The sequence below is a fragment of the Camelus ferus genome, chromosome 33 (genome assembly GCF_009834535.1).
Source record: "Camelus ferus isolate YT-003-E chromosome 33, BCGSAC_Cfer_1.0, whole genome shotgun sequence".
Lineage (NCBI taxonomy): Eukaryota > Metazoa > Chordata > Mammalia > Artiodactyla > Camelidae > Camelus > Camelus ferus.
In genome coordinates, this window is record NC_045728.1 from 14,804,474 (window position 1) to 14,876,562 (window position 72,089).

The 72,089-nt window shown below is 41.2% G+C and overlaps 2 protein-coding genes across 2 annotated transcripts; one reads left to right on the forward strand and one right to left on the reverse strand.

Annotated features, from left to right (window-relative positions):
• Nucleotides 1-8,800: 8,800 nt before the first annotated feature.
• On the reverse strand, nt 8,801-15,115 carry RBM7 (RNA binding motif protein 7). Its single transcript, XM_006181742.3, is given in 6 exon segments — nt 8,801-10,170; nt 11,201-11,291; nt 13,141-13,192; nt 13,195-13,224; nt 13,865-14,027; nt 14,948-15,115. Coding segments are annotated over 6 exon segments (795 nt in total). The 5' UTR covers nt 15,044-15,115; the 3' UTR covers nt 8,801-9,807.
• Nucleotides 15,116-15,211: 96 nt separating this feature from the next.
• C33H11orf71 (chromosome 33 C11orf71 homolog) lies at nt 15,212-15,833 on the forward strand. The gene has a single exon (XM_032472301.1). It carries the CDS (start codon nt 15,378-15,380, stop codon nt 15,771-15,773), a length of 396 nt encoding a protein of 131 aa, XP_032328192.1. The 5' UTR covers nt 15,212-15,377; the 3' UTR covers nt 15,774-15,833.
• The last annotated feature ends 56,256 nt before the right edge of the window (nt 15,834-72,089 follow it).

The window sequence follows — 72,089 nt, forward strand, 5'->3', positions numbered from 1 at the left end:
GGGCAGGGATTTACAGAAATTGAGCCACCACCTCACTTTTTGGCCTTTTATGGCGAGCCTCAGAACTGTCATGAACCTACAGATTTATCATTTAGCATGCTAATATATTACAATGAGCTTATAATGAAGTTCAAGGTCTACTGGAAGTCAAGTCTTCCACCGTCTTGGACTTAGTTGGTTCTAAACAGTTAACCTATTCTCAATTGCTGTGTCATTCTTTTAATGGTTGTGCCCTGCCCCCTTCCCTCCTGTCTTAGTACCACAGTTTTTAAGAGTATGGATGGAAAAGCCCTGCATTAAAGTTCTGACTCTACACTCATTACTTGTGTGACTTTGAGCTAGTAATGAAACCTGCCTAAATCATGTTTCCTTCATTCATAAAACAAAAGTAACAATTACTCCCTACTTTTTAGAGTTGCTGTGAAAAGAAAAATCAGCTCATGTGTCCACCACATTATAAACCTTCAAAAAATAACAACTAATTTTTAGTAGTAATTATTTATTATAGTAACTATAAATATTTGTTAATATTCAATCCACTTCTAAGAAAAGATATTTTGGCAGATATTTCAGGAATTGTTTGTTTGTTTTAGTAGACAGAAGCTATTTTTTCTTCTCTTTAGGCTTTTCTTAAAATTCCCTAGTGACCCAGCAAACAGCGCAAAGGACTTTTTGCAAGTCAAAAGCTCCTGTTCTCATTCCCTCATTCGTGTGGTTTCTGGAAAAGTCAGTTCCGTGGGACAGAAAACAAAACTACAGGCAATTCAATGGACTTCTTGGCTCTTGGCTTCTCCCGCTAAGCTGTTTTAGTTGACTCTTTGATTTTCAGGTTACTTGGTTTTAAGAGCTGCTCAAAAACTAGTCACTTACTTCCCTTTCTTTAGAAAAAGACAAATATAGGGGCTGTGGGGACACATAGATATATGTAGAGAAAAGTAGATTCAATATTATTAAAATAGAATTACTTCTATTCATAGTAGCAGCGGAAACTGTGTGTGCTGCGACAAGATGAATGGATAAACACAAATGTGGTATAAACATACAAGGGTCTGTAACTCAGCCATGAAAAGAAATGAAGTTCTGATAGGTGTTACAATGTGGATGACCCTTGAAAACGTTATGCTAAGTAAAATAAGCCAGACATAAAAAGACAAATACTGCATGATTTCACTTACATGAACTCTGTAGAACAGGCAAATTCATAAAGACAGAAAGCAGATTAGAGGTTATCAGGGGTGAAGGGGTGGGGGGGAGTGAAATGGGTTGTTATTGCTTAATGGGGAGAGTTTATCTGGAGTGATGAGACAGTTATGATGTTTGCATAACATTATGAAGGCACTAAATGCCACTGAACTGTACGCTGCAAAACGGCAAATTTATGTTATATATATGTGTGTGTGTGTGTTTATATACACACACATTAGGAACAGAAATGCTAAATTTTAATTTAAAATCTACAGATCATCAAATTTGAGGCAAGGCCTACTCGTCTTCTTAAAATCTACACTAGTAGACCTTAATTAAACCTGAGACTTGACGTCCTCACACTCTAGCAACAAGTCATTTCACATTCAGGCTACACAAGGCTGTTCTTCCTATGTTAGTTCACAGGCTTCCCACAACCACAGTCAAAATCACAACTGGATTTTACTTCAGATTTGAAAAATCGTGTTTTCTGGATCATATCTTTCATTCTGAAAAAGTAAAGGCGTTTTTAATAGTGTTGGAGAAATTGACTAGGAAAAAAAAAAAAAGGTGAATCAGAACTTCATACAATACACTAAAATTTTAAATGGATTAAACAGTTGAACAACAACCAAAAAAAAAAAGTCATTAAAAATCCTGGGAAAAAATATGACTGTTTTATTTATTTTCAAGTAGGGAAAGAATGCATGACTCTCAAAATAACAGAAGAAGCCATACAAGTAAAGATGGTTAGCTTTTACTCCCTCTAGCCATGCATGAGCACCGACAGGCACACAGACACACACAGACACACACACACACACGATTTATTTTTATTTCAAGACTTAAAAAAAAAATTAGAAGCAGAATTAGCTTATTGGAGAAAACACTTACAAGAAACATTTCAGACAAAGCTCTGGTATTTTTAAATACAAAGAGCTTTCAGAGATCAGTAAGAAGAATCAAAACCCTAATAGGAAAACGGGCAAAGGATATGAACAGACAATTCATGAAGAAATATAATTGGCCGATACAAAGAAGCAAAAATACCCAACCTCATTAACAATTAAATTAATTTTAAAATCAACAGTTACCATTTTAATGGAAATACCCATAGGCTGGTTTAAAACTAGACAAGTTGATAATAATGTTCATGTAGAAAAATAAGCATGGAAGAATTAGCCAGCAAAATTCCGAAAAAAAAAAGAATGGTGGGGTGGATGTGGGAGAAACCAGTCCTGCAATAACTGGGTTCTAGGGCATGAGTAGTCAGACATTTAAATACAGACTATAAATCCCAGAAATAGATCTGATACAATGGGCGAATTTAGAATTTGGTAATGACATCATTTTATGTAAGTGAGGGAAAAGATGGATTAATAAATACTGTTAGCAACTGGGTAGATATCTGGGAAAAAAATTAAACTGCTTCCTGATTTTCCAATTTACACCAAAATAAAATTTAAATAAACATTTAAATCGTTAAAATTAAAAATAAAATTGCTAGTAGTTGTTTTTAGTGGTACTGCTTGCAGAATTCAGGTCCTGAGAGAATGATATGGCAGAATGAGTTTTTAAAATATGGCCCCAATAGCCCTTTTCTTCTCTTACAATATGACCTTGAATCTCCTCTCACTGATCAGTGGGCTGTATGCCCCTCTCCTTGAACCTGAGTAGACCACTGTGACTGCTCTGACCTACAGAGTACAGCACAAGTGATTTCTCAAGCTAGAGCATAAAATGCCAGGTACTTCCACCTTGCTCTCCTGGGATGCTAACTCTTGGAACCCAGCCACCACGCTGAAAGGAAGTCCAAGCAAGCCCACATGCAGAAAAACCCAAGTACCCAGCTCGCAGCCCTGGCAGAGCTCCCAGACGATAGCCAGCACTCACTTCACAGCTGTATGAGAAAGCTTTCCTCAAAGCAGATCTTCCAGCCCTCATTTGAGTCACTTCAAATGCCAAGTGAAGCAGAGAAGAGCCATCCCTGTTGAGTCTTGGCCAAATGATTGGTTTTTCAGCCACTGAGTTTTGAGCTGGTTTGTTAAACAGCAGTGGATAACTGGAACAAATGGGATACATTCATTTTTACCTTCACCAATAGCAACTCTTGTTTCTTAGCAAAGAAATATCAATGCATCGGAGGAACGTTATACTCGTTTGTTTAAAGAAAGAAATTATAATGTAGACTGTTGTTGAAATAAAGCAAGGTAATAATGCACATAAAAAGGATAATTCTGGGATTTCCAGTCAAGATGGCAGAGTAGTAGGACCACGAGCTCACCTCTCCTCATGAGTACAATGAAACCACAACTGACTGCTGGACAGCCATCAAAAGAAGAAAAAAAAAAAAAGACTGGAACCTAGCAAAAAAGAGCTTCTGCAGCTGGAAACATAAAGAGGGAACCATTTTTCCAACAGCTGCTTATTTCATGTCTCTGTGTCAAGATTTGGTAATTCTGACAATATTTCAAACTTTTAAAATTATTATTATGTTTGTTATGGTGATCCATAATTAGTGATCTTTGACGTTACTATTATAATTGTTTTGGGGTGCCACAAACTGTGCCCATATATGATGGCAAATGTAATCAATAAATGTGCATGTTTCAACTGCTTCACTTACCAGCCTTTCCACAGTCTGTCTCTCTCTTCCCTCAGGCCTCTCGATTCCTCAAGATATAACAATATTGAAATTAGGCCAATTAATAACCCTACAATGTCCTCTGAGTGATCAAGCGAAAGGAAGTGTCAAACATCTCTCGCTTTAAATCAAAGGCTAGAAATGATTAAGCCTGGTGAGGAAGGCATGTTTAAAGCTGGGATAGGCTGGACACAAGGCCTCTTGTACCAGTCACCCAAGTTGTGAATACACAGGAAAAGTTCTTAAAGAAAATTAAAAGTGCTACTCCAATGAACACATGAATGCCACGAAAGCAAAACAGCCTTAGTGCTGACGTGGGAGACAGTTTTAGTGGACGGGATAGATCAAACCAGCCACCACGTTCCCTTATGCCGCAGCCTAATCCGGAGCAAGGCTCTAACTCTCTTCAATTCCCTGAAGGCTGAGAGAGGTGAGGAAGCTGCAGAAGACAAGAATGAAGCCAGTAGAGGTTGGTTCATGAGGTTTAAGGAGAGGTTTAAGGAAAGAAGCCGTCTCCGTAAAAGTACAAGGTGAAGCGGCAGTGCTGCTGTAGAAGTTACAGCAAGTCATCCAGAGGTTCTAGCTAAGTTACTTACTAAGGGTGTCTACACCTTCAGTGTAAATGACACAGCCTTACACTGGAAGAAGATGTCACCTAGGAATTTCATAGCTTGAGAGTGAAAGTCAAAGCCTGGCTTCAAAACTTCAAAACACAGGCTGACTCTCCTGTTAGGAGCTGATGCACCTAGAGACTTGAAATTGAAGCCGGTGCTTATTTACCATTCTGAAAATCCTAAGGCCCTTAAGAATGATGCTAAGTCTATTCTGCCTGTGCTCTGTAAGTGGAACAGCATAGCCTGGATGATAGTGCATCTGTTTATAACATGGTTTACTGAATATTTTAAGTTCACTGTTGAGGCCTCTCTGCTTGGGGGTGGGGGGCGGGCAGGATTCCTTTCAAAATATTACTGCTAGTTGACAATGCACGTGGTCACCCAAGAGCTCTGATGGAGATGGGCGAGACTAATGTTGCTTCCATGCCTGCTGACACAATCTGCAGTCCATGGATCAAGGATTAATTTCCACTTTTAAGTCTTATTATTTAAGAAATACATTTCATAAGATTTTAGCTGCCATAGATATTGTGATTCCACTGGTGGATCTGGGCAAAGTAAACTAAAAACCTTGCAGAAAAGCTTCACCAATCTAGATGCCATTAATAACATTCACGATTCATGGGAACAGTTCAAATTATCATCAACAGGAGTTTTGAAAGACGTTGATTCTAACTCTTATGGATGACCTTGAGGAGTTCAGGACTTTAGTGGAGAAAGTAATGGCAAGCGTGGTCAAAATTGCAAGAGAAATAAAACTAGAAGTGGAGCATGTGTCCATCAACAGATGAATGGATAAAGAAGATGTGTATATATATAGACATACACACACAATCGAATAATATCCAGCCATAACAAGAATGAAATTCTGCCATTTGCAGCAACATGGATGGACCTGGAGGGCCTTATCCTAAGTGAAATGTCAGAGAAAGATAAATACTGTATATCACTTATATGTGGAATTTTAAAAATACAACTAGGGAATAAAACAAAAAAAGAAGCACTCACAGATATAAAGAACAAACTAGTGGTTACCAGTGGCAGGCAAATAAGAGGTGGGGGAGTGGGAGGTAAAAACTATTGGGTGTAAGATGGGCTTAAGGATGTATTGTATAACACAGGGAGTAGAGCCACCATTTTGTAATAACTTTAAAAGGAGTATAAACTTTAAAAACTGTATAAAAATTGCATAAATTTTTTTTAATTTAAAAAAAGAAGAAATGGGGACTGAAGATGTGACTGAATTGCTGTAATCTCATGATAAAACTTTCACAGATGAGGAGTTGCTTTTTATGGATGAGCAAAGGAAGTGGCTTCTTGAGATGGAATCTAATCCTGGTGAAGATGCTTAAAGATTGTTAAAATGCTAACAAAGGACTTAAAATGTTGCATAAACTTAGCTGATAAAGCAATAACAGGGTGTCCAAGGATTGACTTCAATTTTGAAAGACACTCCACCATGGGTAAAATGCTATCAAGTAGCATTACGTGCTGCAGAGAAATCATTTGTGGAAGGAAAAGTCAATCACTGCAGAAAACTTCACTGTTGGCTTATTTTTCAGAAATTGCCACAGCCATTCCAACCTTCAACAACCACCACCATGATAAGTCAGCAGTCATCAACATCAAAGCAAGACCCTCCAACTGCAAAAAGATTATAACTCGCTGAAGATGCAGATGATTAGCATTTTTAGCAATAAATGATTTTTTAATTAACATATGTACATTGGGTTTTTTTAAACATAATGCTATTTCACACTTACTAGAATACAGTATAGTGTAATATTTTTTGGTTGGGGAGGTAATCAGGTTTGTTTATTTATTTATTTATATTATTTTTTAAATGGCGGTACTGGGGATTGAACCCAGGACCTCCTGCATGCTAGGCACACACTCTACCACTGAGCTATACCCTCCCCCCATACTTTACTTTCATATGCATTGGGAAACCAAAATATCTGTGTGGCTTGCTTACTGCAATATTCAGTTTTTAGTGGTGATCTAGAACTGAACACACAGTATCTCCAAGGTATGCCTGTACTCAAAGGGGAAAAAAAAGAAGAAAAAAACAACTGTCAACTTAGAATTCTATACCCAGTAAAAATATATTTTAAAAATGAAGGTGAAAGAGACTTCTTCAGACAGACAAAAGCCTGCACTAGAAGAACTATCAAAACAAGTTCTTACTATGTACAACTCTGTTCCCATAAATTTGAAAAGACAAAGTGCTGATTTTTAAAATAAATATACAAATTATCCCAATTGACTCTTGAGAAAGTAGAACATTTGAATAGATCAATAACGATAAAAGAAATTGGGAAAGTGAACTGGTTACTTCTAAGACCAAATAGTTTTCTAAATGAGTTTAACAAGTCTTAAATAGGTGATTCCTATATTATTCAAATTTTTTCCAAAACAGACAAAAAGATAAGCTTACCATTTCATTCTACAAAACTAGCAGAACTATAATTCCAAAATTAAACTAAGATAAGCAATCATTTTAAGACAACCTCATGAATACAGATCCAAAACTTAAAAATTTGAAAAACAAATTCCAGAGTGCATTAAAGGCACAGTACACTGTGAGACATAGTTTCCATATGATGCAACAATGGTTCAGTGTTAGGAAATCTATTCCAAAAAAGTTTTCTACGTTGAAGCCTTTTTTAATTCAATTATTTGCCAAATATTCATTCATTCTCAAAAAACTTACCAAGTATTATATATAAGCCAGGCACTGGATATGGGAATTCAATAGTGACAAAGATACGGTCCCTGCCTTCATGGAGCTGTCCAGAGATACAAATAAAGGGAAAGTCTATTCAATATAGAGATACAGGGTACTGTAGGAATACATAAACTGGTACTTACACATTAGGGTGTTGTTGGAATAATCCTGTTGAGATGACTACCCATTTTAGGATGGTGGCAGTTGGCACAAAGAACACGGGCCTACACAACAGAATTAGAAATAGTATAAAATTTTGATCGATTGACTGCATAGAGAAGGGTGGAGTCAAAGATTCTTTGGGGGAATCTTAATGTGTTCTATATAAAAGGGTTAAAAAAAGGTCAAGTTAAGTTGGAAAAGTACCGTCAGGTATAAACATTCTTTACTGTGGCACTTGTCAGAAGCTCTATGCTGCTGTTCTTTGTCACTAAGAGAAAGTCAGTGTTCCACAGCACATTTACCAAATATTTGCTTACAGAACTCTGTTAGTTTGCAGAACGCTTTGTGAGAGCAGTGTTGCATGGAACACTCTGGGAGAAACTCCACTCCATAAAAACGATCCCTTTCTACTCCTGCAGTTCTCAGTACCTTGGTGAATTGTCTCACCAGCTATATTCAATTATTTGTGGCTGTCTTGTTCTATCCCTTTACACAGTACATTTATTTAGTTTGGTTACTTTCAACTGAGTGAGACTAAAGTGAAAAAGATTGACTAGAACCTCACAAGCAGTGTCCCAAAAGCCATTTAAAAAAGAGTATTCTGAACCAGGGGCACCTGTGAATCAGCATGAACAGATCTGACTCACAGAGAAGTTGCAATAAAGCACTATTAATCTTTTGTTAATATCTACAGACGCTGATGAATAATTTTTCATATAGGTAAGACACCTGAAAAATAACAGGTTCATAGGCAACAAATCCTTCTACCATTTAACTGCTTAAGCAAACAGAATCTTTTGATCTTAATGCTCTGTGCTAAGTAAATGGAGAGCTCCATTTACCTGGACACAGAAAAGCTGCATGTATAAAGAAAGAGAGAAAACGAACTATACGAACTCCTAGAGACCAGGGAGATTAATTAAGCTAGTTTACAGTGCTCAGAACCATAATCCATGTGTCACTGGAAATCTAATTCTAAAATATTGTTTGATATGTACAAAAGGTGTATTTCAGGATGCTCTAAGGACTGACATTCTTTTTTGTTGCTAATTTATTATTATATTATTTAATTATTTTGGTCTTAGGGAGAGGTAATTAAGTTTTGATTTCTCTTCTTTAATGGAGGCACTGAGGATTGAACCCAGGACCCTCCTGAGTGTTTAGCATGCACTTTACCACTTGAGCTATACCCTCTCCCCAGAACTAACATTCTCAACACCAGGCAATCACTGAATCAAAGTATGTTACTTTCTGTGTACAATGTCTCTAAAGTTAGTGATGTCAAAAAAATTAGACACACCCCTCCTTCTTTTTGTTTTCAATATATTAAAAAGCAACATAGTACAAATGTTGTGGTTAACATTAAAAAGGATCCAAATTTTACGGAATGAATTTTTATAAACAAGTTCTACAATGAAAGGGAAACAGCATCTCAATCATAAAAGTTTTGTTAAACAAGATTTAAAATTTTTTGAATCAGAAATTTTTAAAGACTAACTTCTTTTGAATGATCAAACAAAAACAAAAAAAGCAACCTGTACAATTTCCATTATAAAATGTGTCCTGTACACATCCCGGGCACTTTGAAAATGTTAAAATTTTAAGTCTGAGTGATAGAGGCAGCACTTTAAGGTTTAATGAACCTTTTTTTTTTTTTTCCAAAAAAAGTATTACTTTCAGTAAAACATTTTACCATTTTATCTGACTATGCATTTACATTTTTGTTTTTCCTGCAAGGGGGGATTTACAGTAACACTGTACTTCTACTGTAAAAATAAACACTTGAGATATTTAACTTCCTGAGTGACTTCAGTCGTACATCAAACATGATTTAATGAGAAAATTCTAAACTTTCATAATGAAACAGCATGTGTAGATTTATACTTGTATGATCAGTTAGGGTTAAACTCAAGAGCATGTCACAGAACTTACACTTAAGCTCTCTCAGAAGTTAAACAGTGTGATTTATCCCCAAACTTTACCAAGTTTCTCAAATGTTAGTAAAATGAATCACTGAAATTACATTTTCTCATTTATTAACAAAATACTGAATCATTTCAGATCATCAACTTGAATGTTTTCCATTATATACACCAAAATCTGGTTCACTAACAAGAAACTTCTTGCAATACAAAAAGGTAACAAATAATTAAAATATCTGCTTCATAGTACAACTAATTCATATAATACATCCTTTCCTCAACTGTCTAAAATGATTAGGAATTGTGGAACTTTCTTTTGCATAAAACCCTTTCCTCTTCTTAAAACCCTGAGGTGAAAGGTCATTAATGTAATAAAACTAGAACCACAATTCTTCTCATTTCTGTATCGGACAGCTATTAGGTTTTTAAAATTTTATAAAGAAATGTGGCAACTTGTAAAGCTGCTCTACACAGTTTTTTAACAAAACATTCCCAGACCAACTTAACAAAAAGGGCCTAGAATAGACTTTATAAAACATCCTTTAACACTTGTTAGTGTCGAGGTGAGCGCCATTTTCCATCTCTACTGCTGTCTCTTCTGCTATCATAGTCATGGCTCCAGCCATCGTGACTCCTGTCTTCATAGAAGAAATCATCTCTGCTTCCCCTGTAATGATGGTCGGACCCGTGATCAGGGTAGCGCTGCTCACGGCTGTAATGTCTATCCGCTAGATAGGGATGAGAATTCTGTCTGACTTTACGCTGTGATGAGGGTGCATCTTGGCGCCACTGGGAGCTTGAAGACTGGTTAAAAGCATGATTATGTGACTGAACTGATGGGGAAAATCCTGACTGATCCAGATGTGGAGAACCAAATTTCCCTCCATATGACATCTGTCTCAAAACATTATTCATCTGAGGGAAGAGAAAAAGAAGGAAATGTTAACTGCAAATATTCCTAGATATCAAAGCCAATAGGTATCTGGTCATGGTTAACCAAACAATAATAAAAAAGCAAAATCACTCTTGTCTAGATGAATTTAAGTTAAACACAACTAGAAGCAGTACAATACAATAGCTTCATTCACTTCAATGTATACCTACAAGATATCTGTCAAACTGCCAGGAAGATAAACAAAACAATTATAATATTAATTGTGAAATGGTGTGTGAAATGAGCTAGTGAGGAGAAAATGGAGACAAATACTAAAGTGACTAGACCAGTGGTTCCCAAATTCTGCCTGGGGATAGACATGAGCCAAAGTTTTTGTTTTTGTTTAATGGTCTGCAGCAAAATGACAAAAATAAATATTATGTTTATAAAAGCTGACATCCCTTTACATTGGTCTCTTAATTTTATTTTATTTCACTCTTACATTTTTATTTTGCAGACCTGTGAAATACAAAAGCCTAGGGACCACAAGCCAAGATTACGGTTTGGGCAAAGAAAATAAAAAGGAAGAAGTAAACGCAGGAAAAAAAAAAAAAAAAGGACTTGGCGACTGATCAAAGACAAAGATGAAACAGTAAAAGATACCTAGGATTTTAAGCCTAGTCTCATGGTGATACTATCACAGAAAAAAGTGGAAAGTTCAAGAGGGAGCTGGTCTAGAAGAATCCAGTATATTCCAGTATTAAGTATCAGTATATGATAAGTAACTCAGCACAGACTACAAGAACATCAGAGAATGCATTTCCAACACTTGCAACACACACAACATACCAACAAAGGTTAAAGAAAAACACAAACATGAGATGCAGTTCTTCTATTTATCTTCAGTCTTTTAAATATACATTTCTGTCCAGTGAAAACTAAAATGAATGATCAATTTACAAATATCACACTAACTAAAATTTAGGAACTTAATTTAAGAATTAATTAAGAATGAACATTTCAACCTTTTTTTTTTTTTTTAAGCAACTCAAATTGAAAAAATCAGCCTACCACTGCTTGTCTTTGAAAATTTTCTGGAGAAGAGAAAGATCTTTTAATTATCTGTGCTGATGCAGTCATGTTATCTGCAGTCCTTTCATACCTGTGAAAAATAAGGAAACCCACATATAATCATTCATTTAACTAATGTTTACAACATATTGATCATGAGTAAGACACATAAAGACAAGAATAAGCAAGACAAACAAGGTATCTGCTCTCATGGGCCTGGGGTAAAGATTCAGACAAGACGACAATTCACATGGTTATAATAACAGAATCATAAATGACTACAGAGCAGGTGGGGGGTTCTATTTTAGCTTGACTGGTCAGTGATGGCTTTTCTAAAAAGGAGGCATTTGAAGTGAAGGCTGAATAACAAGATTACCTGAGGCCACATATTCCAGCTGAGGGAAGGACTAGAGCAGGGGTGGACAAACTACAGCCAGTGGGCTAAATCCAGTTTCTATAAGCAGTTTTCCTGCAACACAGCCAAGCTCTTTTGTTTTTATACTATCTGTGTAACGCTACAATGGCAGAGAAGAAACTGCATGATCTGCAAAGCCCACAGTATTAACTATCTGGTCCTTTAAGGAAACAAGACTGTCAATCCCTGGGCTAGTGCAAACGCTGAGACTGAGAACTAAAATGACAAAAGATTTGATCAAATAGATGTAACAGATGAGGGAAACAGAAGAAATAATGGATAACACCTAGATTTGGGGCTTGAGCAATTAGGTAGGCCTTTAGTGAGACAGGAAATAGGAAAAAATCTGGAGAGTAAGGAATCAGAGTTCTGTAACGTAAACAGAATATTAATTTTAAGGACTCAAATCTTACTTTTCACTTCCTAAAGAGGTCATTAACTTCAGCTGGCAAGAAAAGACGCTGCTCTACCTCACCAATATCCTCTACTACTTTCCATTTTCCATTTTGATCAAGGCACACTGGCATCTTTTGGGTCCTCATTCACGTCTGTCATCTCTCCTTGTTAAAACTTTCTAAACGCTTTCTACTCATGTCATGCGGGTGTGCTCATTCACATAGCCTGGGTTTGAAAACAAGTTCACGCTTATGAGCAGTTCAAACTTGAGCAAGTTAACCTCCAACTCTCATTTTCTTCATATACAAGATACAGATGATGATAATCCTTATCTCCTAAGACTGCTGTGAGGAATACATGAGATCACAAATGCAAAGGCCTTGGTGAAGAAGCTGACACAGGACAGGTTATTTGTTAACTCTTTCCTGAATGAAGCCCATTATGACTGATAAGTAGCTCTATGGACATATCAGGAAAAACTGCCCCTGGTAAAGTATCAGCCTCCCCAAGCAAATAAAACTATTTAAATAAATATAAATTTGGCACCTTTTCTAATCCTCAGTAGCTGAGAGGGATTTTACAAATCATTCAAATCAACCCCCTTTCCTTACAAACGGAAAGACAGGACCAGAGAAGTGAGATTGGCTCAAGATTACACACTGGTACAGAAAGATCTGGAATCCAATTCTATGAGCTCTTCGTCCAGTAGTCTGTTTATACTAGTACGTATTTTGAGACTGCAAGGAACAACCAATTAGTGGTCATAAAACTAATCCGATTTTTTTTAATGAAAAAGAGTGTACTACAAGTAGTAAGGGTATGTAATGTTTTAAGAAATTTTGTTTCAGTTATATACATGTATGTGGGTGTGATATATGTCTTTACAAATGAAAATAAAATACAGTTATATACGTAGATATTTTAAGGGGACTATATATAATGTGCCTATGGTCCCCTGGTCCCCTTAGAATAGATACGTATATAACTATAATCCAAAATAGCAAATAATATAGCAGAAGAGTAAAGGGGTAGGATCATAAAGAAGGAATCGAATCATTCTTGTTTTGAGATCGCTACCTAAAAGAAAAACTCCTGATAAATGATTTTTACAACAGGTGAGAAATATTACCTGCTAGGAGATGTGGAAGCGGGGCTTGAATTTCCAACGTGATGCTGGGATACAAACTGACCTCCTGTGAGGCATGACTACTTCCTAAAATAGAGAAACTCTTATTGATAGAAAATAATTTGAAATTTTGTCTCCCTCAGCCCAAATCACTCCAAAAAGGTAGACACAGGCTAAAAGAGAAAACATCAAATTTCAGTAGACAGCTTTACAGTTCATCAGAGTGAAAATTCTAAGTGTTTAACGGCAGATATATTCAAAACAAGGGGCTCTAAGGAAGGTTGCTATCCAATGTATAAATATCTGATCTGGCCATAATATTCTGATCCCCACACTAAACTGTAAGACGGATAAAAGGAAAGTTTCATCCTCACATGATCGTGAATCAAAATTTGTAAAAGTAAACTACAAAGAAGCCAGGAAAAGTATTTTCAGGAAATAATCGTTGCACCTTTCAGAGCGTGAACTTAAACCCAAGTCATTCTAACAATAAAGTTTATGTTCTTTTCACAAACCCAAACTGACATTTTAAACTCTTTTTAAAATTACAACTTTCAAAATCCATGTTGTCAATGTTACCCATTTTCAGGGAAATATAAAGTTTACTACTCACAAAGCTTAAAGTATTTTCATCGAAAGAGAGGTTCTTAAAACTGAGTAATAAAATTAAAAGCAAAAACAAAGTGACAAACAACCTCTCTCCCAAACAACATCAGTGAAGAGTTACCTGATCTAAACTGAATTTTGATGGGTCTTCCAAAAAGTTTGATTCCATTAAGTAGATTCATTGCATAAGGAACAGATACTTCATGTTTGAAATTCACAAATGCAAACTGCTTTGGTTTACCATCCTTATCTTTTGGAATTTTCACTTTTATTACTGGCCCAGCCTATAGACAAAAAAGTGTTCAGAATTTCAACTAAGACAATTTCAGGAATATACTCAAATCACAAAGTTGAAAAAACTACAAAAATGTAACCAGGGACTCTAAAAAAAAAAATGGATACAGAAGAATTTCCCTCTTGGCTTAAGACCCTATAGGTATCACTGAAAATTAGGTTAACTTATTTGGGAGAGGGGAGCCCGTAAGGAACTGGAAACCCACTCGCCGGATTTACATTCCACAGCACTTTAAGACTTGTAACAAGGCGACCAACATTTGTCATTTTCCCACTGCATGAAAATTAAGACTGATCAAGAACAAGACAAAGTGTTTTCCTGGACTGAAAATTCACTTTTGTACCGATCTATCAAACATTACCAGTTGTTGGAGGATAGAACTGGAGGGCGGACAGGCTACTCTAAAAATTTCAACACATTTTAATACAGATTCTAATACTGAAAGACTACAATGCTGCTTTCCTATGGAGTATTTGCGAATCTGAAATATTTTAATGCCGCAACTTTGTAAGAAACTTAAGTGGAAAAGGGTACTGGCAAAGAAACTGAAACACAATTTACAAGGGGAAGATGAGAAAAGCAGGAAGAGGAAAAAGCCCAGCTTAAGGAAGGACCCACACGTACGAGGTCCCTTAGAAGCCCGGAATCTTTACCACGGGAATGCTTGACTTGAGGACCCTCCACCTCCTTTAGCCGTCACTTCGGCCTGAACTAACCACAGTTCTTCTAATAAAGCGACACCCAGCGAGCGCCTCACTTCCTAAGCCCGACCTCCAGCCTCCAACCCGCCCACCTGTCGGGTGACCGGACGGCCGGTGCCGCCTGCGCCAAGGAAGCAGCCACGGCCGTTGGGCCGGGCCCTACCCGAGCCGGAAAAACGAAAGGAAAAGGCTGCTCCCTGCCGCTTACCTGGTGGAAAAGCTCGAAAAGGAGCTCCTCTGTCACCTTCGTTTCAAGGTTGCCCACAAAGAGAGTGCGATCCGCTTCGGCTGCCGCCGCCCCCATCTCAGCGTCGCCCCCTCCCGAAAAAGGCCGAAGGGTCGCCGCCGACGCACCCACTGCGCACTCTCGGAAACCCTACGTCCGCGCGGCCCCAGGCGTCACCGACGTAAACGTCAATCACGCCGGCTCTCAGCGGCGTCGACGTGCGCTGCGGGACTGCGCATGCTCGCGAGGGGAGCGCTCGTTACGGGCGGCCTCTTGCTCCCCCGCCGCGCCGGTGATGGCTTTTGAGGAGGTCGGGCTCCGCGTTCGAGACGGGCCGAACTGATCCGCGGAGCCGCGAAGGGCCTGCCCCGGCCGAGGGACGGAACACAAATACTGCGGGCAGTGTTTGAAGATGGCCCTGAACTATGCGTCGCTGTCCGCCGGCGACCGAAGGAGCAGGGTGTCCCACCGCTCTTCCCTCGGCGACCTCAGCTCGTCGGCCTTAGCGTTGGCGATGGTCTCCGGAGACAGCTTCCTCGTTACCAGGCCCCAGGCGGTTCTCCCGGAACTTATTCCGCGGCCGGCGGTGCGGCTGAACGTCCGGGGCGAGAGCCGTCGGGCGCCTGGGGGCGGCCGGAGCCTGACCCGCTTTATACAGGGAAGGGAGCCGGATGCGCGCAGCCGGAGCCGCCTAGCCCGCTTCTCACCTTACCCCGCGCCCGGGGCTAAGCTCGACCTCCTGCGAAGTGTGCTCCAGCAACGTCTGGCGGCGCTCGGAGGCGTGATCGCAGCCCGTCTGGCGGCTTGAAACGAACACCTCCCTCCGCCCCTCAATGCGCTTGTGAACAAGGCCTCTCTCAAATCCTTTCCTGGTGCTACTGAAGTCTTATTTTTAGAGGGACGTCTTTTCATTCTAATATAAAAATACGTAGGAGTCCTGTTACTCTGAGCGCAAAGGAAAAGTTCTACCATTCGCTAAGTCAGATGGTTTTAAATAGCCATGATGATTGGAATCAGAAGGGAGGCAGGTTTTTTGATGTAGTCACAAAGCTAAGCTAATTAGATTATCTTTTGCAGAGGTCGGTCGTCCATTTACTCTCCCAACAATGGACCCACAGTTTTCTTCTTTGCACTAACAAGTCTTACCTCCCTTCCCGGCAGATTCTCCTTCTTTGAGACTTGTAATTCGAGCTTCCTTAACGGCTTACCTTTCTACCTCAGACTATTCTTTTTACCTTTACTTCTGTTGGTTTGCTACTCAGACTTAACCTTCCACCTGTGGCCCGACTCTGATCCTGTCATCTTGTCCTTAACACTTACTTCCATCTCCGTCCTCCACTTTGTCTTAAGGAATGTCTTCAAACTTCAGTCTCAACCATACTAAAACAAAAGCAAAACCTAAACCTTGCTACTCTTTCGAATTATTAAATGAAGTTACATTTCTTTATTTGCCAAAGGTTCCAAATGAATGTTTACACTTACATTTGTCATTCTATTATTCACATGCAATCCTGGCTTCCTTAATGTGATCTGTTGTCCCAAAATATACAAAAATTGGAAACCTTGACCTTAAGTCTCCTTTTTAGGAAACTGCTTATCCATTCACTCTAGCATCTTGAACTTTCTTGTTTGTCTTTTCCCATTCAATCCGTCAACAATATTTGAAGATCTTCCTACTGCTAAGTACTCTGGATGAAATTCACATTTAGTCCTGCTATCAAGGAGCTCAAGAAGTGTTCTCTTGAAGGAGAGGCTAATAAGTCAACAGGCAGTCCACACTGGAGACTTCATTAGGTGCAGGGATGAAAAAGAGCCCCGGTTGCAGTGGTTTTCCATAATACTGCACCATCTTGGTTCTTACACCTGGCTGATCACTCCTTATCTGCTAATATTTTTGTTGTCTTAATTATACGTTTCCCCAGGTTTTAAAGGGTGGTATTGGGGGAAAGTGAGTGGATTTTGTCAGTGCCAACTCTTTATGTAAGCAGGATTTCCCAGTGGACTCTTCTCTGTAGTTATGGTCAGATAAAGCAAAATTACACACACCCAACAATTGTTGAGAATGACATTTTTGAGAAAACTATGGACAAACAATAGAGCTTCCATAAGAGAGTGATTAATACAGAGAGGTCTGCAAACCAGGTCATAAGACAGATATTTGAAAGAATAATAATAGCTACCTTTTATTGAGTGCTGTGTGCAAGGCAGTGTGCTTTTTATTCATTGTTTATGCAGATATTGAGAACTTAAGAACTTACTCTGTGCCTGCTACTACCTTAGAGTAACGGTGAACAAGATAGGTAAGTTCTCTGCTCTTGCGGAGCTTTATATATGTCATTTAATTCTCACAACTCATAACAAAGGCATTATACTTTCCTTCCATTGCCAAGAAACCAAGGCACAAAGAGATGAAGAAAACTTCCCAAGGTCATACAGCTAGTAAATGATAGAGCCTTGTAGCCATTAAGTCCCAGCTTCCTCATTTGAACCATGTAACACAAAAAATGACTTGAGTGACTATTTTCTCAATTCTCCCAAAGGTAGTATGTCACTAGTACTATTCTAGATATCGAAAGAGAAGTTAATTCATAATGTGTGATGGATGCCTTAGGCTGAGCATTGTGATAACCCATGGCTGAGAAGGAAGCCCAAACCTACATGCAGAGAGTTTTAGATTGAAGAAGAGTAACAAAATTAAGACTGACGGTAAGAAGGATTTTTCATAAAACTTAGAGACAGATTCCTAATAATGGAAAATACCACCTCGCAAGTAATGAATTAACTGCCGAAAGTTCAGATAGAGGCTAAGTCCTGTCAAGTATGAAATAGGACTGGATGACTTCTTCAGTTCTTTCCCATTTAACCTTTAATTCTATACTTTAAATTATAAACTTGGTTAAAATTGAAAGTGGAGAGTTAGGAAAAGAGAAGAGAAAATTGAGGGATGGTTCATAAGATGACCATATTTACTGTGCAAACCAGGGCACTTGAGTTTGGAAAAGGGGGTTGTCAGTTTTTCTGAGGCAACAGGCATAAATGGGGGCTGTCCTAGGCAGGCAGGTTTGATTATGTAACCCTAGGAGATGAGACGACATTAAATACACTTTTGAAGCATATTCCTTAGCTTCAGGCAAAGAAGGCTGAGATTTGTAAATGAAGGAACAAAAGTTTGGCACAAAGGGCACAAGAGGAAGAGGACTCAGTTTTCCCCTGGGGTCATCAGGAGGAGGGCCTTGGTTGAATAATAGTCTGTATGTGCCAGAAAAAAAGAAAATGATACGAAAAAAGAAAATTACTGTTTTTGTTTGACAAGAGAACCTTGTTCGTGTAAATGCTCCACTGTTTTAAATCTGAGTCAATGGATGTCTAAATTCTCCTTGTTCTTAACATCTGCGCTAGTGTCCAAGTTACACCATCTTCCTAATGTCACAAAGACTGTAGTATAGAAGCAAGGACCAACATAAACCTCTTTAAATGAAATTACCTGAACCAGGGACAAGTAAGTTTTCCCAAGAGTAGTCCATGGTATAAAAAATCCGTATGTTAGGGTGCAAAATGAATTTTAATTTAATACCATTATAGCGTGTTGTTATTCTAAAATATATGAATTTTCTAAGAGTAATACAAAAAATGGCCAAAAAAATTAATAATTCTGTAAGTTTTTAAAAAGCCATGGTAAATTCCTTTTTGTCTTTATTGCCCCTTGTTTATTGGATCATACTAAGCAACTGACTAGAATGTGTTGAGGTGAAGTCCTATTAGAATATTTGCTTCCTCTACTTAACAAACTAAAACTCTAAAAAAGAATGCCCATTAAGGATACAGAAGATAAAGCCAAGGAATCTTTCCCTCAATGGGCAGATTTGGTGGTAAACCTAACTCTTAACAGGGATAACTCTACAAGAAGAAAAGAAAGGACACCTGCAGTAACCCGCGGGTCCTCACCGAGGTGGGGGTCTGGGGGTAGAATCCTTTTATTTTCCTACTTGAGATAAAACCTTTATTTTTGTCCAAGCCTGTGGCTTCCATTTGTAATATGTCTCCTTTCCCCTAATATGCAGATCCTGGCTTCCCTTGCTCAATTTTGTGAGTGCTTTTGAATTTAGATGATTGTCTAACTCAAGGAGATCACGGTCACTTTTCTATCTCGCACAAGCTGTGCCTGCAGACTTGACACTGAATACATACAGGAAATCCTAAAAAGAGAAAAGAAAGGGAAGGAGGAAAGTCCTACGGGAGGGAAGAGTAAGCAGACTTTTAATAATCAGAGGCTCAGCTGTCTTTCCTGCAAAATTAAATGTGTCTTTTATTCCTTCGATGAATTTACTCGGATCCTACTCAAGTGTCCCAATTTCTATGAAAAGTACTCTCATTTTCCTAGCCAACCAAATGTGTAAGTTTGAATATCTATGACTCCATACCACTCAGTTCCTTTCCTTGTTGCTTCTGTCCATTCAGTTGTGAAGTCCTGGTTGTTTTATCTTCACAATGTATGTTCCTGTAGTCACCTTTATCACCTGGACTGTATTTCCCTGGACAGCTAGCTCATTTTGTTGGCTTGTATCTCAGACCAGTAAGCCTAAAGCATATCTGTGATCCCAGAGTTCAATTATAACTTTATAGCCCCATAAACTACTCCAGTGTTTCCCATAGTGTATTCCACAGAACCCCTACTAGGAATGCAAGATACTCCTTTGAAAAAGGACAGGAGGTCAGTGAGATTGACAAGCGCATGTTTTATTATCATCTTATGGAGTCACAATGTGTAATCACGTGATAAAGGGTCTGGTAACTCCCTTAGGAAAGGAAGCCTGTTTCACTTCATTTTAACCAGTGTTTCACAGACTTATTTGTCCATAAATTTAAAATTTGTGCATACTACCTATCTTCCTAAAGATCGTTTCTACAGAAACAATTAGAAATGCTGCCTACTTAAAAATCTCCATTCACCCCCCACTTTAGACATTAGAAACTGATTTTTATACAGTGTGGCAGAATTAATAAGTTTCAAGAACGTTACGAGTTCATCAAATGGGTTGGTTTCCTCACTCACAGTGTGACAAGGTTCAGCCCCATCTTTATCCCACATGACTTCTGGTACCCGTCTATGTCTTTGGCGAGTGGGTGGGAGGGGGAAGACAAGCATGCAGTCACAGGTTTTCTAGCCCCTGAGGATCAAGACTACCATTGTTACTAATGAAAAGGCGTTAGGAATGTCCCCTGATGAGTACAGGTAGGTGCAATTATTTCTGAAGTATGTTAATAATGTAATGTTAAAAAAAAAAACACCTCATGGTTTACTCGTCACTTACTTCACTGGAATATCTGAAGGCAACCCTACTTCAAAATACACTTCTTCTGAATCAGAGGAGAAAAATCATTGCCTTCATCTTCCCAAAGACCTGAGAATAACTGCAGCAATGCAACACTAAAAACTGTACGCTCTGTAAACAGACTTTTAAGACTTCCCATAATCTGACCAAGCTTTATTGCCAGGCTTCGTTCTTGTTCTTAATTTCCCCGGGTGGTCGCTGCGTTTTTCTGCCTCTGTGCCTATGCCAAGCCCAGTCCCTTTGACTAAATTGCTTGTCCTTCTCCTTTTCTGCCAGTTAAATTTTCATCCATCCAGATTGGTTACGGTTCTTTACCGTTGCAAAGAACACACCCTTTATAACCAGGCTAAGCAAAAAAAAAAAAAAAAAAAAAGGATTGTATTGACTCACAAAACTGGAAAAGTGTGGTAACGTGATATTCTGTCTGCCTAACAACTGTCTATCCTTCATTTATAGCAGCACCTTGGTATTTCCTTTCCTTAGAACCTCCTCCTTCCTCTTCTGGTCTCATATTTGGGGTGAGGCTTCCCACGTAGCCCAGGGATAGTTTGTTGAAGCTCCCTCGGGGCAGAAAGCTTGTCTAACTTTATCTTTATTTGCACCTATTAAGTGCCCATAGAGTAGATATTTAATAACTACCTATTAAACAAATGAACGAACGTCACAAATGGCTCTCTCTCCCTGGAGTCAAAATCCTAAAGTGGAATGTTCCAGGAAGACAAGTGCAGGAATTGTAGTCTCTTTGGTCTAAAGTTATCCAGTTGCCTGGGCAAATAACCGGTATGGATAAGATGAAATAACTTTTGTTTAAAGGTTTACTTCAATTTGAAATCAACCTGCCTCTAGGAGCATAACCTATTCCAAGATGTGGACAAATATGTATGCACATCTATATTTAATGCATTAAAAGTTTCTCTACTTATAATTTTTAAAATACAGAAACAATTTATATGTCCAAATTAGATGACAGGTAAAGAAAATAAAAAGCGCGCTTACTACGTGCCAGATTGTTACAAATTATTTCCACAAGGATTATTTTATTTAACCCTCACAATCATTCTATGACAGGGGTTGGCAAACCTCTTCAGTAAAAAGCCAGGTAGTAAATAGTTTAGACTTTAAAGACCAAGATGTAAAATTCATAATATTATGTAGGTATTTATATAGCAAGAAGAACAAATTTACACAAAATTTATATTGATGGATTTCAGAATATAAGAATTGGTACATTATTGTAATATTAATTATTATTAAGGAGAAGACAGAATTCTTTTTGAGGGGGAGGGTAGCATTTTGCTTACCTCTGGAAATCAAAGTTGGTGTTCCCTATCATCAAAATCAGTAGCCAATGCTCATCTGAAAATGCTGCTTTTTAATGAATTTTATGTATTTTCATCTTTGAAAATACCTTTGAAATTTTATTTTCATAGGTACTGCTAAATACTGATATCAGTTCATGAGCATATGGTTTTAATCGAGCATATTCATTGCTTGGAAGGCATTTATACAGTTCTGTTAAATTCTTCTTTTGATATTTGCCTTTTAGCATGTCATTTCATTGTAAGATTAATTGCTTTCAATTGAAGTTTAGGTAAAAGTCCCTCAATTGCACAGATAAATGGATTTTGAGATGTGGAAATTTTCTTTGCACTTACATCCAAGTCCAAAAGACACTTGAAACTGTTGTTTGAACTCAGAAAATGTATCTACTGTAAATTTGTTTTTAGCTTATTAATAGCACAGCAGAGTATATAAACCAGCTGGAGACTGCTTGTGATTCAGACAATGTTAGTTGATGAAATGACGCTACTACAGTATAAGTTTGGTGTGTGAGCACTGTTTCGCTTTATAGCTTTAGGTTTAATTCATTGAGAAACATTATCAAGCCTGCAGCAAAATCTGATTTCCAAAGCCATTCACAGTTCAGTGACAGTGGTCTAGGGCAGCTCTTCCAACCACTTAATAATGTACAAATCATTCTTAATCGGAGGGTTCTGTAAAAATTGGCAAACTGGCTGGATTTGATCTTTGAGCCTTAGTTTGCAGAGGATTTTAGTAACTGCCCAACGGGAGAAAGCTAGTGGTGGAGCTGAGATTCCATGTTTGATCAGGCAGCCCGGCCTCAGAGCCCATGCTCCTGGTGACTACGCTGTATTACTTGTTGGGCTAAGGTAGGCAGCTAGCAGCCACTGGCCAGCTCCAGAGTGAAACTGTCTTTAGCTAGCAGGGTTTTTTTCCTTAAAAGAAAGCACTGTACAATCATATGTGCAAAACAATCAGTGAAATGCAACCATTATCTGTGTACTTACTACCCAACTTTAAACATTTCCCCACCCTTAAAATCCCTTCTGTTTATCTCACTTTGATAACCTTGGGCTCAACATTACTTCCTCCCACCTGGCAGTATCTTGTCCTGGATTTGGTGCTTTGCATTCCCTGCGTTACTCTTTAAAACTTTCATTACATGTGTTTTCCTAGTGTATCTCTAAGTGTAATATGGAATTGTTTTACCTGTTTTGAAACAATGTAAATAGTATTCTACTGCATGTATTCTTCTGTGGCTTGCTTATTCTCTCCATTTGATTTTGCCAGCACATATTTAAAAATAACACGAAATCTGAATGCCTTTGGTGGAGTATGCATTTTCAGTTACCACCACCCACTATGCCTTAAATCCATACATTCCACATTTTAGTTATCTACCTGATTCTCAAAGCCATTTGAGCTTGCAACCTCTGATTTCAGATGGCATTCCATTTAGCCACTCAAATATGAAGTTTTAGTAACATTAGAATTTATTTGTGTTATGTTGTGTTATAATGATATTTATGTTACATGTGAAAAAACTGGATATAGAATTGTATATCTGATAGGCTGTAAACCTATATGAACAAAATATGTGTAGAAAAGACTAGGAATTATTTTGCCACAATGTTATTTTTGGGTGGTGGCATTTTGTATGATTTTTAAAAAATATGCTGATTATATCTTTCTGAATTTACAAAATAATTGTTAATTTTTATCAGAAAAAAATTTTAAAAATTTAATTAAAAAATTTAATTTAAATCATGTGTAAAATATTTTAATAAGGACATTATTTTCTCTTTTGTCTTTAGTCATATCAGCTTCAATTAGGTTATGTTGGTATTTTTAACTATGTTACATAATTCAATCAATTCCTACATTGTTCTCCTAGTAAAGCATGTCAAAATCATTGTGGATGATAGGTAGGGGTGATAGCCAGGTACAGGGTGTGGTCTAGACTAGCAGGAAAAAAAAAAAAACCATTAGCTCTGCTGAATCATTTGTCTTAAACAGTATAAAAAAGATTGCATTAACAGAAGGGATAGCCTATGTAGTATTTCTTTAAAAGGTAGTTCAGTAGGTAAGAATTTGCTGGGTTGTCTCCTGTTGAAGGAAGAGCGTGTCCCAATGTAAGAACATGAATATCTAGTCTGTAGAGATGGATCTGTAGCCAGATAAAACTGACAAGTGAGGTCCACCAGCTCTTGGATGCTCTGGCTCCAAGCTGACCAAGCACACATCTACCTAGTGTGTCTTTAGGAAGACAGTGTATTTACTCATCAGCTCACCTGAGCTTTACAAGCCCCGTGATTATTGGCATTGTGCTTCACGTATTAGCTTTTTGTAAGTTTGGTTAGCATCCAACAGTCCCATAGAATCTGATTACATTTGGAGGCCCTTACATGGTGTTTCTTGACTGTGAATCCTGAAGATTAGATCCTGGAACGTGCTGTCCATATCAATATACTGTTTCCAGGAAGTCTTATTCAACAGTCCTCTGGTTCAACATCTCTTAGATCACAGTCCCTTCATATCTTCTGTGCTCCACAGGGTGTGATGATCAAACTCAATTCCTTGTCAGTTTTTCAAATTATGAGCAAGCCTATATGACCAAAGTGAAGACTTGGCAATCACAGGTGCTGATTTAAGTCTTTTCCAATAAAATCCTACCTTTCTATTAACTGGGTAAACGAACACAATAAGGTGTTTTTGTTTTTGTTTTTTTTGGCCTGGATTATCATTGTATCTGGCTTATGACAGCATTTCACATATAACTTATTATTCATAGGCTACTTCAGGCAAAGCAAAAGATGTTTCCACTGCGCAGAGGATTTCAAGATTGTTGTGGGGGGATTCTGTAAAACCTGCCAAATTAGGACCTAACGGCAATTTTGAAAATAATCCAATATGTTGATGTGAGGAGACTGTGCATATGAATTCTTTAATTATCTCTCCTTTTGGCTCAATTCTAGCTTTGTGGTGGGAAAGTGGCTCTGCAGTTTGCAGTGCTGCCATAATATTTGATGGCAGTTCCACTTGGCTCCCTTCTCAGCCTGAGTTCCAAGCAACACGGCAGTTCTGTGATGTGGACAGTTTCTATGCTAAAGCCATCCATTTTAATAAAGTAAAGGTCTAGTCCATTGAGCCTAGTTGAATACAGCTGTTGCATTGATCTCTTCTGATGCTACAGCCGTTGAGTTCATTTCCTTAATCACATTTTCCATACGGGTAAAGGCATGAAGCTGCTTGGTATCTTCCAGAGTGCATGCATTCTAATTTCAGAATTTAATCAAATGGAGCTGGCTTCCTGACAGAGTAAACAGAGCAAAATACTGTATCCAGACCAGCTGCCAAGCTAGCAGCCTGAATTTATTTTTCCTTGCTTTGTTAAATGCATCTTGAATTTTTGAAAACATAGTCCAGGTTCAGGAAATTTCGCATTTTTGAACCAAGACCAGTCACCTCTAATATTCTTCCATAAATACATCCATTAAATTTCAAAAGTCAGGTAGCTGAGTTAATCCTTTCTCACATGTCCATGGCCAGAGGAAAAAACACATTCGTATTTTCTTTTGAACACGGGGATTGTGTATGGACCCTTCCCATTGGGCTAATCTCATAGTATAGAGTGTTTGTAAATATCTGTACATGTTTTTCTCATTACTACTTCTGTACTTCTTACTTGATTCTTATAATCTAACCCATATCTAAAATCTTTTCAGGTATTTTCTATGCCACTTTTTATATATCATTTTATATATAAAAATCAAAACTTTATTGTAATATAAACTCACTGTAGCAACCAGGACACATAGAAATGAAAGTCACTGGGTAAACTACCTATTTCTCAAGCCACTTATGAAAAATGGCTCTAGGAAGTACAGAATATATTACCAATTCCTTTCTTATTGCTAATTCTAATTGTTCCATCTGCAAAACAGACTCCTTCGTTGCATGTGTGTCTTTTATTAACCACGAATATTTTATTTATATTTCTGTTTCAATTTCATTTATCCTTTAATACTTTACCAGGAATTGCCTTTGGAGGGGGTGCCTATGTGGACTAGGAACTTTATCATTCACTCAGGAGTTAATCAGAAATACACTGAACCTCAATTCAAACAGATACGACTCTCCACAAGTAGTTTATTTACACCCAGATTTCCTGAAGGCCCTGGAAGCCCACCCTCTACCCCCCACCCCTGCCCCAGCTCAGTTCATATTCCCAACTCCTCTTCCAGGTTAACTCCTGGCCCTACAGTAACATTTAGTTCAGCTATCAATTCCTCCCAGAAGCCTTTCTTGCTCTCTTCTGTTTCTTCACACTCTTTCTTGGTTTCAAAAACCATCCATATGTTAAAGACTCCCAAATTTAAATCACCAGTCCAGCTCTCTTCTGAGCTTCAGACATTTATGTGTAATTGTTTACTCAATATCTACCTTAAACAAAACATGCTCAAATCAAACTTATAACTTCCTTCAAAAAACCCAAACCTGGCATTCATGTTGACTTAGTTATCTCTTGCTGTGAAACAAATTACCACAAAATCTAATGGTTTAAAACAATAAACATTGATGATCTCACAGCTTCTGAATCAGGGATTTGGAATTAGCTTAGCTGGGTGATTCTGGCTCAAAGTTTCTCATGAATTTGCAATCAAGATGTTGAGGGCTGTAGCCATCTGAGGGCTTGAATGGGGATGGAAGATCCCCTTCCAAGAGGGCTCCCTCACATGACTGGCAAGTTGATGCTGTCTGTTGGTAGGAGAGCTCAGTTCCTCTACACGGAGACCTCTCCATGGGGCTCCATAGAACTACTCGAGTTTCCTCAGAAAATAGTGGCTGACTTCCTCCAGAGCAGATGGTCCAAGAGAGAGCAAGGAGAAAGCTGTTATGTCCATCATGACTCAGCTTCATAAGGCAAACACTGTTAGGTTCTCAGTATTCTGTTGGTCCCACAGGGTAGCCATGACTCAGTGTGGAAGGTACTATACAAGGGTGTGAAAACCAGAAGACAAGGATCCCTGGGGCCATCTTAGAGGCTGGTTACCACCACTGTATTTCCAGTGGCTCATATCAGAAACCTGAGAGTCATCTTTGACACCTTCTCTTTCTACCACCTTCACTCAATAGCAAGTCTAGCCTGCCTCATCTGTACTTTGACTCAATCTCCAATTATCACTCTGTTGTTTTCATGTGATAAGATCCCAAGAAGATTACATCTTCTCACTGCATGAGAGCCAAGTGCTGGAGGGGAGTGTGTGATCTCTTCTGTAATGCTGCTGTGTAAGGAAAGCAGTCCTGGGCGATACCTCTAGAAACTAGTGATGCTTGTCTGAATGCTACTGCAGCCTCCAAATTCTTTATCTACAGGATGTTGGAAAATGAGGACATTAATAATTATTGAGTGCCAGGTGCTTAACATGTGTTTTATCTTTTAGTTGTGACAATGAGCCCATGAGAAAGGAGTTTTTATCTCCATTTTACAGAGCAGGAAACCGAATCATGGAATAATTAGCCCACATTGTCGCAGCTAGTGAGTAGCCAAACTGGGCTCCAGATCCAGGACTGTCTGCTACTGATCTCATTTCAGGTTCCACTTTCCCAGAATTTCTCCTTCAAGGCACCTACCTCAAGTCAAGGCAGGAGCCTGTCGGATTAGTGTGATCCTTTGATAAAGAAGTTTCTGTCTTGATATAGCATCAGGTGAAAATATGAGGTAGAAATAGGCTTTTAGATCTTCCTTTCCCCTCTAAAGAAGTAAATGACTGTTGCCTCAAAGAAAGGCCAAGTGATCATAGGCTGGGAGGAGAAACTGGGCTTTAGGAGAATCAAGTCTACGGCAGGGGGAGAATTTAAAGAAAGATCAAAAGCCAACATGAGTGTGTCAAATGGAAATTTGGAGGAAGAGAAAAAGATTTCTGCTCCCTAAACCAGTCTAAGGCATTCAGACTGTGCCGTGTTTGGTATAAATTCATTAGAAGATAGATTGCGTGTGAATGGAAGTTGAGTTTGTGTACCGTTCTTCTGCAGGGAGCAGCAATGGTCGCGTGCCTAGATCAGAAACCTGCTCATCTTTTACGGCACCCGGAGGTCTGCACTCTTTTCTTTGCTCTTTAGCTCTTTCACGTTGCTGGGGCTAATGGAAAAGATTCTGTCATTTGTACTATTCAGTGACAGGTCCTGATGAGGAGACAATAAAACAAGGAAAATGGGACAGGCAGAAAAGCACCTGAAGCGAAAGCCCGTTTCTCAGGAGGTTAAGTTGCAGTGAACGAAGGGGTTTTCAGAAACTGGACCCAATTAATGTTCTTGACTTGCATCCTCCTCAGCTCTGGGGACCAAGTGTGGTAAGATGGAGAGGGCATGTCTGGGCTGTAGGGTGGGAGGGAAACGGATTCTACTGCCAGTTCTGTCTTGTAGCTGAGTGTTCTCTGTGTCCCTACCCCCAAGGGCTCAGAGCCTTCATTGTGACTCAGCAGCTCAGGTCATAATGAAACACCTGGGGACCCTCCACCCCCACCCCTGGGGCTTTTTGCTTCTTCCCAAAAGATAATTCCTAGGAAATACAGAGAAATGAATCTTTAATTCTGACAGTGGAAATGCCAAGTACCTTAGCCCAACAGGGGTCAGGGAGGACACTCTTTTTAGGTAGACAGTGGGCCGAGCAACCCTGGTCAGAGGCAGGTGCCCAGGGCAGCTGGACTGAGTTCTGTGCTGTTCCCATAGGCCCTCATGGGCTGGCTAATTCCTTCCCCAAACATCTGCTTGCTGTCCGGTTAGGAAAGCTACACCTGCTTTCCACCTTCTCAGGGATGTTGAGAGGATTCGTGAAGGGCTGTAATGAAGGGAACTGGGAGATTCTCGAAACACATACTGTTTAATTGCTTAAGTTGTGTCTGTGGGTAAACTCAGAGGTGGAGAGCTGACAATTGCCTGGGGCGTTGGCCAAGGTTCTCAGCCACAAAGGGCAGCCCCCAGGCATGGTCCAGTCTGCTGTGGCCACTTTGCAGCGTGATGGACATGAGCTCCGGTCAGCCTCAGACAAAACTGAATATGTGTAGAATCAGAAAGAGGGGATGGGGCCCCTTAGGCTTTGTGGCCATCGCCTCCCAAGACTCCCCAAAGAGAAATGGGGTGTTAACAGAAAGAAAGAATCGATATCAAACACACAGATGGCAACATTAATTCTGTTACCCTTGTTTAATTTGCTCAGTGTAGTAAGATTAGGTTGGATAATCCAGTTTGGCAGGGTTTTTTCTGAGTTTGGAGTATTTGTAGTTTTTCAGAATTCTTGCTTCCATCGATGGCTTATTCAATTATATGGCAGCCGTAATCTATTTGTAAAACAGTTTAGTTCACCCGAGGATGTCACATCCTCTATTTTCTTTGGCCTCTAACAGTTCTGTGAGAGCTACCCTACCTGGATAAAGTTAAACTTCAGGGATCCCCAGAATGCAAGAGCTCAAGCAAGATGAGCCCTTTCTTCCTCACATAAACAGACCAGCTCAGCAGGCTGCTCTCCTCACTGCAGTTATTCCGGGCCCTGCATCCTCTCCGTCTTGTTTCTTTGTCCCGTTATGAGTGGGCACCTCTTCTGGGGCGCAGCAAATAGGAAAGGGAAAACACATGACCTCGCCTGGTCTGGTCTCCAGGCGCCAGGCTGGAACTAGGATGCGTCCCTCCTGTCACATGTCACTGGAGAGAACTTAGTCATATCTGCACAGAAGGTGGTGAAAGGTAGGCTAGCTGGTCAGCCCCATGCCTTGCTACACCTCCATTACTGTGGAAGAAGACAGTGAAAGCCAGAAGTCTGCTTCTGTAAGGTTGGTATTAGTTCCTTTTTCTACAGACGAGGAAACAGATTGAGAGAGATAAATGGACTTCCTCAGAGGCACATGGCTAGTTGAGAGCAGCCGTGGAGCAATAGCACTGGTAGCTTGACCCCTCAGTGCTTTACTCCTGCCCCTCTCCCCAGACACTGGGGCGGGGCGTTGGAAATTAATACTGCTCTGAAAAGCCAGCGCGTGTAATTAACATCCATATATGCAGCCGGTGGGGTAAACGCTAGACAGTGACAGAACTGTGTCCGACTCCTCTGCCTTCCTTTCCTGCTCTCAGCCACAAAGAGTCAGGTGATAATTGCTCTGCCTGCTGGGCAGCCCGCAGAGAGTGGTTCTGAGCAGATACGGAGAATCAGACAGAATGATAACTCTCCTGGCCAGCCTTCTCAGGTTAGCGACCTCTGCCACAAAGGCTTTCCTGTGACCATTCCAGCTCCCACTGGCTTCTGTTATCCCAAGATACCTTATTCTCTTGACTGCTGGCTTCCCCAGTATGATAAGTCTTTGGACAGTATGAATTCATTGGGCAAAGGAGACCCAGATTGAAGCAATTATGCTCAGTCATCTCCTGCCTTGGCGTAAATAGCCATCACCACCCCAGCCACCTCCCTCCTGCCAGGATGCCTATAGGAAATCAATGATTTTGTGTAGTGTGACGCAGGTCTCTCCAAGCATCATCAGCCTGTGGGCTCAAGCTTGGCTTTCCTTAAGTTTTATTCATAAATCTTGTTAATTCTTGGCTTTAATGACTCAGGAAAGTAATTCTGGTTTCTTGTCAAATCCTAGCCCCAAAGCCTTTCTGGGAGTCTGTGGGTTGGGGGGAGGATGTCTTCCATGTGTTCACGTTTTAGGTCCACTCTCTCTGGCATCTGCTGCTCTGACCCACATCCCCTCTGTGGGCCTCTGCCCTGCCGAGGTGGAGATGCATGGCCCCCATTGCTCCCAGGCTTTTGTGCCTCAAGCCCCCTGATCGGCCAAGCTGGGCTGGAGAAACATGTCCTCCGTCTGTTTCACCACCACAGAGTTGCTTGGGCCCCAAGGAATCTGGTAAGATGGCTTTCAGTTATAAGCCCTTCCCAGGGTGTATGTGTGCTCCTAGGATGACGGGGCCAGGGTAAGTCCAAGAACCAAAGACTGTGTACCCCTGTCCATGTGTCAACAATGAATTTTTGTGCCCTACCTTTTTCTGGAAGTTGGCTCCCTCAGAGAGTCTTTCCACCCCTAGTTTGTCAGACAGTTGAGTGTGTTTCTGATTCTTAGGCATTGACAAGCATTTTCTTGTCTAATAGAGCCTAGGGAATGATGTAAGTTTGTAAAACCTCACCCAAAGCTGTAATCTAGATCTCAGCTCCAGTTCATCACATCCTCAGTACCACCAGGAAACAGAAGTGCCACCATCACGGGTCTTTGGGCACCACTGAGATGAATGCTTGCTGATAATCCAATGCTTTATTAATGTTTCAGATGCATGACCTTTCAGTCATGGCTATTATTTCATTTCTAGGCCCCATCCTCAGATACACTGAGATAAAGGCAGTATTTACACACAAACTGTATGGCTACAGAAATTACCTGGTAGCCCAGACATCTGTCTTTATGGAAAATTATTAAGTTGTTCTGTCTGTCTCCAAAAGGACCACCAGCAAAAACTCCCAATCAAGCAAAGCTAAGTTTATTAAACTCACTGCCATAAAGGTGAATACTACCACCTTGAATGTCTTAGTAGTATCTCAGAGGGGAGAAATCAGGGAAGGACGCTTTTAGTGTTTCAGGGCCAGGGCTGGATGATTTAAGGCAGGTCTTGCAAGGCAGAGAACTAGTTAGGACTGAGCAGAGTTAATGACAGAGCTTTAGATAGATGACCCCGCAAATCAAGGGTCTTAGGGTATTGACAAGCAAGCTGTTAATCTTGATAAGTGAGCTGTTTTAGCTGTTCAGGACTAACTTGCAGAAACAAGTCTCTCCTGGAACAAGTGGCCAAGTAACTTTTGCCTTGTCCTAGTCTTCTTTAACACAGAAACAGGAAAATAAATTTCAGTTCCAAAAATTTCAATGCGTTTGTATCACAGATGTAACTATAGGTCATCTTGTCTCTTTCATTTCATGCATGTTTATCTTATCTCCTCGGCTAGATCAGAACTTCTTCAGGACAGGAGCCATAGCTTACATTAGGTAATTTGATCATATATAACACAGTGTTGAGCACAAATATCCCACTTGACAAACATCGCCTCTTCCTTGAAGTCTCTTGTGATGCCACCTCCAGGTTCTGTCATTTCCTGGAACTGTGTTTACACGACTATTTTGGTGCCTGTGATCTGTCGCAAGAGGGGGCTTTCTTGCCTCGTCTTTTCCTCTTTTACACTTTCTTGGGAGGGGGGTTTTTGGTAAAACAGAGTGAAAAGACAAGGATGTGGGTGGTAATAGTTCATAGAAGTTACTGCGTAAGAAGCAATCATATTAGGAAGGGAAAAAAGGGTTATTTTTTAACACCTTCATTGTGGTCTGGTTCCTGTACAGTAAACTACACATATTTCAGAGGTACAATCTGATGAATCTTGATAGATTTATACACCCATGGAACCACCACCAATCAAGATAGCTAACATTCCCATCACTCCCCAAGAGATGCAATTTTCAAATTCCCAATTCCCACCCCCTTTAATCTCTGGTATCCATAAATTTGTTCTCTATGTCTGTGAACCTGTTTCTGTTTCGTAGATAAATTCATTTGTGTCCTTTTTTTTAGATTCCACATATAAGCGATATCATGTGGCATTTTTCTTTCTCTTTCTGACTTACTTCACTTAGAATGATGATCTCCAGGCCCATCCATATTGCTGCAAATGGCATTATTTTATTCTTTTTTATGGCTGAGTAGTATTCCATTGTGTATATATGGCACATCTTTATCTAGTCATCTGTCAATAGACATTTGGGTTGTTTCCATGTCTAGGCTACTGTAAATAGTGCTGCTGTGAACATTGGGGTACATGTATCTTTTTGAATTATATTTTTCTCCAGATATATGCCCAGGAGTGGGATTGCTGGATCATATGGTAAGTCTATTTTTAGTTTTTTAAGGAACCTCTATACTATCCTCCATAGTGGCTGCACCAATTTACATTCCCACCAACAGTGTAAGAAGGTTCAAAAAGAGGGTTATTTATTTAGGAATGTGAAGGAATTAAAGCCTCTTCAGTAATTCCAAGATGTGCAGGATTTGATGCTGCCTCTCCAGGTGGAGCCAGGTATAGGGGACAGTTGGAGAAACTGAACAAAATCAAGGGTGCTGTAAAGAAGAGCGAGGGAGACTGGAGGAAGAAAGGTCACCCAGATAATGATAGACAGCTGGCAGGTGACTCAGAGGGGAAAGCAGAGAAATATTCTGCTCCATTGTTCAGAGCTACATACAATTAGCCCCTGAGCCTGCTTATTCCTTTGCTAGATTGTGAGGTCCAAGGGGGGTGGCCCAGGACTGTGGCTTCTTCATTTTCATATCCCTACTGGCTACCAAGGTGACATCCCTTCACGAGAAGGAGTTCTGAACAGAATTGATTATGAAGCCAACTGGCATTTACCAAGGGAGAATCAGCCTTCCTGTCAACTGCATCACAATTGGGTATATTTGTTGTTAAATGTCCAGATTTGGGCAAAAATGGCCGGACCCCATTGCATCTGTCTCTGTGGTCTAAATTTGGCAGTTGTATATATTAGCCAGCCTGCAATCCACCTCTCTTACGTCCTTCATTAAGTGTCTCTTCAAAACGTCTTTTGAAGTGCAGCGCCATTATATCATTTTTACAGATACCAGTCTCAGGACCGGTTTCCCCTCTGGCAGTTTTCTTAATTGGTGATTTGGCAACATTGGGTTTTTTCTTCCAACCTGCCAGTTTCCTTCATTTAAAGCAAATTCTGTCAAATGAATAAGCGCCCATAGCACAATTACCAAGCACAAAACGAAGCCGCAAACACGCATTAGCTTACCAGGGTAGCGCCTAGTATATTAAAAGGAAAGAGACAAGCACACGAGATTGACAAGAGAATGGAGCATTTCATTTTTTTATTCAGTTTTATTGCTGCAATATCCCATTTGATGGCCTCCAGCTTTCACAGCATCAGCTTCCTGCAATGACACTAATGAAGAAATGCTGCTTTTTGTTCATTCTTTAACCAACTGTGTTGCTCTTTAATGGGAATATAGCACGTTCCCCCCTGTTCATGCAGAGTTATGAACAGTTGAATCTCTAGGGTACTTCTGATGTGTACCGAACTCTTTTCCCTTTAGGATTTCTCTGATTAGATGGTAAGTACACTTTCCATCAATAAATTCATCATTCTAGCTATTTCAAAATAGGGGCCAGAAACCAGAATATTTTTCCAGCTTGGAAAAAAATTAAAACACCCAAAGGGGGAAGAGTGATCACTTTATTTTTCATCCCATTTCTCTGCTTTGTGGAATATACTGTTTTCCTTTTAATTATTTCTTAATCATTTTCTTCCATCCTCATTAAGCAGTCTTAAGTCCTTATTAAATTTTCTTCAGGTCCTTATTAAAGCACCCACATTTATAATCATTCTGGTTAATCATTTGCACGTGACTGACTTCTAAATAGTTTTTCATTTAAACAGAAAGTTATTCTGCCACTTGGATTAAATTTCACTCTGGCTTGATTTCTCTTGGGGCTCACTTGGTTTCTTCTGTTTTCTTCTTTGGGTTCCTTCTGCTGTCCAGAAGTATGGAATTTGATCTTATGTCAGTTCTCAGAGACTCCGAAGTAAATGAAGGCTGGGTTTAAGCTGCCAGAACAGTGGAGGGCAGTGAGGCACATGCACTGTTTTCAGTTAAGTCTTATTGCCTATCTTGAAATGTCACTGAGTCCTAGGTTATCTCCAAATTGGCCAGGACGTAACCTAAAGTCACTAACAAAGCAGACCTGCTCTCAAGATCCAGGAACAAAGGGAATATCTTCTGGGGAGTAGAAAACGAAGTAGACACCCTCCCATCCCCACCCCTGGCCTCCTTGGAAGCATTTTATTTCTAAAGGATAATGGACCAATTTTGTTGTTACCACACTATAAATGAGTCTGTCCCACGGAGCATCAGATTGAATAGAAATGGATAGGTATTCCAAATGAAGTTCTCATATACCATCAAAACAGGTTGATAGATGAAGAAATTTCTTTCCAGTTGTGGAAAAGAAAAATTGACACAGTGTTTTTAAATAAGAGACTTTAATTTGCAGATATTACTGAAACTGTTGAGTATTAATGAGAGCATTCCTGCCATGATGACTGTTGCTGCTAGTAGCAATTCAAACCAACAACCATCACTGAGGCACTATTATAAAAGTTGGAAGGAAAATAAAGAGATAAAGAAAAAAATGAAACAGCATGGCCCATGGATTAAGAGGCCAGCATGACCATGTGGAAATTAACATGTAAATGGTGAGTTCTAAAGTAAGGTAGAACGGACTCGGTTCTAAGTAGGCCACAGAGAGGATGGAAAAGGTCATTCTGACTTGGGGTATTGGTGAAAGAGGCCATTCCTGAGCTTGGCACTGAGGAACGTGTCAGGTTTGGAGCAGTGAAAAATTGTTGGTTTTTCAGATTGAGGGAACTGCACGACCAAAGTCATAAAGGCAGGGAAGTGAAGCCACATGTTCAGGGAGTGGTGAGTAGCCTGGAGCAGGGGGTTGTAGAGGAATGTGTAGGGAAAACAAGGCTGGAGACATAGCTTTGGGTTGGCCTGACTGCCATTCCAGGACTTTATATTTTAAGACGATGCCATGATGTGCTACGCAGAGTGTAGCAGAGTGGGTCAGAAGTCAAATCCTAGCTCTGATTTCTGATAGCTTCATGAACTTGAGGACCAGTGTTTTGAGTAGAGCAGGGGTTGGCACACTGTCTCCCAGGGTCCAATCCAGCCCACTGCCTGTTTTTATAAATAAAATTAATTGCAACACAGCCACACTCATTCATTGTCTGTAGCCACTCTCACACTACAACGGCAGAATTGAATCGTTGTGACAGAAACTGTATGTCCCACAAAGCTAAAAATATTGACTTTACAGAAAAAGTTTGCTAACTCCTGGTCTAGACCCCTCTTTGCCTGTCAGTAGCTTTGCTGAATTGCTGACATCAAATCTAGGATGAATTAGATTACCTCAGAAGACCTTGCGAGGAAAATACTGGCAAACTTGAGGCAGACATCACGCCCATCACAGGTTAAGGCTCTGACACTGTGGCAGGCAACACAAACATGGCTTGTCCCCAAACACTGGCTTCTCCTTGGGGAGGAGAGCTACTCCAGCAACTGGTAAATTGCAGAGAGAGTTCTGTACCATCCCGGCATTTTCTCTGGGGCTGGGGAGGTCCTCCCTCAGGACATCTCTCATATTCAGCCTGCAGGCTACCCGCCACAGTACAGTGAACTTCTGCTTGGATATAGGTAAGAGTTGGAGCAGATATGGACTGCTGGCATAAGGAAGGTTTGTTCCTGTCATCTTTAGGGTACTTAAGGCATCAGACCATAAAAATATGCCTAATCCTTTGGGTCATTTATTAATAAGACAGTTCAGATCACAGATAAAGTGTTTCACCACCATTCACAGATGATCAAAGATAAACTGGAAAGATAGGAAGTGAGATTTTTGGCCATGTGTGTGTGTTTCATGGAATCTATTGTTTTAGAGCCTTGTTTTATCAATGGCCTTGACCTAAGGAATCAAACACAAAGCAAATGTATGAGTTAATTGATAAAAATGATTGACCATTCAGTCATTGATGGATTGCCAGGTGACGTGACCTTGGGGTGACTGGGAAAGTGAATCAGCTGTAGGAGTTAATTCAGTGGTGCTCTGTCTACAGTCTGCGACTCCCCTGAAGCTGGTCCTCCAGCACTCAGAGAAATAAAACCACCGGAAATTCACTTGAAGAGTAACCCCTGTTAGAACTGCTGTTAATCACATCTCTCAGCGTTAGCAATAGAGTGGTTTGATTTTTATCGTCAAAATCCATCACTTGTTAGATCACAGACCTACAACAGGAGCTCACTCTTTAATGCATACGTTATTTTTTTTTTAAATTTAGCTGTATGAATGGAAATATTGAGAACCAAGACTTCACTCAGTCTCAGGATGCTACAGACAAGATTGCCCATCATATAAGACAACCCGATACAGCTAAAATGCATGAAAAGCAAAAACTCTGGGACCTTCTGGCTACCGGCAGTGACAAGGATACCGTTTGTGTGTTTTTTTTTTAAATAGAAGCACTGGAGGTTGAACCCTGGACCTCATACATGCTAGGCACGCACTCTTCCACTGAGCTACACCCACACCGGTGAATCTTATTTTAAAAAAACTGGTTTTCCACTGGTATAGGGGACTACTTTTGTAAACTCAGGACAACAGAGCTAGTGTAAGAGAAAGCTCGTGTGTCAGGCATAAACATTATTCTAGATGGACCCTGTTTCTTAGGCTCTGTCAGCGCGGGGAATGGACTTCGCTCCTGAGGGAAGCTGTTTGCTGTTTGTCCCTAATGATGGTTAATGTGTGAACAAACCAAACTCCCGGAGCTGTAACTGGTATCATCAGTGATGCTGGGGCGCAAAGGCGCTGACGAAGCAGAGCCGTGCGGCTTGTGCTTTGAAGATGCGGGAAGGGAAGAGCTTGGCTAAATGAAGTCATTTCTAAGAGCGGTGGACAAAAGGGCAGTGCTGGAACAAAGCAGCTGCTGAAAACAATTACGGATTTAAATTCCCTTCACCCTGAGTGGCAGGAAAATTTTATTTTATCCCTTTCTCCTCCGACATGTCAAAATACACAAGCTTTTGAGTCCTTAGGGCCTCTGTTCTCTGACGGAAAAGATAAGAGGCCGGATGGATAGCCAAGAGGGTACTTTGGCACTGATTGATAGACAGGTAGGACGTTCAGCAAACGGCTCTGCCACTCATCTCTCCTCCGTCCACAGAGCTGATTGTCTACATCATCTGTGCCTGTCTCTCTGCCTGGCTTCCCATATGTTCCATGTCGTGGCCGCTGCCTCGATAACTCGCTTCGCAAGACCATTAACGTTCTGAGGGCCACGGTAATGGAACTGTTCTATGGGGCCGGGGTCGGGAGAAGGGGAGAGGAAAAAAAAAAAAGAGGAAAAACTGAATCTCTCCATGTTTCGCCACCCTCAAGAAAATGGCTGTCCCTAATTACACAAAATGACAGAGAGAGCCGTTGACTGAAACCGCTGCAAATGACAGTTATTTCTCTGAAAAGCCTAAAAGAATAGGTCACCCTAGCTAATACGCTAACAGCGTACTTTTCTGTGTATGCAATTTCTGTGACATTCTCCGAATGCTTGGGTGCCGGCTGACATCTGCATGGAGCAGGGAGATAGCTTTTTCTTTTTTTTTTTTTGTCTTCCTGTAGAAAAGTCTAGCAATGCATTTATATATGGACTCCATGCTTTGTTCTAGCGAGTAAGTCATGCATCTGTGGTAGGAAGACAGCTTTGAGTTAGAAAATGGGGGGTATATGGGCATAAACAGAGCCGTACCCACCTAACAAAATCTACAGGACAGCATCCATCCCCTGTCTCTGTTTGCACTCCCTGCATGGGGCAGTCTAGAACTGTCAAAAAATGTTGGCTCCACTCTGTCCCCTGGTGTTTCAGCCCCTCTCTTTTTTAATCTGCTGGACAAGCAAGCATGAGTTGTGCTGGAAAGCAGGTCATTGATTGATTTCATTGTCATCTTCACTCCAGATGCCTCACCTGGGCCAAGTTTCTGGGTGTGCTCCTAGCTCAGAACTTGGCTAAAACCAAACAAAAATCCAGTCTTGTTTGTCACAGAAAATGCAGCTAAGGTGAAGGGCTTGAGGACCTCATTCTTGTCCTCTATAGGTCAGTGGCTCTATCTCCAGGAGCAAGGATGGTGGGCAGGCTGTGGGCTAGCTGCCTCAGGTGACACCCCTTGTCCCTGGGGACACAGGGAGGCGGTGAGGGAGCAAGCCACTCTGTCCCAAGAGAAGGTGCTGCAGACACCTGCCTAGGAGTACAGCCGCTCCTTTTCGGGGCTGCAAAGCAGGGTCTTTGGGGTGGTGTCTGTTACCAGCCAACTCATTTCAACACCTGTATTGGGCATCTGTTATGGGCTAGGAATGGTGTGAGATTGAAACAATAAACATGTTCTCTTTTTTTTCATATGGAGATACTCGGGATTGAACCCAGGACCTCGTGCATGCTAAGCACACACTACCACTGAGCTATGCCAGCCACCTGCTCCATAGTGTTTCTCAAGTGTCTCTCAACATCCTCCCTTGTTAAGCAAGTGACACCTGTTGCTGCCTCCAGTGGAGGTGTCCCACTGAGTGGAGGACAGCAAATAGCATACCTGCCACCGGGAGCAGCAGTCCCAGCTGTCACCCCACTGTATGCTTCACGGGTGTCAGGTTGCCAAGAAAGACGTAACTCACACAGGCACTGGATGGAACGATGCTTATTCACCTAGAGAGGAGACAGCAAGGTCAGTTTCAATAGTATGAGCCAGTTCCCCATGGCTGTCCCACGGCGGGGAGATGGTCTGCATGCACCACTCTTTTACCAGAGGCAGAGGCCCTCATTTCTCCTACCAGGAAGAGATACAGCAATGAGGCTGGCCTGGTGCCGTATAACACACACACGCACATGCAGAACAAAGGAACACACATCAAGCCCAGAACAGGGAAACATTCTCCCAAGCAAGGCTGCAAAGGCCCCTTAAGTGCATGTAATGAAATGTTCCAGGCCCGAGCCAGGCAAGGATGGAGCACACTACACATGACTGCCTTTCTCGTCATCGCCACCCCCCCCCCACACCAACGAGTGGTAGGTTGGTGGGGCAGGATGTTTGTGAAAAAAAATACCTACTGTTTTTGTAACAAACAACAGAAGGTGAAGTCCACTGTAGCCTTCCCTAGCTGGTGAGGACTCAAGGGTAGTGGTCTACCCAAAACTGGAAGAGAGCATATCATTAATAAAGCAATGTGAGACAGACTGACCTCACTGCAATGGCAATTACAGGGTTATTATGGAGCCAGAGAGGCCCGGTTAGTTGCATTCTTTGCTCCCAGTTAATTTCTGAACCAACTGAAAAAGACGACAGAAGAATGAGGCAAATGAAAAGCAAATGATCGCCTTTATCGCTGATGGACTGGAGACTGAAGAATGTAATTTTCGTCTGGAGGTGAGTGGGGTTCCAAAAACTGAATTCCAAAGGTAGACAGACTCGTCTGTAAGGTCACAGGAAGCTCTGGACCAACAACTATTTTTATAATTCAGTTCTCTCGGCCATCCTCCTTACATTACTATAGTCTGAGAAAGGAAGGGCTGTGACTTTTAATTTATTTACTATGTGAAGTATGAAACATATACAGAGAAATCAGAAGAGTATACTAAATCCTCAGGTAACCATCACCCAGCTTCAGCAATTATCAACGTCTTGCCATTCTTGCTTATCTTTACTGCCAAATGCTTCCTATCCCCAATTAAATAATATAAATGTTATAGTTTTTTAAAGTAAAATGTTCATACATTGAAATGCATAAATCTTAAATTTGCATTTAAATATAGGTATTAGGGGGAGGGCATAACTCAAGTGGTAGAGCACATGCTTAGCATGCATGAGGTCCTGGGCTCAATCCCCAGTACCTCCTCCAAAAAAATAAATAAATAAATACACCTAATTACCTCCCTCCCCCTTAAAAAAAATAAATTAATGTATGTATTAAATGTCGATTAAATGTATTAAAATCGACAATTTTGACAAAGAATGCATGTACATAACTCATACTTTTATTACAGTTTCAGCCTCCCCAGAAGTTGTGTCCCTTCTAGATGGTTCACTGATCTCCCCAAATCAGGCATCCATGATGATGTGGGGTTTTTTTCTCCTTAGATTAATTTATTTTGCCTGTTCTGGAATACTGTATAAACGGAATTATACTGTATGTACTTTTTTGCAGCTGGTTTCTTTCACTCCACATGAAGTCTGTGAGATTCATCCACGCTGTTCTGCTTATTAACAGCTCCCTTCCCTTTATCGCTAAGTAGGACTCCAGGGTAGAATATAGCCTTGTTGGTTCGTTCATTCTCTGTTGATGGGCATTTGGGTTGTTTCCACTTACTATGTGAATTAAGTTGCTATGAACAAGTCATTTTGACCACATGCATTCTATTTTTCTCTGATAAACAGATTAAGAGGTATATTTAACTATATACAGTACACATTTACTTTACACATAGACAAAGAGTCAAAACTTTTCTGACATCGTTGTACCATCGCTCATTCCCACCAGCAATGTACAAGTGTCAGTTACCCCAATTCTCCCCCACATGTGATCTTGTCAATTGTCAATCTTTTCAATTTTAGCCATTCTAGCGGGTACGTAGTCTTATCTAATTGTGGTTTTAATTTGCAATTCCCTGATGACTAATGATGTTGGACACTTCTTTAATGTTTATTGGACCATATCTTTTTCCTTGTGAAGTGTCTGCTTTCGTATTTTACCAATTCAAATAATTGGGCTGTTTGACACTCTTTTTGTCCCATTGTTGGTATTCCAGATAAAAGTCCTTTGCAAATATATTCCTCAGTCCATAGCCTGCCTTTTCACTTTCTCAGCAGTGACGTTTTGACGAGCATAATTGTTTCAATCTGATGCTTTCTTGGTTACCAGTATTTTTCTTTGATGGTTACTCCTTTCTCTGTTCCGTCTACCTGCTTACTTCCAGGTCAGGAACATATTATCCTGTGTTTTCTACTTTAAAAAGATCACTGTTTTAGCTCTTATATTTAGGTTTATAATCTACCTCAATTTAATTTACATGTATGCTATAAGGTTTGGTTCAAGATTTATCCTTTTTTTCTATATGGCTATTCAGTTGTTCTAGCACCATTTGTTAAACAAACTTCTCTGCTTCCTCAGGTTTGCTTGGCATCTTTGTATGAGATCAACTGACTGTGTAAGTTTAGCTCTATTTTTGGACCCTGTTCCATTGGTCTGGTCCACTGATCCTTGGGTGTGATTACTGTAGCTTTGTAAATCTTGAAGTCAGGTAGTAAAACTCTTCTAGATTTGCTCTTCTCTTCTAAGATTGTTTTGGTATTCTAGATTCCTTGCATTTCCATATAAATTTTAGAGTGACCTTGTAAATTTCTCTTTATTAAGGAACAGCCTGCTGGAATTATCGCTGAGGCTGCATTGGCTCTATAAATCAATATGCAAAGAAGTGGCAACGCTATTGAGTTTCTGCCCCATGAAAATGATATATCCCTCCATTTGTTTAGGTCTTCCTTAATTTCTCTCAGTCATGTTTTATGGTTTTCAACATAGATATTTTGCACGTCTTTTATTAAATTTATGCCTGAGTATTTTATTTATTTTTGACACTATTGTAAATGGATTAAAATTTTCCCCAATTACTCGCTGCTAGTATATAGAAATTTGATTTTATTTGTTTATCTTGTATCCTGACACCTTGCTAAACTTCTGTTTTAGTTCTAGTAGTTTTTTAATTTTAATTCCTTAGGACTTTCTACCTAAACAAGCATGTTGTCTGCAAATAGAGAATGTTTTACTTCTCTGCCTCTGATGTTTGTGTCTTCTCTTTCTTCTGCTTGACTTTGCGCTGGTTAGGACCTCTGGCGCAGCGTCGAATGGAGGTAGTGAGAGCAGCCACCCTTGCCTTGTTCCCAGTCTTAGTGGGAAACTGGAGTTCGGCTAATTTGATGTTAGCTGGAGGTTTTTCATAGATGCCTTTCATCAGATTGACGTTTCTTTCTACTCCAGTTTTCTAGGAATTTTTTTATTGTAAATGGATGTTGAATTTTGCTAACTGCTTTTTCTTTATCTCCTGAGATGACGGTATTGCCTTTCTCCTTTATTCTGTTAATATGATGGCTTACACTGACTGATTTCAAATGCAAAACTAATTTTTATTCCTAGACTGAACCTCACTTTGGCATTACACATTACCCTTTATGTATATTGCCGGATTTGATCTGTTAATATTTTTTGAGGACGTTTGCATTTATCCACGAGGAATGTCAGTCTATAGTTTTCTTGTAATAAGGGCTACATTTTTATAAATAAGTAATATGGAAGTGACTGGGCCTGCGGGAGAGTATACTGAGGTTGGTGTGCTTTTTGGTGATCTCAGATTATACTGGTAAACAATCACCCACTGTATGCTAAGACATTTTATTTGTTTAAACATTTTTATAAAACTGCAGTTGGTGTAGTGTCTTAGGTGATTTGAATGACTCAATCCAATTGACTACACAGCAGATTTGATAAACAAGGAACAAAAATGTCACTAAATTGGCAGAAGAAAAGGCTCAGCCACATAGGTAGGTAGATAGATGTACCCCCCAACTCCATCTCTTTATCATTTACTTGCATTTAGATTTATAAATGTCAAAATGAGGAAAATCAACATATTGGGATTGGAAGAGAAAGTTTGGGTGTCATCTCAGTAATCCTTATGCATAGAAGCATCTAAACCACTGGCAAATTCTGGCTGGCAGGTCCTTATTAGTGACAAGTCTCGATGGGGTTTTTTTTTTTTTTTTTTTTTGACAGTTCTGGTTTAGTTTTCATTTGAGGACTTCCTTTTAAAGGCCACTGTCTCACATCACTATCTTAACTGGCAGGGGTGGAATATTTACACCTAGCTAAGAATGATTAGAAGGGTAAAAACAAACAGATTGATGGGAAAGAGACAAGATAAGTGTCTCACATTGTTTTCAGATGTGAAGACAGTAGGCAGGTTATGGCTCTAATGTGTTAAAAATACATATATTTTGACAAGAATGACACAAAATCTTTGAAAAGGGCTGCTTCCTAAGACAAAAAGCAACTTTGTCCTTACTCAGGAAGAATAATTTTGAAATCAGATATGGACAAAGACATATGTACAAGGCTGTGCTCTGAGAATATAATTATAATAGCAAATTTTCTAACAGTAGCAGAACTGTTAAATATATAATTATGAGCTATATGATAGGATGTAATGCAGCCACTGAAAGTCATATTCACAAAGTATATGCAGTGTCAGAGGAAGTACTTGTGATAAAATGTAACCAAAACAATCCATTCATCCAAACACATACATTCAAATATGGCGGGCTCAGTGAGAAATAATTAACTTTAATTAAAGACTTGAAAGTAGTTAAAATGAACACCTCTCAGATGCTAGATATTTGCATGGAATAAATGCTATAAGGGAATTACCAGACTGGTAAAGGAGATTATCTCTGTGTAATAAGAATATATGTAATTTTGTTTTTCTTATTGTTTTCTGTACTTTTGAATTCTTTCTTAAAATCCTTATTATTTTTCTAATAAGAAAACTTTTTGTTGTTTGTTTTATTATTTATTTGTTTGTTTGTTTATTTATTTTTTAACGGAGGTACTGGGGATTGAACCCAGGACTTCATGCATGCTAGACACGCGCTCTATCACTGAGCTATACCCTCCCCCCGAAAAAATATTTTAAAAAAGATTTTTTTTTAACTTGGTTTGTGAACTGTGTCACATGTCATATATGGTACAAGGGAATAATTTTTCACTAGGCTTTAGAGACGTCCTAGTGAAACAGCCAGGGATTTAAGATCAAGGGAAGCTGTGTTTCAGTGCAGACGACTTATTCGGTCTCTTAGTATTTCGGTGATAGTTCCTGCGAGCTAAGTTTGGTTTTTGAAGGAAGGTTCAAGCAGCCACATGCTAAGAGCTTGACCACTCTGGTTGCTGGCACGCAGGGCTGCCAGCTTCCCCACTCCCAGTCCTCTGAACACTACAAACTGTCAGTTCCCCAGACATTCTGCACTGCTGGTAACTTTGTAAGCAGGCTGCTGTGCAGAAGACCTGTGCCCCTGATAAATCCTGGGTACTGTTTTGCTCACAGGCCAAGCATATGCTAGACAACCAGCTTCATTTTGAAGCCTGCTATCCAGACAGTATCTATAAAGAGGATGCAAGAGTGAGGAAGGGACTGGGGGTTTGGCAGTGGAGGACCTGGATTTCAGTATCCGCGTGACATCAGGCAAATGCCTAACTGGCCAGGGCTTCCCTCAGCTCATCTATGAATGGGTAAGTTAAATCACCTTTCCTGTAACTCTGGGGCAGAATTGTGAATTTCAAAAAGTTTATGTGTGATATTGATAAACAGAGTCTGTATTTTAGATGGAAAGGAGACAGTCCCAGAACAGACAACACAACACTGAAGGAGAAGAACGAAGTCAGAGGACCGGCACTTCCTGATTTCAAGACTTACTATAAAAACTAAGTAATTAAGACAGTTTGATACTGTACTGGAGAAAGAATAGACAAGTAGATCAATGGAAAGGAACAGACAGCCCAGAAATAGACCTGCACAGATAGAGGCAACAGATCTTTAACTAAAGGGCATAGTAAATACCATGGAGAATGGAGAGTCTTTTCAACAAATGGTCCTGGAACAACTAGATATCTACATGCAAAAAAAAAAAAAAAAAGAAAAAAAAAGAAAGGAAAAAAAAAGAACCCTAAAACACACCTTAACCCTTCACAAAAATTAACTCAAAATTGATCCTAGACCTAAGTGAAAAGTTATAAAACTTTTGGAAAATAACATAGGACAAAATCTAGGTGACCTGGAGTTTGACAGCAGCTTTTTAGATACAGTAACAAAAGTAGGACCCATGAAAGGAAAAAGTGGATAAACTGGACTTCATCAAAACTAAAACTTCTGCTCTGTGAAAGACACTGTTAAGAAAATGAAAAGACAAGCCTTGGGCGGGGAGAAAGTATTTGCCAAATGCATATCTGATAAAAGACTGCTATCCAAATTATACAGGTGATTCTTAACATTCAACAATAAGAAAAGAAACAACTCAAAAATGTGCAAAAAATCTGAACAGACACCTCAAAGAAGAATATGATCAAATGGCACATAGCATGATATGGAAACAATGGGAAATTTCATATATTTCTGGTGGGTGCACAAATGGTACAGCCACTTTGGAAGACAGCTTGGCAGTTTTTTACAAAACTAAACATACTCTTAACATATTATCCAGCAATCATGATCCTTGGCATTTATCCAAAGGAGTTGAAAATATATGTGCCCACAAGAACCTGCACGCAAATATTTATAGCAGATTTATTCATAAATGCCAAAACTTAGATGAGTACAGGAATCTTTCCTATCTTTTCTACAACCATATCGGCAGTGCCTAGAATGGTACCTGATATGTAGAAGCAGCTCAATAAATACTTGGTAAATGAACGGATGCATGAATATAAATGGAATGAAATTGTTAACAATATAAGTGTCACTTATCCAATCAATTAATAGTCCAATCACTCACTAATACAAGCACCATTAATCCAATCAATTAATACTTTATTATTGGAATTGTTCTATCACCACTGGAATGAGAAAGACAGCTCAAGAGTAAGGATGTGTTAAGGCTCATCCAGTACATTCCAAAGGAGAGAGCGTGACCATATCTGGTGGGCACAGATTTTCCCATCACTCTTCTTTCTGCAGAGCAGGGTGGCTTCAGCAGGCCTTGGTGGCCTGAATGAAATCCCTCGAGACCATCCAAGCTGTAAACTCCGATTATTTGCCCACTGAGAAGTCTTTTTGAACATTGATATGGGTGTCCAGGGACTCCATACTATGGATGGATTCCTTGGAAATACTTCCAGTCACTAGAAGAAGATGGCCACCACTGTAAATTAATAAATCAATATTCTTTTGGTATGTAGGAAAGATCATATGAGTGCCCAAATCTCTCATTTTTCACGGGAGGACCAGAAAAGTCCTGCCTGAGGTGCCAGTTAAGAAGGGGGCTTTCAGACTCAGGATTCTGCACCTGTTCACCTCTCAGACCCTCCTGCATCTGTCTCTGAACTATAGTGTGCAGAGGGGGTTCCTAAGGCAGCTGCTGCCCCAAATCAGTGGCTCTGGTTACCTGACCCCATCCCCAAGTGAGCTTCTGGGTGACAAGCTGACTAGGCTCTCCTGTGTGGGGCCCTCAGACCGGATGAAGTCCAGAAGTCCCAAGTAACCCACTGACAGGGCGTTGCTGTATCTCAAACATGAAATAACCCATTTCTTCACTTTCCCCCCAAATCATAGATCCTGGCTACAAGTACTATGATCTGTAGCTGTATGAGGAGGATAGGAAATTGCTCTCAACTATCCTAAAATGGTTTGGGAGTTAAGATTACCCTGCAGCCTCCACAAATGAGGTGAGGAACAGAACCTGTGAGTGCAGTGGCCCGACTGTCACTTCTGCTAATTATCCAGTTACGGTGGCTTTCTCCCTGAACCCTTCTTATCAGGGACAGGGACTGCAGAACACCTAAATATTTCACTGTTTCCATGTAGGTGTGGCTCTAGGACTGACATGTGTTATAAATGTCTGCAGCCTCCTGGAACTCTCCTGGGAAGACACCCGAGGCAGCTTCCTGTGTGGGTTGCATCCCAAGGGAACGTCTAAGTGTGAGACCTGCCTGAGGAGGTCTAGAATGGGACACTCTGGGGTGGCGTCTGAACTGTCATCTTTGAAGGGATGAGAATACCAGCAGGTTGGGGGAAAGGTGGTGAGAAGCCCAGATGCTTGCTTTGAAAAGCACTGAGATGTTTACAACTTGACTTTATTGGTTGCCCAAGGCATGGAATATGGGTGTGCTTGTCCCACCTACAGATCCAAGACTGGTTCAACCTCAAACACCCTCTGCCTGGCAAGGCAGTTGTGAGACATCCCTGGGCTCTTCCTGTCAACGTCTGTGATGCACTGTGAGGTGTTAAGGCTGGTGCTGGTTCCCAGGATCACTTTTGGGTAAAGCCCTCTCCGCCGCATCAGGAGATGGAGCTGGTCCTGGCTCTGGTAGGAATATAGCTCCTATTCCACTGCATCCGTCTCAGACTGTGGAGACACGTGAGTTAAGGAGAGTGGCATCTGCTTAGGCCAGGCACAGCAGGAAGGGTTGACTAATTACGGCAAGTCTTCAGAGATGGCGATAATTAGTGATGAAATAGATCAGAGAAAGGAAGGTCCTTAAAGAGTATCTCAAACAGTGTTAGTGGTTTGATGCTCACTCTTTTTTTTTTTCTTAATTTAACAGAGATGCTGGGGATCAAACTCATGACCTCGTGCATACTAAGCATGTGCTCTACTACTCAGCTACACCCTCCCCCCTTGATGCTCACTCTCATTGATCAGCTTCTTGGGAGACTGATCAACTCCAGATAAACTGATAAAATATATTTTGTGGGTATCTAGAGCTAGGACCATACCGGGATCACTTCCTGTGCCACCATCAACATCCTGCCCTTTGAAAGTCCTCCTGTCCGCCTAATGGAGTTCCTGGTTAGCAACGTGGATATTTCCTATTTTCTTCCTGAGAAAATTTTGAAATTTCCTTTGATATTTTAGAACAATATTTTAAGAATGTTATCTTTGGCCAGTCTTATATTTATTATCGAAGGGTGCTTGAAAACTGACCTTGGGAGAAGGAAAAAGATCACCATTGAAGGCACCAGGCATAGACCTAGAAGAGCAGGAAAAAATCAGAAAGCTTGAGAAACTCTCCATAAGCAAAGATAAAATACACATACTATCTCAAAGTTGAGAACCCAAGAGGGCAGCTGAAAGAACAGCTTCACGCAAGGCTTAGAGAGTATAAAGTAGTAATGGGGGTGTTGCGGGGAGGATGGTTACAAGCAAAACCACAAATTGAAGGCTTGGGCATATGACTGGCTATTCTAATAAAGGATGTGGGTGGAGGGGACATTGTAGTAGGATGTTTCCATAAGCTGAAGAAATGATGCTCTGTGGGCTTCAAGAGAATTGCCTAGCAAAGGCAGATGATCTCAACCATCAATTAATTAAAAGTTAGGAGTGAGTGGCTGAGTCCGTGCCCAAGTAAAAATGCATTAGGATTGAATTAGAACAGTGAATTGGCATCACCTGGAGGGCTTATTAAAACCTAGATTATCCCCAGAGTTTTTGATTCAGTAGGTGCAGAATGGAGCCTGAGAATCTATATTTATGACAGGTTCCTAGGTAATGTGATGTCCCTGGTCTGGGACCACTCACTGAGAAGGACTGATTTAAAAGAAAGGAAAAAATCTTACAACAAATGTGTTTTTGACTTACGCCCTCACATTCCACGAAAGTGAGGAATTTTTCATTTTGTGCACATGTATCAGAATTAAAAATCATATTACAAAAAAGTGAAATAAAACGCTTTTTCTAACTATAAGGAGATTATTTCTTTTTATGATTTAAATCGTGGAAGAAGTTCAAAGTACATAATAACGATGGATAGAATTACATATATAAAAATGTAAAACTGTGAAGTAATGGAATTCCACAAAATTAAAACAGAGATGTAACAGAATAAGAAAAATGTTTGCTGTAAATGCTTTCCATAAATATGGCTGGATATTTGAGGTTTAAAATATATTGAGTCATTCAAACCAGGTTCCCAGTGGAGACATAGTCTAGGACACACACAGGCAGTTTATATATCAGGAAAGCCAACATAAACCAATGTTGGAACACTAAACCTCAAAAGTAATTAAAGAAATCCAACTGAAAACAATTATAAGGAACCATTTAACACATATTAGATAACAGTATAGGGATAAATGATAACATTAGTACCTGTGAGACTAGTGGGAGATGGTTGTTGGTGGAAGTGTAAATTGGTTTTGTTTTTTTTTTTTGGTAAGAGCCATAAAAGTAATCATACCAGAAAATGTATTCCATGTAACTAATTCATAAGAACAAACCTATAATTATAAAAATATGTATAGCAGAATTATTTATAGTAGCTAACAAATGAAATTACCAGAATACTCAATAGTAGGGAAATAGTGAAACAAATAATGTTATATTGACCTAATATTCAGTCGTTAAAAATGAAACGGCATAACGATTCTGCCCACAAAGGGAGGTGTACACTGCATTGAAATGTTAGAGAAAAAAAGCCCTGGGTTTGGGGTCAAGAAGCCTGAAATTAAGTGACCGTCGGCTAAGGAGTCAAGCTTTCCAAACTTTGTATTTAGTCTTCTACCAATGCAGTCTTTTTTTCCAACTCAGCAGTTTTCAAACATTTTGGCCACTATCAAAATTAAGAAATGTTCCATTCTGATCCACTATTCTCCATTTCATTCCTTTCCACTCCATTTTAAAATGCCGATCACTGAACTGGTTTAAAACCCACAAACCTGTCACAACCAGCAGTTCATAAAACACCAGGCTAATTTATAAGTGTGCTCGAAGTTTATGTACAAACTCCCTCTCTCCCACTCTTCCCTCTAACATCCCCACCCTTCCCTAGCCACATACACATCCATGATACACCCAGAGGAAGTTCCAATAAAGGCTATGGCCTGAATGCATCCATACCTCGCAGTGACTGTAGTTGGCATGCAACTTTAATGCCCTTCTAGGTATTGGGCACATATATCAGGAGGTAGAGTGATTTTTAATGCAACTGTACTGGGTAACTTGCTTCTCAGATGGTGTTAATAGTTCATTTCATCTCTACAACTCAGCAGGGCATTAAAGGAATAGGCTAGACCTTGGTATCTCTTTCTATCTTCTCTCCTTCCTCAACCAGTATCCCCAAGTTCTCACCTGGGTTCCTGCCAAAGGAGCCCATACACAAAGATCAATAGACAACTGGGAAAGAGCACTAGTTTTTAAAGCTGGCAGGACAAGAACCTAATATTCTAATGCAAAGGTCTGGTAAAAGCTGAATGGGGGACCGTGAGCCCACGTCAAAGGTGGGGGTTCCTCTCTCCAAACTCATATCCAAAGGTGAGAGCTGCACACTCAGGGCACCAGAGGTGAGAGAGCTGACCAGATTCCCCAAGAGCTCTGTTCTCCAATTTCACTGCAAGAAGTGATGGGGAAGGATGTCTGGGCATGCCAGAACAGGTCCTGCCTGGTCTGCTCACCCATGGCAGGGGGCTGCGCCCAGTATGAGTGCTGACCTTCCCCAGCTTGCGTACATGACCACGCCCTCTAGTGTAACGTTCCTTGATAACCCCACCCTCTAGTGTGACTTCCCTACATAACCCCACCCTCCAGTGTAACGTTCGTGCATAACCCGCCCTCTAGTGTGATATTCATATATAACCCCGCCCTCTAGAGTAACGTTTTACATAACCCCGCCCTCTATTGTAACTTACGAGTGATAGATGGCTGGCCAATCAAATGTGTGATTCCGCCTTCCTTTGGGAGGAGCTAGTTTGGAGGAAGAAAGGCCACAGTGGGCGGGAGTTCCCACTTACATGGGCCGATACAAAAACATGGGACAAAGAACAGAAACGTCCCCTCTTGAAATCTTCAACACAAAATAAGCAAGGAGGTTACTATGGCCCCATTAGCCTCATTTCACCGGTGAAGAAATGAAGGATCAGAAATTCAACTGATTGAGTCACTATCATAAAGCTAGTGATACTCGTACTGACCTGCTGATGCTTCTTTCAGTTAGTGGTGCTAAATGTGCGAGGGTGGCGGACGTCCCGAATCTGATTCCTGTCACACCGCGCGCTTACCAGCTTCCTGCTGGTCTAGTCCATGGGATGCCCCGAGCATGTGCAGAGGAGGAGTCCTGCTGATGCGCACTGTCACTACGGGGCTGGGTGGGGGGGTCTCCTAACCAGGTGGGCCAGGAGATCATATGGGAACCTTTTTGTCTCTTTAACCCCAGAACTAGACTAGAGGCTGGTCTACTCTGTGCTTCCTCTCTTCAGGGCCCCATTCCTCTCCAGAGTGAGCCCCTGACTCTTTTCCCTCCAAGACCAGAGGAGAGAAAGTGAAGGCGCTTCTCTCCTGAAGACATATGCAGTTTGGGAGCACGTGCCATCGTCCCTCTGACCCAGTACCTTGATTTCTGTTCGGGGCAGCTCACGTGCTTGAAGGGAAGCTGACCACATTCAATTCCAAGGATGGACCTTGACCGACTTAAGGTGATCAGTAGGTCCCTTTCCTCCCCCATCACCACGACTGGTTCAGGGATGAACATCTGACCTAATAAGAGTCAATCAAAACAAAGACACATTTTCTGATGGATTCTGAGGAAAACGGCTTCACTCTTCCTTTGAAACTACTTGAAAGACTTTCTCTTTTGGATTTGAACAAGTCCTTCACCCTCAAAGCTACTACAGCCATCTTGTGGCCACTTGGGGAAATACATGTTGAGGAAGGTGAAGAGGAAAAAAGAAAAGCCACTGGGTCTTCAGTGTTATTGGGAGTTGCTGGATAAAGCCTTGATGGAAGCCTGCTATTTCCAGTCTTTTCAGCATGTGAACCAACACATTCCCTTTAGTGTTTAAGCTAATCTGAGTTGCATTTTCAGCAATTGCAGATTTAAAATTAATACATATTGCAACACATAAGCATATGAGTCAAGGGAAACAAATCCACTGTTTACCCCAATCCTGCTAAAGTTTTTCAAGGGCAAGGTGATCATCAGAGTAGACAGTCAGATTTTCCTATATTGGTCAGATAGGAGGGAAGAGAGAACCAAGCTTGAGAAAAACAAGCTTTAGTAACATTCCTCCAACACACACATATCCAAGTGGAATATAATAAGTAAAGGGCTTGGTCTTTAAATTCACAATCAAAGCCAAATACTGTTATTAATAGTAGTACTCTTGTAACACCTCTCACTGAATGTTTCATCCCCGTATATGGTGGCTCCATTGTGTGTCTTTGCAAGTTCCACCTTAACGAAGTTATGGTGCGTGAGGGGAAAGGACAAACCTTCAGCTACCTTCATAAGTTAGAAAACATGACGAATAGACCCCACTGATACTTTAGTTTCTTCAAGGGACAGTCACAAAAGATACAGGGCTCTGCCACGTCGGGTCTTATATCATCCAAGAAACTGCTCATTTTCTAAATCTTTGGAAATGAAGCCAATGGGGAACGCCTTATGCTAGGAATATCCAAATTCCAAAACCAATGAGGATGGCTCCTCGACTTACTTTGAACCAGAAGTAGCCACCACAAGCCTGCCAGATATGGGAAGGAGGCAGAGAAACATCCCAGTGATCCTTTATAAAGTAGGTCTGAGGTCTCTCCCCTTGTAATCAGTGATTTTTCTTACTCTAATGAAACCCAGATGCTTCCAATAAAAAGAATGGCTGGTGTTCAAGCCATTTGCTAATTCTGCCTAGAGGTAGAGGGAAAAAAAAAAAGGCTATGCCCCACATCATTAATTTTAAATATCCTATTTTGTTTTATTTTCAGAATGAAATGGTATGGAACAGTGTAATGAGCAATAGAAATATGGAACCAAGAAGCAATTATATCTTCAAAGGAGCAAAATGAGAGCAAATAAAAGGGCTTGCCCAAGTTAGCATACAAACAGGCAGATCAGAACATCATTTTTAGAGTCCAAATACATGCCTTTTGGTTGTGTCTGTAAATTATCTTCCACAAACATCTTGTTCTATCACTGGAGACTCGTTTCTGGGTTATAGTAAAAATTGGATTTCTTGAGAGCCCTAAAACCCCTCAAATTCAATTTCACCAATATTGAGTACCACTGTCTGGAGCCGTTGTGCTGCTAAGACTACATGTTGATGATGACAGCATCACAAGAAAGTCGTATCTTGGTGGAGACCTGTCAAAAGAAACCCCCATCTGGGGCAGCAAGATAAATAGGGCTTAATCTCGCCCTTCAAAGTGCTTGCAGTCTAGTTAAGCAGACAGGGCTGTATATAAATAATCATAATATAATGTGTGCTGGTTAACACAGAAGGGGACACATTTAATTCTGTTCGAGAAGATAGAGGAAGACTTTATAGTAAGGTAGGCAGGAGTGGAGGCCATGCAATACAAGCACAACTGGGCCAGCTAGAAGGTGTGGAGGCCAGGTCTTCAATTGTTCAGTAAGAAAGATGCCAAGAGAATCCTGTGAGTGGGTGGGAATCAGAATCCAGCTACTGCCCTGAAGCCTGTGGCCAAGCCAAAAGAGTCTACCAATGAATTAAGTTTTTAGAACCTTTCTGTTTGGAGTGACAAGAATTGGACCTATGTATGGCATCAAAAAATGGTGCTATATGTATTGGATCAAATATTGAATCAGGTGAATATATGATATATAATGGGTCACAATGCCTAAGTCCTTATACAAAACCCCAGTTCAGAGATGTGCATCTCAGAGGACCAGGCTGAGGCAACAATGAAATCACTCAATAGGGAAGAGAAAGCATGGAGAGAAGGTCCCATGCACAGTCAGCTTTCATACAAAAACTACGAAGCACATAATGACACCTAAAGTAATGAGAACTGGTCGACAGATCCAATGAATAGGACAAATCACACCGAAGAAAATAAAAATAATGGAGCAACTAGCCCAGGGGTTTAAAACAAAGTTGTTTACAATTCTCAAAGAGATAAATGAAGATATAGTATACTTAAAAATGATAACAGGTCATTAAATTGGAAAAGGGATATATAAAAATGAACCAAAATTTTTGAAAATTGAAAGTTGAGTAAAAAATTTAGTAGATGTTTTAATAATAGACTAGATAAGGTAAAATAGAATCAGTATATTAGAAAGAAACCAAGTAAATGTGGTAGACACTGATTAGATATTCACCCATTCCATTTCCTCTTCCTGGGCACAGGAGAAAACCATATTTCCTGGATGTCCTTGCAGTGAGATCAGGGCCATGTGATTGGGACGTGAGTGAAAGTAAAGCATGTCACTTTTAAGCCTGGCCACAAAACATCTCCTTTGTTGGAGACAATATATTAAGGCCACATGTTGATGATGACAGCATCACAAGAACAAAGTTATATCTTGGAGGAGATCTGTCGAAAGAGACCCCCAACCTACCTCAGATTGTGACATAGGCAAGAAGTAAACCTTTGTTCTGCTTTCTGAGTTGATTTGTGGTACAGCATGGCATAGCCTATTGCTGAGTATACAATACATCACTCTGAATGCAATAAGAGAAGATGAATGCAAAGAAAAGTGAAAATGAAGTTACAGAGGATAGACTGAGAAGCTCCAACTTATGTATAACTGGAGTTCCAGGTGGTGAAAATAGTTAAAATGGGAGAGAGAAAATACCATGAGATGACAAACTGAGAATGTCCCAGAATTAAAGAATGACATAAATCCTTAGACTGAAAAAGTCATTCATTGTACTGGCTTATTTGCAGTCATAATTTTCACTACAATGTTGTTTTTTTTTTTTTAATTTTGACTGAAGTTTAGAAATACACTGTAATGTTTTTCCTAACTCTTCATTCCTTCATTCTTTCTTTCATTCATCCATACAAGAAATATTTTTAAGAACCAATTATCTGTCAGATTCCTCAGGAACTGGGAGTTCACAAGCTAGAGGGAAATCAGAGAAGTGGTTGGCAATTACCACAGAGGGCATAGAATAGAGAAGGGTGGGGGTGAGGGCATTGTGACATAAAATGGCATGATACATTAGAAAAGATGCTAGTCAATCAAGCAAGGTTAGAGTGTAGGACACACGGGGGCAAGTAGCCAGAGGTAATACCAGAACACGAGTCGGGAGCCAGATTCTGAACTAACACATTTGCAAAATAGCTTGAAATCTTAGAAGGCACAGGCTTACTGGATGACTTTAAGAACGGTGGAAGGCATTGTGCTATACACCAGAAATTGACACTTTGTAATTAACCGTATGTCAATAAAAAAAAGAACGGTGGAAGATTTTCCCAAAACAAAGTCCCTGTTCCACTCACCCATCTGAATCCTAGCTTGACAGAGCTGTAGATTTTGAGTGGGACACTTCGCATTCTTCCCCTCACCATGTACAAAAGGCAGGACGCATCTCAGCCAGGTAACGCCAGGGCTGTGATCCCTTCCTCTTACCTGTGACATACTGCCTTCCTGACCACCTCATGACTTTTCTTCCGTGGCTCTATGACCAGGCTTTTATTGTGGCAAGTGGGAAAAAAAGGATGAAAGTGCAAAATTGAAAAAGCCCCAAAAATGGAGCAGATTATGGGGCTACAGAGGGAAGAACACCCAGGAGGCAGGAAAAGGTGTCCCCCACAGAGGGGTGGCTGGGCCACGAGGCATAAGTGACAGGCACGTGCTTGGGGCAGAAAACTTTGGGGAAGAAAAAGGAGGAGAGAAGAGAAAAATCTGCTGATTGAAGAATGGGAATTTTTCTGAAAAGAGAATTTTTTGGAAGTCTTTCTCTCTGTGATACAATATAACACACACAGCTGCTTCAGAACACCTTGAATACACCCATGTTACTTTTCAATGATTTTGGAGTCAGATTTTTTTTTTTTTCATGTTAAGGTGATATTGGTGGAAGTTGGCCACAAGTTTTGCTTGGGTTCCCGATTTGTACACTGTCTCCTAATCGTGAAAGTTTCAAAGGGATAGTACCCCTACCTGTAAAAGGAACTTGTCTGAGAGAGAGTGAAGGCACGGGGAGCAGCCACTCAGGAGCAGGAAGGTCCAGAGAAGGAAGAGGACTGCGTGGGGTGGGGTTAACAGAGGGAGATTTCACCCACTTCTTCATTTTGACCAGATCCACTCTTGTTGTACAAAAGATCACAAGTCCACAGGCCTAGGCCTTGGAGAAATTAGAGGAGACCTGAATAATATAAATTATGACCAAGAGAGAATTTGCCAAAGATGGAAACATCACCTGCAGTGCTGGGCTGCACCCAGTCTGCCGCTACCCTCAGATGCCTCCTCAGAAGGAGGGAGGTACAGGAGCCACGGTCCTTGGAGAAGTAGGGTCAGTTGCTTTAGAAATGCTGAGTGTTGTGGGAAACGTTGGTTTCTTGCCAAAAGGAATTCACCAGAGCAATGCTGGGCAGGAGGCCATGAAGGAAAGGCTGTTGGAGCGGGTGCTTTGTTCATATTAAGGTGGAGGGTGTTGAGACAAAGGCCGAGCCCTCCCTTGCACAGGATGAGATTCTGTGCATGGGCAGCGGGCGCCCCTTCTCTAGAGATCGGGGCCTTTTTGTGCCTGGAAAGGTCTGACAACTTGATCTGAAGTATGGAAACTGCTCTCGCTGGAGACATTCCAGAGTCCCCTTCCGGCCATAGACAGTCTGACCAGCTGGCCGCCTCCTGTGACCATTGAGAGCAGCTGTGAGCGAGGAGGCCACCCGTGTGTGGGGGGAGCAGAGTGCAGCTCTACTCAGAGCGTCTGGGCCACAAACAGGGCTCTGGGTCTTAGTTCTCTCAGAGAAGGAGGGAGTTACGGATGGCCCTGTACCCGACATGATACTTCTTTTTATACTCACTTATTCCTGGGCACGCTGTCAGCCAGATAATAGCAGATGGCTCAGTGGCAGGGCTCTGGCCTGGTCCGAGTACCCCACTGGCCCCAGAGAGCATGGAGGGGATCACCGAAGTGTCTGCCCTCCAGGGTCTCCTCTCACGCTGCACATTGCCTTCTAGAGGGATGGTCAAAGCATGATCTTAGCCCTTCTGACATACCCAGGTGCCAGGCTGCTACCTAAAAGACTCTTACAACCCAAGGTCATGTCCCCTCTGGGCCCCAAACTTTGCTGACTGGGTACCAACCTTGTCACACTAGTGCTGTCCAGTCTCCACCAAGCGCCCCGAGTCCCTGTGCCACTGCCTTCAGGCAAATAGATCCAGTCTGGACAATTCACTGCCGCAGGTAAGTACAGACAGTTCTCCTTGCAGCCACAGCAGGAAGCCCTTCCTTCCAGACAACGGTAGCCTTGACCGTCTGCCTTCCCAAACCAGTGAGTGAATTCAGTCATCCCAGGACCACCCAGCACACCAGCCCTGCTTCCTCCTAGAGGCCCTCCCTGCTTCCTTTCCAGTCGGGCCCGCTGCCACTCACAGGGTCTGACCAGCTGACTTGGCTGAAGGTCTTGTGTTTCCTTTCCAGACATTTCTCCACAAGGACTTAAATTCACAGGCAGGACAGCCCAGCAATTAAACACGTGGGCTCCTGAATCAGACAGCCTGTGTGCAGTCAGCCTTTACTCTTTACTCTGCTACCAGCGGCAAATATTATTAAGGCCACTAAGCCTTGGTTTCCCCATCTGTAAAGTAAGAAAAATAATAGTACGTAATTCAGAGAATTCTTATAAGAACTGAATGAGAGAACGCAAACCTCATAGTAAAAGCACCATTTACTTGCTGTCATTTTTTTTTTCACCATATGCGAACTCCTCAGAAAGCTCACAGCATAGTCACTAGACACTTTTGGAAGGAAAGAAGCAACTATAAATTACTAACTTCAATTCAGAATAATAAACAGTCGATTCTCAATATTCACCTGTTCCCTATTAGTGGATTCGCCTCTTCACTAAAATTTCTTCGTAACCCTAAGACCAGTACTTACAGTGTTTTTGCGATCACTCCTGCACAGACACAGAGTAGTAAACATTTTGAGCTGCCAACACACACATTCTTTGCTGGGGTCGAACAAGGCAGACTCTACCTTCCTGTTTCAGCAATCTTACTGTATATAGTGTGTTTTTCATGGTCTATTTAGTGCTGTATTTTTCACATTTTTGTGCTCTTTGTTGGTGATTTCGGTGATTAAAATGGGCCCCAAACGTGGTGCTGAAGTGCTGTCAACTGCTCTTTAAGCACAAAAAGGCTCTGATGTGCCCTATGTGGAAAATATACACAGGACACAAGCTTCATCCAAGCATGAGTTACAGAGCTGTCAGCTGTGAGCTCAAAGCTTAATGACTCAGCGCTGTACATTACATAAGGTGTCTTGAAATAGAAACACGTAGAACAAATGTATGCACTGATTGGTTGATGAAGACACGTGACCAGAGGCTCATAGGAAACTGACCCCATATTTACCCTAGGAGCAACAATTCAGTATTCGCTAATTCAGTGTTCATGAATATGTTCTCGACTACTTTATAATTTGTAACCACTGCAAATAACATGACTCAACCATGTGTAGAAAGAGCCCAGAGAATCCGGAGGAGGATCTATCAGCTTTGCCAGAGGAGAGACTTCTGAGCTGACTCACCAAAGGACAAGTGAAAGCTTCCGCGGGTCAGAGGGCTAGTGTGATGAGGGAGGAGGCCAACACAGGCAAAGCTCAAGGGCCCGGAGGCACATTTGTGAACTGCCGAGATGAAAGTCCAGAGGCAACGCATCCTCCTTTCATTTGACAAATATTTATCGAGCACATCCTGAGTGTCAGGCATGCAGGGGTGAGGGCTGAGAGTGGGGGGCAGAGGGGAGAGGGGCAGAGGGAGAGAAAAGCCCTGGATGCCACACTAAGGGGCTGGAATTAATCCCAGGCCTTTGAGGCAGGAGTGTGGAGTGACCCAAGGTGGCCGGAGAGGAAACGGCTTAGCAAAGCTAAACGTTTTCTTTCAGATAAACAGCAGACTAAACCACCCAAGAGGCTACATTTCCATCCCTGGAAATATTGGAGGACAGTAGAAGTCTCTATGTTTCTCATGGCCAGACTTTCCTATTTCCTTACTTCACACGGTTGACAGCTTAAAATTAAGTACCAACACCATCAGCCTTGCTGAGTCGTTCTGTTTCCCTCCTGAGTCCATCTCTGGCCACTTCCTTCTCAAACCGTCTGCACCAGCCACATGGAACTATTTTTCATTCCTTTGGTGAGCTGTGCCCTCTCCAGGTTTTGCCGTGTTTTGCCTGGATTATGGTTTCCCCTCCCTCCAAGCCTCTGCCTGTCACACAGGCTGTGTTTACTCTCCAACCTCTAGGTCTCAGATTAGAAGTCACTTTCCCCAGAAAATCATACCCAAGTACATTCTCCATTTGACACTTTTCACACTGAATTGTTTTGCTTGATTTATTGTCCATCCTTGACAAATAGACCATAAACTCTGAGAAGGCAGGAACCCTGTATGTCTGATTTACTGTCTGCATTCCTCCTACCTAGTGCCTGGCACTTAGAAGGTGCCTGTGAGCCCAAAGGCAGGGAAAGAACAGGTTCACCGCAGGGGACTCTGGCATCCAGCTCACCATGAATATGAATAATGGGGTTTTCCACTGCGTTGAGGGTTGGATGTTCCATTCTCCGCTAAGGGGATTGCATGGTCACCCAAGACCCAGATTTCCTTAAGCCCCACACGCTTCTAATGATTAGCAAGTTGCTAAAGGTGCTGAGTTTACCCTCCAGCCAGCAAGACCCTCTGTGAACTGTGAAACAATTGATTCTTCTCCAATGCACTAAGTGCACTTAAATGTCTATAATTACAGTTGAATTTTCTAGCAGGACACTAATTATCTTTAATTCATGGCTTATACGTATTGCCTAGGAGCAAGCAACTAGAAAGTGCATTGTACTGGGGGTTGTCAGGTGGGGAGTGGGCGGAGATTCTGCTTCTTTGCTTTGAAGTTGGTCCTGGAGTTCTTTCTCCTCCTCACTACAAGATCCATCTCCCATCCTGCTCGACTATGGTAGGTCATTCACCCTGACCTCTATGGAATAAAGGGAGGGGAGAAAAACATGAGACTCTTCCAGGTTAGTTAGTCTCAGTGTCTTGCTTCAGTGTCTGGTATTGTAGGTTCAGAAATTTAATTTGCATCTATGACTGGTCTCTTCACTGATTCACACTAATCCGACTCATAAGAAACTGAGTCATAACCAGAAAGCAGACTCTTTTCATTTGGTGGGAGGAGAGTGCATTGCCAGAACTTGGAATATTGGTGGTTGTGATCCAGGCATTCCTGTCTTCATGTCCCAGAAGGTCAAAGGACATTAGATACCCTTGGGTATGTCTTATTCTGGCTGGACCCTGATAAAGCAGAGAGAGCAAGAATTATTATTCCCACTTTTCCAAGAGACTGGAGTTTAGAGGGACTTTACCCAAACGTCATGATTTCCTGGGTCTTTGGTGCCCTTATTTACAAGGTGAGGAGGTTGGACTAGGTCAGGGTCAAGTTTTATGAACTGTGATCCTAGTTATCAGAAACCTAAATGGATATATCACAGAAGAATTTGTACTGAAAACAGCAGCAGCTGAAGTCAGTGGAGCCTTGACGTGCTCATGGATGGGGCTCAGATTTAGAACAAGTGCATCTGGAGATTTCAATCACAACCCTTCCCCTCTGTCACCATCTTAGCTCTGGTGGTCTAGAAGTAGAGCCCAAGATGGTTATTGAGGGAGTGCTCTTATGGGAAAACCGGAGATGAAGGACGGTCTCATGTGAAACCCAGCCTCAGCCTGCTCCACCGCAGAGGGGAGGCACAGGAAGATAAAGAGTTGTGTGCCTCCCACCCCCTGGAGGCAAGAGGACCAGTCTTTGGAACCCCTATATCAGTCAGTCATTGGTTGTGGGTCGCCCTGGGGGGCAGTGGCCTGTAACTGCCCAGATGCAGTGCCTCCCACCAGCTAAGAGCAATTCTCCTGAGAAGGGGGCAGCTGGGAGCCCTTAGCAGCCAGCACCACCTCTATGGGGGCTGGATGTGCTGTCTCGGAGAAGGGGCTCTGGGCGTGGCCCCGCAGCATCAACTGCAGTCACTCGTGCTGAGTCCTGTCCCCCTCATTGCCAAGCATATGGTCCAGGCTCTTCCCTCTGCCCAGAACTTGTTTCCCTCATTTTTGCTCAGATAAATCTTACTTCTCCTTTGAGCCTCATCTTGGGTATCACTTCCTCCAGGAAGCCTTTGCCAACCCTTCAAGTCCAGGTTCTCCTGTGCTTTCCCATCTATACCACATTACACATTGAACTTGACCTCCCACTTGCCCCGGCCCACCCCTACTGTAAGTTCTAGGAGGTCGGGGACCGTCTCTGTCTTACGTTCCTCTCTATCCAGGACTTCAAACCATTCCTGGCACTCAGTAAATTCCTTTCAGTGTACAGGAATTAATAATGCTCGCCTAGAGGATTTGAGCTTGGGAACAGTCACTAATGGAGCTAGGTATACCACAGTAGAGGCAGGTAGGTGGGAATAATGCCTGTACTATCCCCCCCATTATCATGAACTGCAGGGCAGTTTTCCAGGCCTGAAAACGCTGTGCTTGTGCTGAACAACAGCTGGTCCATTTTGAATTCATAAGCACAACAATCCTTGTAATGAATATTTTCCCTCTTTGCTTTGGGTGCTAGGACACTCAGAGCCCAAGCCTCCGATTAAGTAAAAAGGGTAAATTTTCTATTCTAAATACAGGCACCAGAGTGCCTTTTAAGGAAAACACCTTGAAGGCTTGAAGGAAGTGAAGCCCCAGGGTGGGATCTGGACTTGAAGAAGCCAGTGAAAGAAATGAAGATATTTGGGAAGGTGTTTGGGAAGGGAGGCAAGAAGCCAGCAAGGAGCGGGCTAGAGATCAGAGAAGGGAGGGGAGACAGCAGAGCAACATGGTGGGGGGCAACTGGAGAAATTGAGTCGCTGAGAAACCCCTCATAAGGTTAAAAGCAAGGGTGCCAAGTCCTACAGCATGAACCCCTTCCGTTGTCTTGAAGCTTCAGTAAAGTGCGTTCCTCCTGCACTTTAGGGCCAGTGGAATTTCAGAGAATGAAGGAATCAGGATGAGTCTGGTCAGGGGTCATGTGATACGGAAGAGGATCAGCATACGCTTGAAGGGAGATAGATGATTCACAAACTGGTATTTGGTGTCAGCAGGTGCTCAGATCCAGGGGTCACCAGGAGGCATACGAGTCACTGCCCCTCCAAATTCCTGGACACATTAGAGGAAGCACGGATTGTGTGATAGACAGGGGTTTGAGCCAATTCCACCTGAATCTTGAAATGGAATTAACTCCACTGGCACCTGTATCAGAATTCCCCTTAACAACTATTGTTCTGTAACTCAGAAACCATACAATGCCGGCCTTCATAGCCATCTGAGCCAACCTCCCACTTTCCAGCAGAGACCGAGGCGTTGGAAAGGTAATTCTTCGTCCCTGCTCACAGACTCAGTGCCTTCACCTAGAAAAAATAGGAGGTTCTGACTTTTAGTTTTGTAAATCTTAACTCACAAGTGAGATCATAAATTCCATGAGGGCAAGGGTCATATCAAATAATTGGGGTTTGCATAGCATTTAACAAATATTGGGCAGAAAAAGCATTTGATAAAATTCAACACCCATTTATGATAAAAACTCTCGCCAAAGTGGGTATAGAGGGAACATATCTCAACATAATAAAAGCTATATATGACAAACCTACAGCCAGCATAGTACTCAATGGTGAAAAACTCAAAAGCTTCCCACTAAAATCTGGGACAAGACAAGGATGCCCACTATCACCACTCCTATTCAACATAGTCCTGGAAGTCCTAGCCACAGCAGTCAGGAAAGAGAAAGAAATAAAAGGGATCCAAATTGGAAAAGAAGAGGTAAAAGTGTCATTATATGCTGATGACATGTTACTATATGTAGAAAACCCTAAAAGGTCCACACAAAAGCTACTAGAGCTGATTGAAGAATTCAGCAAGGTAGCAGGTTACAAAATTAACGTTCAAAAATCAGTTGCATTTCTTTACACTAACGATAAATCAACAGAAGAAGAAAGTAAAGAAACAATCCCCTTTAAAATAGCACCCAAAGTAATAAAATATCTGGGAATAAATCTAACCAAGGAGGTGAAAGAATTATACACAGAAAACTATAAACCATTGATGAAGGAAATTAAAGAAGACTTTAAAAAATGGAAAGATATTCCATGCTCTTGGATTGGAAGAATCAATATTGTTAAAATGGTCACACTGCCCAAGGCAATCTACAGATTTAATGCAATCCCTATCCAATTACCCAGGACATATTTCACAGAACTAGAAAAAATCATAATAAAATTCATATGGAACCATCAAAGACCTAGAATTGCCAAAGCATTACTGAACAGAAAGAAAGAGGCTGGAGGAATAACTCTCCCAGACTTCAGACAATACTATAGAGCTACAGTCATCAAGACAGCATGGTATTGGTACCAAAACAGACATATAGACCAATGGAACAGAATAGAGAGCCCAGAAATGAACCCACAAACTTTTGGTCAACTCATCTTTGACAAAGGAGGCAAGAATATACATTGGAATAAAGACAGTCTCTTCAGCAAATGGTGTTGGGAAAACTGGACAGCAGCATGTAAAACAATGAAGCTAGAACACTCCCTTACACCATATACAAAAATCAACTCAAAATGGATTAAAGACTTAAACATAAGACAAGATACAATAAACCTCCTAGAGGAAAACATAGGCAAAACATTATCTGACATACATTTAAAAAATTTTCTCCTAGAAGAAATAAAAGCAAGAATAAACAAATGGGACCTAATGAAACTTACAAGCTTCTGCACAGCAAAGGAAACCAGAAATAAAACAAGAAGAAAACCTACGGAATGGGAGAAAATTTTTGCAAGTGAAACCGACAAAGGCTTGATCTCCAGAATATATAAGCAGCTCATACAACTCAATAAGAAAAAAATAAACAACCCAATCCAAAAATGGGCAGAAGACCTAAACAAGCAATTCTCCAAGGAAGACATACAAATGATCAAAAAGCACATGAAAAAATGCTCAATATCACTAATTATCAGAGAAATGCAAATCAAAACTACAATGAGGTATCACCTCACACCAGTCAGAATGGCCGTCATTCAAAAATCCACAAATGACAAATGCTGGAGAGGCTGTGGAGAAAGGGGAACCCTCCTACACTGCTGGTGGGAATGCAGTTTGGTGCAGCCACTATGGAAAACAGTGTGGAGATTCCTCAGAAGACTAGGAATAGGCTTACCATATGACCCAGGAATCCCACTCCTGGGCTTGTATCCAGAAGGAAATCTACTTCAGGATGACACCTGCACCCCAATGTTCATAGCAGCACTATTTACAATAGCCAAAACATGGAAACAGCCTAAATGTCCATCAACAGGTGACTGGATAAAGAAGAGGTGGTATATTTATACAATGGAATACTACTCAGCCATAAAAACCGACAACATAATGCCATTTGCAGCAACATGGATGCTCCTGGAGAATGTCATTCTAAGTGAAGTAAGCCAGAAAGAGAAAGAAAAATACTATATGAGATCGCTCATATGTGGAATCTAAAAAACAAAAACAAAAACAAACAAACAGACAAAAACAAAGTGTAAATAAAGGACAGAAATAGACTCACAGACAGAGAATACAGACTTGTGGTTACCAGGGGGGTGGAGGGTGGGAAGGGATAGACTGGGATTTCAAAATTGTAGAATAGACTACACTGTATATAGCACAGGGAAATATACACAAAATGTTATGATAACTCACAGAGAAAAAAATGTGACAATGAGTGTGTATATGTCCATGAATAACTGAAAAATTGTGCTGAACACTGGAACTTGACACAACATTGTAAAATGATTATAAATCAATAAAAAATGTTAAAAAAATAAAATAAAAAACAAATATTGGGGAAACAGCAGAAAGAGGACAGAAATTGACCCTTGAGAAGAAAGGGACTGATAAACCAACAGCTTACCCTCCTCCTTCTAGAAACATCTTCCTCCCCTTGTTGCACATGGAGTCCTGGCTCTTAAGGAGAATGTCAGTCAGTTGGGTGGTAAGTTGAGAACACATGAATAAGTGAATAAGAAGTGTTCCAGCCTTTACGGATCCTTCTGAAGAGCAACTAACTGGTGTCTACGGTTCTTTAACTCCTCTTCTGTTTAAATATTCAAGAGCTTCTCTGAGATGGAGAGAGACAATAACCTACCAGGGATTTAGAAAACATTTCCTGGTCTTCAACATTGAGGTCGGAACAAAGGTGCTATTAACTGATAATCATTGTGGAGGGTTTGAAACTCAACCCCAACTCTTCCCCGGAATTCATCAGACACTGTTAAAGTAAAAATTAAATTTTTAAGTATCAGGATGAGTTTGGCCAGCAACCATAGAAAGACTTCTTCATTTTTTAAATATTAAAAAACTGGGTTTTGAAAAAAAATCACAAAAACTCCTTTTTCCTTCTTTGAATAAACAGGAAATAGAAGGTGATGGCGAGTTAACTGCATAATCTAATATTTAACATTTCTTATGCTAATCTGGCCAAGAGCCTCTGTATGGTTTATTAAAATTTGCATTTTGTGTATAGCCCTAAAAGGAAAAATTTTAATGTATGTATCTGTAAAAATAATTATAGCTATTTCTTGTTAAAAGAAAATAGGCTGAATTCTCCTTCCTTTTTCTCTAGCAGCCTCATAAGTGGAGTGCAGAAAAGGAAATACTGGGGAGAAGCGTCTTGTTTTGGAAGGTTAAACTCAATTTAAATTTGCTGTATAAATGGGCGATTTCAGGAATGAGTCTCCAACAAGAGCCGCGTGCGTCCTCTGCTGGCGATCACAGGGCCAAGGAGAGCATCTCCAATTCCGAGCAAGAGCATGGCCAGCAGGGAAGAGAGAATGGGACACCCTCAAAGGCTAAATCACTGCTTCCACCGGAGAATAGGGACACAACACAGTGGGGGTTTTTCCTTTGTGGTAATCTTCCTGAAACATCTTATCTATAGCTCAAAAAATTTTTTTGAGCAAAGCTGATTTATCAGTGGACAAGTACATCTTTAAGAAAGGCCCGGGTGGTCTCATTTCGGGGGACTCTGGGATGTAAGTCTCTTGAGACTGGAACCTGTAGCATCCCCAGCCCCCAAGCCCAATGCCCAGCCCATAAAAGGGGCGTGATAAATCCCTGCTGAATGAATGAATCGCTGTGGAGAAGACTCTGGATTAAAGGTGACTGTGCTGCTGACTTCGATTTAAGCACATGTAAAACAGTTTTCCTTAGTCATGGCTGGAGCCTCTCCACGACATGGTTGAGAGCTTTTGAAGAGCTCTTTAAAGAGCTTTCGAAGGCCATCCGTACTCAGTTCATGAAGGGAACCTTAATAATCGTAGCGACATCTGGCCCCGTGGCCACCCTAGAAGGGGTTAATAATATCCCAGTCATCGAAGAGCTATAAATCATTTAACAGGTCGCATGTGCCTTCACAGGCATCTCATTGGATCTCAATAATCCTGTGAAATGATTACCATTCCTCTCTGACGGAAGGTCCCTGAGCCTGACAAAGGTGGAATGGTGCTTTCACAGCAATCAAGTCATACGACAAAGATCCACACATGGTTTCTGTCCCCGAGTCGGGAGCTTATCCAACCTCCTCGTCTCTGTAAGATTTAATGGTCCCCTCGCGTCCTCTGAGTTGGCTGAAGCTAAAATTAGAGGGGGCAGTCACAGCTTTTAAAGATCAGCCTAGTAAGTCACATCACGGGCATCTCCTCTTATTACTCATGACAGCCAGGTGATGGGAATTACAGGGGCTGGGCTGGCCGCGCTCTGACGCACCAAGTAGGTGAACAACCCTTGAAATAGCTTTCCCGTCCCCGGCCGTTCCCCTGGATGTTACACACAGACTTGCATCATGAAAGTGTGTGCAGGGTGAGACTGCGGAACACCTCCCCTGAACGCGGACCGAAAATCACCTGCGCTAGGTCAGCGGTCAAAGAGATTTATAAGTTAGTGCCAGAGTGACCCCGAGTCAGTGTTTGCTAGGAACTTGGTTGGTCTGTTTGATTTCAGGGAGAGCAAACAAAAGCCCAGCAGATGAATGTTTGCTTAGGTCCGGGCTTCGCTGGGAGAACAAACCTGTGAGGGAGGAGGGGTGTGATAGCAAGTGTTGTCCCTTCGTGCCTTTGTACAGGACGTTCCTCATATGGCCCTTTTGTTCCTTGTTTGCCAAACACACCCCTCTGCAGCCTGCAAGTCCCAGAGCCAGGGCAGCCTCTGGACTTCCCCCTCCAAGCACCAGGAGCTTGCTCATCTCACAGCCCTCAGCGCCCGGAATTGTAACTGTTTGCATGTCAATTCCCCCCAATGACCCAGAGTTCTTTAAGAACAGGGGCCATGTCCTGCATCTCTGTGCGAAAGGAAAATGTTGGCTATCACAGGTAGGTCCCAGAAGCCCAGAGTCCAGCGCAGGGGCTTTCACATTTTTTTTTAATCACAACCTAAAGTAAGAAATATATTTTATATCATGACCCAGGAAGAAATATGTGGGTTTACATATATAAACATGTATTTCTTTTATTTTATTTTTTGTTGAAGTATAGTTGATGTACAATGTTAGTTTCAGTTGTACAGCAAAGTGATTCAGTTATCCATATACATACATATATTTTTTTCAGATTCTTTTCCAGTATAATAAACATGTATTTTTATATATAAGTGTGTGTGTTGTGTGTGTGTATATATATATATATATATATATATATGCAGTTTTTAATAAAACTGAAACAAAATTCCACAGAATAATACTATAGGAAGTGCTACTGTCTGGGATTTTGTTTTCTAATTTATCCTGTGTTATTTTTCCAAATACTTATCGTGATGCACTAAATTGATCTTATGATACAGTAATGAATGTCAACTTTCGCTGTGAGACCTATTTGTGTCCTTGATTTCATCTGCCTCTCCCCCGCACCCCCACCCAATCCCTGCCCCTACTTCCATTTTCTGTTGTTATCTATTGAGTGCTTCACACTGGGGGAGGAGGAAGGAGTTCTGATTGGGTGAAGCTGCAGGAAAGGGAGAGGTGGAGCACGGATGGAGCCTGGAGGAAGCAGTGTTCTCTGTATTCCCCTTTCAGCAGCCTTGGACTAGATTTGAGCTCCTATAAGTAGGAGGGAGTGCTTAGAAACAGTTACAAAACTTTGGGCACAAGCTAGGCTACTTTGAGGGTCTAGATCAGGAATCTGTAAACTACAATCTTTGGGCCGAGCCCACCTGTTCACCTGTTTTTGTTAATAAAGTTTAATTGGAACACAGCCACACACATTAATTTGCATATTGTCTACAGCTGCTTTCTCTATAACTGCAGACTTGAGTGGTTGTGATCAAGATCCCCTTGATCTACAAAGTCGAAGTATTTACTACCTGCCTATTTGCAGGAAAAGTTTGCTGACCCCTGGTATAGATAAAAAATGTTTTCTACTTCTACTAGGGGAAGCGAGCATAGCTCTGAGGCATTTAAGTCAGAACCCTAGGCATGGGCAGTATCTTTCTCAAGACAGATCATGTCATCCTGTCCCCAGCTTGCCTGGCTGGGGAACGTCCCCAGCTGAGCAGCAGTGGCTGAACAGAGTGGCTTCGGGGGGGGGGGGGGGGGGGCTGCTGCCCCAGGCTGCGGCGCTGCCTTTGGAAATACCTGGAAGTACCAGGGGTGCGACTGTGACTGCAAAGATGAGGACACTTGAGCCACCTGGCACCAAGTGTCAGTTGCATTCTCAGTGTCTACAGTAGGAAAGGTACTTGGCGGGTGCTAAGCAAATGTTTGCTGAATATTTCTTAAATGAGAAAGGAATTGGTGGCTTGCAGTGTAGAAACTTGAATTTTATCACAGCCTCTCTGGAAGGCAATGGTCAGCAAAGAGCCTGGATGCCTGCAGCCCGGAGCTGCAGTCCTCTCTCCTCCTTGGAAAGTAAGACATCTTTTCTCAGCTGCTTTGGCAACTAATTATCAAAGATGAAGATCATGATAATAAAGACTACAGCTAACAATAAATAAATATCGTGTGCTTATCAAGTGCCAGGCACTATTCTAGGTTCTTTACATACAGCAATTCATTTTTATCCTTTTGACAAGAAATTCTATTTTAATCTCATTTTACAAATAAGAAAACAGACACAGAGAGGTTATGCAACTTGCCCAACAGCTAATAAGTAGCAGCACCAGAATTTGAAAATGGGATGATCTTTGCAGGGAGAAAAAAAAAATGGATGGCTGAGATGGTCAGATGCTGGCTCGTTCATTGCATCCAGTGGGTTTTCTCTTTCCCTTTCACTGTCACCTAAGAATTTACTCATTTATAGAACAAACCTTAAGGAATGTGCCCTGCGTCTTTTTTGTTTTGTCTCTAATTGGTCTACAGGTGGGCATATTACTCAGTCTGAGCACAAAGATGTAGGAAGCCTGCTGGGACTTCTAGAAAAAATTTCCTCCCATGAAAACCCCACTTCCAGGCAGAGTAGAAAGATGGATGTAACCGACCAAGACATTTGACGGTGCTGCGGAGCTACGACGTTCTCCCACAAGTGCCTGCCTGTGAATTTCTTATTCGTGAGATTAGTAAATTCCTATTGTTTAAACCATTTTAAGTCAGATGTTCTGCCATTCAGTCTCCATTCCATTATCCTGTTATAGGACCTTCATAGCTTTTATCACTAGCAGAAAGCATCTCATGCATTGATTAGTTTCCTTACCTGCCTGTCCCCCCAGTCCCTTTTCTAGAACATCAATGCCAGAACAGGACTCTTACCTCCGCCATTCACTGCTCTGTGCCCAGGGCCCAGACCATGTTGGGCCAAAGGGCTGGGGAATTCAGTATAAACCCAAGAGGCTCACAGTTCAGTGGGGAAACAGCCAAGCAAACAGTCAACAAATGTCATCTTAGAGGTGAAATCACAGAAGACTAAGCCTGCTCAGGGACTGTGCTTTACAAAGCCACTGTGGCTTTAGTATCCAAAACATGGAAACAACCCAAATGTCCAACAGATAAATAAAAGGTGGTATATTCATACAATGGAATATTACTCAGTAATCAAAAGGAATGAACAGCTGATGCAGGCTACAACCTTGAAAACATGATGCTAAGTGAAAGAAGCCAGGCACAGAAGGCCACATACTGTATGATCCCATTTATACGGAATATCTAGAGAAGGCAAATCCGTAGAGATGGGAAGCAGACCAGTGGTTGCCAGGGGCTGAGGGGAAAGGGAGTGACTGCTAATGACTATAGGGTTTCTTTTGGGAGTGATAAAGCGTTCTAAAATTGTGCTGAGGATTGCGCAGTTCTGTGAACATACTAAGAACTACTGAAATTGTATGCATTACCTGGGTGAATTGTATCTTACGTGAATTTTATCTCAGTAAAGCTGTTCTATTGAGAGAGAGCAAGAAAGAAGCTTAGCAAGCTACTGCTTTCAAGGAATTCCTACCAAACAAGAAACTGGGGTCTACAGAGAATGATAATTGCCTTTCATTGGGTCTTCCTGCTCCCCCATCAGGGGTAGAAATGGTGTTAGGGTGACTGATAGGTCCTGACTGGTTTGGACTTCTCTGGTTTTAGCACTAAAAATTCCATATCCTGGGAACCCCTCTCAGTCCTGGGCAAACCCAGAAGGCTGGTTATTCCAAACTAGGGAAATCAGTTACAAAGCCACCTCCCCGCCTGCAAGGACCCGGGTGACTTGACAGGACATTTTAGGAATAAAAAAATAATAATAATTCGACATTGGAGAAGTCTGTGTGACACATGGATTTGAATAGGTAAATTAATCTAGGATAGAAAATGTTCAAATAACCTATCTGCACAGATGGATCACTTTTCTTTTTTAACTGAGTTATAGTCAGTTTACAATGTTGTGTCAATTTCTGGTGTACAGCACAGTGCTTCAGTCATACATGAATATACATATATTCATTTTCATATTCATAAGGATAACTTAACCGTATACAAAAAACTAAAGAAGTGACAGTGTGGTGGGGGGGGAGGGTATAGCTCAGTGGTAGAGCACGTGCTTAGCACGCAGGAGGTCCTGGGTTCAATCCCCAGTGCCTCCATTAAAATAAATAAATAAACCTAATGACCTCCCCCCAAAATTAAAAAAAAAATTTAAATTAAAAAAGAAGTGACAACTTTGTGTTCTTTTAAATGTGTTTAAAGAGGACATTCTATTTAGGGAACCATATGGTAATGCGTATTTATGTGCTTACGTCAGAGGCAGGTTGAACGTCTGCACCCCAGTGTGTATGAAGCTATTTTAAAAACACAAGTTGCCACAGAACCAGTACTTGCCAGTCAGATGATGATGGAAATTGTTCCCAAACTGTGAGACGCACTGTGAAGTCTAGAAAGCTCGCAGAGAATGTGCCAACGTGAGAGGGAAATTTGCGAGAAAACACCCACTGTCGTGGATACCTGCTTGTCCTTGGACGTCCTGCAAACGTTGGTGAACTCAGTTGCCAAGGCAGCGTGTAAAGATTATACCTCAGGGCTCCTCAGGGGCTGCGGGTCCCCCTGCGGGGAAATGGACTTGCCTGGAGACACAGGCAATTACCACTCAGCCTCCTATTTTGTTCAAGGAGTGGGGAATAAACACACACCAGGAAAGTGTTATGCAGTTTTATAGAAAGCTAACAACAGTGTGGCCATTTCTCTAGTTCTAAAGATCTCCTCTTTCAAAGGAATCAATATGCAAAAGAAAAAGAAAAAGGCAGCCATTTCGTCTGTAAATATGCTATCTACAGAAGCCTGAAGGAACTGGGGACGGAGGGGAGGCAAGAAAGGATAAAGAGTAGGACTCCTGGGAAGAATGCTTTGGAATAATATCTTTCTAGACCCCAGGTAATTATCCTGAGATTTAGAGCGGGTTTCTCCTGCCCTGTCTCTGCAAGGCGGGTGGTGAATGAGAATCCCCTGGATGATTACGCTCAACTCCCCAAGCCCCATCCCCAGATGGGTTCCAGCAGGCCCTCCTGAGGGAGAATCATCAAAATGTGTAAAGGAAATAAAAAGCCAGATAAGCTTGGATGTCGGTGTGAGAACTGTCAGAGGAAGGACTGATCGCTGGTGAGCCTTTGGCATGGGCCACAGCTGAATCAGGCGG

Excerpts from the sequence above, each read along its gene's own strand:
- C33H11orf71 (XM_032472301.1), top strand. The coding sequence starts at position 15,378 with ATGGCCCTGAACTATGCGTCGCTGTCCGCCGGCGACCGAAGGAGCAGG.